We start from the raw sequence: 68,544 nt of genomic DNA, 5'->3' as shown, positions 1-68,544 counted from the left end.
TCAGTCTCTGAAAATTGGTTCCGCGGTCTTGACCACTGTGGGAAGCCTTTTCCACCACCAGGGGGCCTAAACGGCCTAAAACAGACAGGAGATGTAATCTGGAAGCGCAGGTATGTAGAGGTGGAGGGGGCAGTTTCAGAATGTTACAAAATGTAATTTTTTTTATTGATTTGATTGGTCTAACTTTATTAGTTGCAGCCACAGTCCAATGATTTTTAAAACATTTTTGGTTGCACTACCCCCCGTGGTAGATCACGCTCTGCTGGCTATTGAAAAATCACAAGCCAAAAAAAAAAAAGTCTGGGCACCCATGCCCTAGAAAGTATATCATAGTGGAATTGTGGCTTACAAAACTCCTATCAGAATAATTTCATGCCGCGTAGTCAATGAAGTTCTTCCACATTTAAGAATGTACAGAAGACATCCACCGGGTTACACTGCATTTGTGCTAGAAGAGCGAAGCTTCGCCAATCCCGTAGTGATACAGAGCCAAATCTTGCTTCGATCAGATCCACGGACTTGGCACACGATCATTACACACATTTTTAAGGTCATGAAAAAATGTGTGTTTCTTGTACAACTCGGGGAACAACTTAAAACAATAATTATAAGCCTTTACTGTGTAGCCTACATTTAATGACTCGTCAATCCTCAGAATCTGTGGGGTCAAAATGCCTCCACCCCCAATCAATGTCTTTTCTTTCTATTCATTTTAGTGATTCAATTGAATGTGCTTCGCAGCGCAGATCATGAAATATTACAAGCGTTCTCGGGCGGTCCCTTCGTAATAAAATGAAATACTTAGCCTATATAAGAGTGGCAGCCTTTTACGCACGGACTTTAATCTTCATACCAGAAGTTCAACTTTAAATGGTTCGCAGGGGTGATTATACCTTTTGTGCACTTACCAATCAGAGGCCTCGGTTCTGATCATTCTCTTTAGTGATGTCTGCTAAATTAACACCCGTGAGTTCGTTCCTGCCCTATCTGCATCACAATGGCTGGAGTAAATCAGACGTTCCGTTGGTAACTTCCGAGAACAATGAGTTCTCAGGAGTGTCCGAATGAGCACACTTGTCTACGATTGAGTACAGAAGGTGTATACAACTTGCATACTCACTAGTAGGCAAGTGCGTTGATTTGGACACGGACCTAGATGGTTTATCGCGTAGGATACAGTTGTTTCACTTATCACACACATTCAGTTTTGCAAAACAGTTGTTAATTAACCTACACTGTCATATTGCCTTAATCTCACAGAAGTCTATATGTACATGTTACGTTTAGGAGGGTATTGTTTTACAAAGTATTACAAAGTTTGCTATGTGAAGAGAACGTGTTTACATAGCCTGTTGCAAAGTAAGTAACATGTTCGTAGGAGAGAAGTGCCTGAAAACATTGGCTCCTTAAAAATATTAATACCCTATATGACAAAATCAATCTACCTTAAACTGCAGGAACTGTTTTCCAAATCAATGCAAACCCAGGACGAAGGAGTTCTCTAGTCTCCCTCTCCTTCCGCTATGCCCCCTAATCAATCGATCCAATGAAATCACTGACATAGCCGACCACTCAACTACGACCACAGTTGTCTGAGAAGTTTTTAACCGGATACAGGCCAGTGGGTTTCTCGGACACTATAGTGAGATATAGACTAGCCTACCCGAAGCGTCGTGCAAGAATTTGATATTTACGATGTGAGACGCGTAAATAGATTTTCCGGATATTTTGGTTAGGTGGTCTTCACAGATTTACGCATAGTACTCTGTATTAACTTTTTAAATTCGCTCCAGCACAGTGCCGGTTCGATAACGTGACGCTTCGTTTACCCAAAAACTTTCAAACGTGAAGTTGGAGAGAATAGTCGATTAGAGAGAGTCAGCAAAATATTTTCTCTTTCAAAATGATTACTTTAAAAACGTATTTTTACCGCCAGCGCATCAAGCGGTAGCAAAGGTAACAATTAGTATTCGTTTAACAAAGGGTTCCAACACTTGTAATGGCTACGACGACTCTCAGATTGTCCTTATAAACAAAAAATACAGACATAGCCTGCTTGGCAGGTCCTGTGTGTATATCCGCAACAAAACATACCCGGAATATCCACAAATTCCTGTAAGGTGAGTTATCATTATTCCTCATCTGTATTGTAAATCTGCATGCCTCTGTAATGCATGGAATGAAGTAGCCAACACTTTGCGAGAGTTGCCATGCTGAACTGTAAGTTGCTGTAACAAAGAGTTACTGTTTTTTTAATGCACGAGCGGTTGTACTGCCAGCACGCCAGTGGTATACTTATTTGAATTGCATTTATGGAAGACATTCCAGTAATATGTCAAATACCGAATTGCGTGGTCGATAGATGTGTCAGCCTTTGCTTATGTTGTACCTTTTTATTTCGTGAACTTTGCAGCACACTACGCGACTGAGTAACAAAATGTCATTTAGGTAGTGACCATTTAATGCAAGGTTGTTAGCAACTCCAAATTAAAAGAATAAAGAACAGCTTTATTGTAGAAGAAATGAAACTGTCATAAGAGCAGTAGAAAGACACTGTCGGTCTGTTTGATATTAAGCGTGCGCACGCGCGCACACAATAATAAACGTGGCTCGGGTAGGTTCTGTTGGTAGATATTGCTCAGACATACTAGTTACTTATATATGGTATTGTCGGTGTAGTAGTGTCTTGAGTTGTACTCACAAGTGTATATAAATAACACAATAAATCATTCACTATTTTAGGCTGATCTCATGATTCTTTGTAATATGTGGAACCTTCCTGTCTTGGAAAAGCAGATTATTTTACTTAATTTTTCCCTTCGTTCGTTGCTCATATTTTGTCGTCTTTGTGTCTCACCTCCCCGCTGTCTCACAGAGACCAGATTCCTGGCCGGTTATGATAACATCATGGTTTCCAACTGTAGTGATTTACAAACAAAGGAGTTACCATTTTATGTTAACTGGTTGCATCCATTTCCTCATGTGAAGTGCCATTTGATAGTCTGGTTCTAAATGGCACTATTCAAATAATGACTGACCGGTGGACTTTGCATCAAATCATTGGGCATGTGATGAATGGCTCTGAACGAACCCAAGATTTGGATGTGGCCTTTGAGAAGAAGTTTAATGATTAGTCCATTATGCTCAGAACACTCCCCCTGTGTTCCACTCGTGTGCAGTCTCTGTCTGTATTCTAATATAGCAATCAGGCTTTATATGATTTTGCTGTTCAGTCTTGTCTAATGGCCAAAAGGATGGAGGAGATTTAAATTTAGCATCACTTAAAACAAACCTTAAACAGTCTGGCTGAAATGTGCAACTGAAAGAACTTTATTTCTTTTACTTTCGATGATAGTTCGCGTCAGCATTGATTCCAGTTCAGACTTGCCACGGAGATATAGATGAAGTGTGATACGTGGGTTTCTGAGAGTGGGTGCGTGTGTGTCTCTTTATGTGTGTGGTCATTTAAAGCATGTGCCTACGTGAGTGTGTGCGTATGTGCGTTTGTGTGCTGTTGGAGGAGGAGGTAGAGCAGGGGTCGGAAATTCAGTGTTCATATCTGACTCACGGCCAGAAGGCAAAAAAAAAAAAAAAGGAATCAGAACTCAGAACCAGGGCTGTGGTCACATGTGTGCAGGGTAGCTAAAATGGACACTTAGTCAGAGTCAGCAGCATGCGCTGCCCGCCTGGTCCTGCACTCTTCACCTCTGTCTCCGCGTCCCCCCCCCCCCCTGCACTTCAGCTGATAAAAGCCGCCAGGGGAGGGGTACGTAGCGCAGAGATAGGACTGGAAGCACAAACAGGAGCACTGGAGTACAAACCTATCACCTCACAGTGAGTCAATTATTGAACCAAATCATGAGGCCCGTGGTACCTGATAGCAGATTCCGTGTCTTTGAGGACACGCGAATGCTTATTATCAGTGGATATTTAGTGTGTGTGTGTGCGCCAGCAGGACTCTCATCATTGTTTACTTTGTCTAGCGTCGTGTGGCATCTTGAAGCATGAAGACTTGCACTGCTGTTGATAATGTTCATTTTGATGTTCATTTTATTCTGTGTTGGGTATTGATTTTTTTCTTCAAGAAATCATCAAAGAACGCTGCAGAAATTCTATGACCCACAGTCCATGGCAGCAAGTTTTCTGTATGACACTTTGAACAGCTGTGTCTTTAGTTTTATTTTTTATATGAAGATGTACTTGAAAATTTTCTCCCTGCTTCCCCATTGTTGCTTTTTCAGATGGCTCCACCTGTATTCCTCCTGTCCATGCTATTGACTACAGTTCCCACGATTCTCTGCTACCCAAGCTCTTTCATGGATCTCGAGGACAAGGCTCGTAAGCCTACTTCATTACATCGTTGCCCTCATCTCAGCTTAAATGTGCTTATTCTCATGTATCACAAATGTAGCTACAAATGGATAAACCGAGTTTGCTGAAAAAGGCTGATCGTGCTGTTACTGTCTGATTGGTTGCTTATTGTGGACGAGAATTTGCTTTTATAGTTTGCTTATTGTGACTCAGGTAACAAGTCCTCAATCCGGTTCCTGGCGATTGGGGACTGGGGCGGGCTGCCCAACCCCCCGTACATCACCCCAATCGAGAAGGCTACAGCACAGGAGATGGGCAAGGTTGCCCAGCAGCTGGGAGCTGATTTTGTGCTGGCTCTGGGAGACAACTTCTACTACAAGGGGGTGAACAGCGTGCATGACCCCAGGTTCCAGGTAAGACAGTTCTCAGAAAAGCGGTGTAACGCACGTGAATGCGGAAAAGCCAGCTATTTTGTCTGTTACACTGTGTGAATGGACTGCATTTATGTGGTAAATGGACTGCATTTATATAGCGCTTTTATCCAAAGCACTTTACAATTGATGCCTCTCATTCACCCATTCACACACACACACTCACACACCAACGGTGAAAGGCTGCCACACAAGACACCAGTCAGCTCGTTGGGAGCAATTAGGGGTTAGTTGTCTTGCTCAGGGACACTTCGACACGCCCAGGGCGAGGGATCGAACCGGCAACCCTCCGACTGCCAGACAAACGCTCTTACCTCCTGAGCTATGTCGCTGTGTAAAATGTTCAGGTTGCTAAGCAGTAAAGCATTGATTGGGTATGCTGATTTTGCTATGTGCCTCTTTTGATTTAGCATTCCCGTTATGAACACACACCAGCGTTTTCCTTCTTTGCCCGATATTTCAGGGTTTCCTTATTGGCTCTCTTCGCCCGAGCCCATTGTGACATAAGAGGAAGTAAGCCTGCTCTGATGGTTTGTCTCCCAGGACACCTTTGAGAACATCTTCACCGCGGACTCCCTGAACATCCCATGGTACGTTGTCGCTGGCAACCATGACCACGCGGGGAACGTGAAGGCTCAAATTGAGTACAGCAGGCTGTCTGAGAGATGGTAAGGAGTCACTGTTGGTGCAGAAGAAATAAAGACGGATGCACCCACCTCATTTATTTAGACAGGGAAGGCGGTTGAATTGTGGGCTAGGACTCGTGTCTGTAGGAGTAGTGCAGAAACTAATCTTTGAGTTTAGCTGTAGTCAGCTTTTTGAATCCTTATCTGAGGTTAAAACTTGGAATAAAGCTCATTGGAGATGCCATAATTAAGCGCAGAAGCACTCTAGGCGTTAATACTTACTTTTTTTACGTCTTCTCTAACTGTTCTTGTTTTATTGTGATGGAAACCCATTCAGGCTTTGTAAATACTGATAATGCTGCTGGATGTGTATCGCCATTTGTACTTGTATCTGCATTTCTTATGTATATTAGTTTGCAGGTAATTCCAGTGCAATGCCTCAGCGTTAATTTTTCAATTAAATTCATTTGATATTAAATATTGCAACGTTGTCCCTTTGAAATAAACAAAATAAAGTCAAAGTTATTGTGCTTCTGCCCATTACATTTCTGTCTTTACCGCTACCTTAACTTTTCTCCCCTTGTCCTGTACCCCCCACCTTGCACCTCCATCTCCTCCACCCTGCAGGCGCTTCCCCAACTACTATTACGAGCTCAACTTCCGCGTTCCGCGCACGGGCAGCACCCTGACCATCCTGATGGTGGACACGGTGCTGCTGTGCGGGAACTCCGATGACTACGAGGACCAGAAGCCCCGGGGGCCGGTGAGCGCCGTGGAGGCCAATCGGCAGCTGCAGTGGATCCAGAAGAGGCTGGAGAGATCCAAGGCCGACTTCCTGCTGGTGGCGGGACACTACCCTGTGTGGTCCGTGTCCGAGCACGGCCCCACGGAATGCCTGCTGAGGCAACTGCGCCCTCTGCTGGTCAAACACCAGGCCACCGCTTACCTCTGCGGTCACGATCACAACCTTCAGGTTAGTTTGAAGTTTTATTTCTCTTTCTTTTTTTTATTTCCCATGTAAAGCGACTTTGAGTTCTTAGAAAAGCGCTGTATAAATCTAAGGTATTATTATTAGTTTACCAGCATTGGTTTATTTTTTTCCTTCATGGGGGCGTCAAGATCATCATCAGTCATTTGGTGTGGTGCGTGTGAAATATTGCCTTGGTAACAGATAGTAATGCTCCTAAAATAAATTCCAAAATAAAGTTAATTCGGAGGCACTCCCAGTTCATGTCTATTGACGATGTCGCTATAAACAAGGAATTATTCTTTTAAGAGAAACTGAATGATCCCGATGTACAAATCACGCATTTTAAATGGCTAAGAGACACACATGCATAAAGAATTTGAATGCATTGCTATAAAGGATCAAGCTAATGTTTCACATGTATTACAGGAACTGTTGAAAGAAGATCTTTAAAGATATATGACCAAAATACCTCTTTATTGCCTCTGAGTAAATTACCCACGCTACACTACCGATGGGCACTGTTCACCTTTCATCCAGATGTGCTGCAAATTCCCATCATAGGCTTTTAGCCCCAGAGATTATTGATATTTCTGTGCATATGTGGAGGTTTTAGACTGTTATTGGGAACTCAAAAAAGAAAAATTATTGATTTGCTCAGTTGGTGCAGACAGTCTTTCATCAACTTGGCGACAGTGTAGTAAAATGGGTAAGGAACCGGTCTTGTTACCTAAAGGTCACAGGTCCGATTCCCGGGTAGGACACTGCTGTGCAAGGTACTCTTGAGCAAGGTACTCAACCTGCATTCTTTCGGTGTATATCAAGCTGTATAACTGGATACAATGTCAATGCTATGTTAAAAAAAAAAAAGATGCGTATGTCACTGTGGATAAGAGTGTCTGCTAAATGCCTATAATGTAAATGGAAATCCCTCTGATGCACGAGATAATTTTGTACTGTGACTGTCTACGACTCGACTCAAGGTGCCAGTGGAAATAAGCTGGAATCGCCCAGCAGTCTGCGACAAATGCAGAGAAAGTAGTTCCTGCTTTTTCTCTTCTCCATTTGTTGTCAATCTCTCTCTTTTTCTGAATTAGCTGCTGTGCACTCTGTACATGTGATACCGTGTGCGTTTCAAAACAGATTTCCAAAAGGATTACATTGAATATCATTGTATATATATTTTCCTTTTGAGAAAACAGTACGTTCAACGTTTGCCTTTTTTTAAACGGCTGTGTTTTACCCCAGTTTTATACCCCCCCCCCCCCCCCCACCACAACCTCCCTTAGTGTCTTTTCTGGTGGTGATGTCACATTTTGAATGTTGGCGGGGAAAACAAGGGCATTGTTAAAATCTTTGTTAAAATTATAACTGAAGGATGTGAAGGTAGAAAGTAAAGCCTGACCTGCCTCTCTGATTCCCCACAGTACCTGCAGGAGTCGGGGGTGGGCTACGTGGTCAGCGGTGCGGGGAACTTCATGGAGGCAGACATGACTCACAGGCACCACGTCCCCCGCGGCTCCCTCAAGTTCTTCACCGGGGCCGCGTCCACCATGGGCGGCTTCGTGCACGCGGAGGTCACCAAGAAGCGCATGGACCTCACCTTCTACCAGGCCAGGGGCACCTCGCTGTACCAGTCACGGCGACATGACCGCGCGAGCAGGGTCACCATGCTCACCATCTACGCAGCAGCTCACATCCTAATCACACGCATGGCCTTCACACATGCTATCTACACCACCATGCCTCACCACACTCCTCCTACACACGCATGCTCACACATCCCTACACACGCATGCTCACACATCCCTACAAACACATACATGCATTCACACACATCCCTACAAACACATGCACGTACACACCACACATGCATCTACAATCCTACATGCACGCGCACAATCCTACAACATGCATGCATCATCTACAACACATGACGTACACACATCCTACAACATGCACTCACACACATGCACACGCACGCACACACACACACACACACACAAATGAGATCACATTACCTGACAGGCACACAGCAATGACATGGACAGACAGCAGTGTAAATAGCACACAAAAGACACTAGCACACAAGGCCCGATTTGAATCTGAAGTTAAATACATTCCATGGAGTCATTCAAATTTATAAAGTTACATGTAATCAGATGTTTTTTTACAAGCATTTCTTATTTAATCAAGGATTTATTCAAAGACGAAAAAAAATATCAGAACACCCCAAACTTTAGTTTGATTATACCATTATGCTTACATTATAAATTACACTTTTGGCTTTAAGGTGATATTGTATTGATAAGGATTCATTTGATATGACAAGGAGATAGAACTATAAAATAATTTATTTAAAAAAAAAATTTATGAAACAAGGTATTTTGGTTAAATTTAATGTTTCCAAGAGAAATATTCCAGTTTTAACTTAATATGTAGGTTAACAAATGAAAGCAAAAAAAAAAAAGTTTAGATCATTATTAGTGTAATGATTTTGTATTAGTCTACTAGGCTTGGGATCACAGCTATACATTACATGCACACTCATTGCTTTAAATTTGGAGTTTGTGTTAGTTTTAAAATGTGCACAGTATAGTAGTGTCTGTCATTGCACCACAGATTGGATATAGCTGTGCAAACACCAAACGCCATCAAACACCATCATCTGATTAGAGTGCAAGTTAGAGATTAATACTGAGGACAGATAGTTACATTTTAAAAGATAACGGGTGTCAAAATATATGAATGAAAAATTGTTGTTTGATGGGACACTCTCAGCATACGATTTTAGCCATTCTAAGGTTTGCACCTTAATTTATGTGAATATTTTAATCGGTTGTCCCTTAAAAGTATGTAATGGGGCTGTTGTATTTGTGCTGGCAATTCAAAATCTTAAATGTTAAAATTAAGGATAATAAATCACATCACACTACTTTTCATTTCATCAATGAAAAAATCTCTAATGAATATATGTGAAAGTGCATAATTGAACTACCTGTGTCTTAATAAATCATTGCTTAAGGCACTGCATTTCAATTCAAAGATCTGTCTGCCTTTTTTGTGGTAAAAAAAAAATTTTTTTTAGTATATTTCTTTGAGGTTATGGGCAGTACACAGTGTACAGTTGTGTAGAAGGCTTGATCTTAAAGAGGAGAGCAAGACGAGACTACTTTGTCAGTGGCACTTGCCTTATTCATGAGTTCATTCATTTGATTTATAATGGTCATTATCCTTTTAAGTTTATGAATTGTCTTTGATTTACGCAGGCCGTCTGATGGAGCTAGGCTCGCTTAGGCAGAGAGCGTGCTGGGTTGCAGAGCAGCTATGTACACAATCATCAGCTGCTACACTCCGCTATAAATCATCTAAAGCGAAGTGTTTATGTCCTCCAGGGGATACGTACGGTGGCCTGTTTAATTACTACAGCTAGTGGTACAGAGAATATTTATTACTGTGCTTGCAGCTCCCTCCTCCTCCGCCTCCGCTTGTTTTACTACATCTCCCAGGAGTATTAGCAGTTCTGCCCCTGACCATAAAACACTCAGAGCCGGCATGTTACTGCAGGTCGTGGTGAAAGCATTTCCTTATTAACAGTCCAAACAAGGGGATAGGAGTCGCATACTGAAGGACACCTGCTTTCAATCAAATGCAAACTTCCTAAAATGGAAAAAAATAAAACATTATGGCTGGGACCTGCAGGCCATATTGTCCGAAGCGTTGAGAATAAGTATTCTAAGCTGCAGGTTTTTTTTTTTTTGGCCTGTTTGATGTGTGTCAGACCAGCAGGTGGCAGCAGTAGCTTTTTGTTGTGATCTGGGGCACATCGATAGACTTCAACTGAAGCTTCAATAGGCTTGTTCCATACTGAGGTGCATTGCCTTTAAAATGGTCTGCAGGTGAGCTGAATGATTTTTAAACATTAAAACGATGACTCATCCACTGGCAAATGTGAAATTTTAGATTTGGAACTTTAAACTTATTTTCCCTTAGTGGTTCTCTTGCCTCTTTAGTGGAAGCCTGCTTGGGTTAATTTGAATTAACTTGCATGTTTCAGATGTTTTTTGGCATCAGTATTCAAGGAACTGTTGTATTTGTGCGTCGATAAATATGCCATGTATATACATTTGTGTGACTTTTTCAGGCAAGAATTATTTAATGAGCTACTGTACAGAGTGTAACTAACAGTATGCTCTCTTAACTGTCTCAGTTTGAGAATCAGAAAGTTAATGTTCACTTTATCCTTCAAAAAGCAGCTGTAGATTCAGACTACAGTATTGAAGAGTTATTATTGCAGTACATCATATTAGTGGTTATTTATCTGCCATATGCTTATTTTAATAATTTTCCGTTTTTATTTTCAAGTCATAATTTATTAAAATTACACATTTGCATTGTGTGTGTGCATGTATGCATACAGGCAGTGTGTGTGTGTGTGTGCGTGTATGTACAGGCATGTATGCAGTGTGTGTGTGCGTGTGTGCATATATGCGTGTGTGTGTGTGTGTGTGTGTACAGGCTTGTATGCAGTGTGTGTGTGCGTGTGTGCATATATGCGTGTGTGTGTGTGTGTGTGTGTGTGTGTGTACAGGCTTGTATGCAGTGTGTGTGCGTGCGTGTGTGCATATATGCGTGTGTGTGTGTGTGTGTGTGTGTGTGTACAGGCTTGTATGCAGTGTGTGCGCGTTCGTGCAGTGCCTGTGGTCCATTACCCCCAGCTGACCTGGTTATTTGACTGGGAAAAGGGCAGCCTAATCCCGTTAGCACTAAAGAGGCACTGCATCTCTAATTGCGGTTTAATCCGAAGCTAGAGGTGGATGGCCATGGATGGCCAGGTAGTGATCCAGTAGCCCTTCTCCTTCTGTGACTCTCTTTCGTTCTCCTTCTGATTTCAATTCGAACACCCAAAGGGCGTCGGGTTTAAAGTTCATTTAAAGTTCCCCCTGCCGTTTCCCCTGACCCGTTCTGACCTCTCCTGTTCTTCTCACGTCCCGCCATAATCCAGCACAAGATCAGCGAGCATTGTGGGACACAAAGGTGACTTTCTGGCCATCTGACATTGACTGTGCGTGGACCGTCCGTCTGGTCGTTCCAGCCACTGGACCCTTTTCAACAGGGCTGTGCCTTTAGGTTCTCTCTGACCTCCTGAGGTTCCATACATAAATACATAAATATATAAATAGATAAATATCACCTCCCTCAGGCCCGACTATTGTACAGTTCAGCGCTCGGTCAAAAGGATACTTCACTAAGCAGAGGCGGAAAAGCACCATATCAGCATAGCCTGAAAACTGCAGACCTGGCAGCAAGCCAGTGTGCTTGTCAGTCCCTCTGGGCACTATAGGGCCCTGTATTCTCAACCAAAGGAGCACACTCACCAGGGAAGACAGGAAGAGAGAACGTGGGGATCTTCCGTTGCATGAATGTGCGGACAGCGCGTGCGATACGCAACACAGTACCTTTTCTTCCCATTTAATGACACTCCGCACACTTTCAGATTGCATTTAGTTTGTCGTTATCCAGTGCTCAGTGTCCGGTTTGGATGCAACAGGGTGTTTTTTAAAAATGTTTTTTAGAGATTATCATTTTCCTCTTAATCTCTCCTCTCAGAACCCAGAGATTTTACAGATTTTATATCATGGGTTTTGGACGGGACACAAAATGCCAAAAAAGAGCATGAGGAACACTATGACAGGTACCCATGTGCGAGTATTTACTTATCCTGCATGTCCGTGTGCAGGATTTACACATCCTAAGTAGAAACATCCATCTTAAGCCCTATTCGCACAGGATTAGTATTACCTGGGGACCTCTGGTAACTTGTAATAATTGCGGAGGTCATCTGTGATCTTAATCCTGTGCGAATCTGCCATGTCCGTAATCTGTAAAGTAAAAATTCCACCGCAAATTACCTACCATATTTTGCCAAACACAGAGGTCATGTGATTATATTAGTCCCGTGCGAATCGGCATCTCGGTGATTTGGGGTCGTATTTTACTGTTACGCAGAGCAGAGCCTTGACATTTTCAATCATATCCGGAGGGATAATGTCAGTAAATTCGAGTAAAATACAGACTTTGCTTATCCCGTGCGAATTACCCCCCCACGTCTGTGCACGAAGCACAGACGTGGGGGGGGGTAATTTCTAAATCACATGAGGTCCCCAGTTAATACTAGTCCCGTGCGAATAGGGCTTTAGACAGGAATCCGGAAATCTCTGGTGTAGAGCAGTGTCAAGGAAAATTCAAATGAATAGCCAGTGGACACCATGATCAAACAATACGCAAAAGAGTGTGAACGCACTTATCAATGGAAGGCAGCTGTGAAACAATGGGACAGAGGCTGAGGCTGACGACACGTCCAAAATTCAATATCAACTCTACCTGTGTCCCAACAGGTAAAACAGCCAGTAAGGGAGAGGGAACATAGTGTGACAGCAGCAGACGCCAGACATCGAATACGCTTAGTTGTGAATTCATGCCATCGCCTTGATCGTCCGATTGAATTAAGCTAAGCCCGCTCCTTAAATCCCCCCGGTCAAGATAATCCGCTACACTGAAAATAACATCGGACAGGCCTAGAAACAGGTGACGTCACCAGTTCAGTGAAGGTTGCACAAAGGGAAAGCAGGACAGCTTTATGACCTAAAAGGTCACAGGAAAACATGCAGTTGATCACTGATCCATCAGTGAATTTGAGCCATTTATGTAAAACGTCTTCAAATCTAAGATATGGATGTCTGTCCTGGAGCATGTGATGCAAACATGATTTAGTCAATGTGGATGATATCTGTGCACTGTTGATATCCATCTACAAAGAAATAGGCACAAGATACCTACATTACATGTATTATTTTATATATGAGGTTTCATGTATTTAATACATTATGTCATATATAGGTCTGAATTTACGCAGAAGTGATGCCACTACATGAGATGAAGCAGAAACAATGTCAATACACTACATCTGTAGATTACATTACTTACATAAACCTTAAACCAAGTAAAATTTGGTTTGTAGTTGTACTATAAATATGACAAGAGCATGGTCAAAAGTAGCTATCAAGCTCAACATTATTCCATTTCAGTCCAATCCTTCAGTCCAGTTCAGTCCAGTCTCAGGAGGAAGAGACTTCTCATTTTAGGATGGATTTCAATGCAAAAAAAAAAAGTGTTCAGTTGGCACCAATCAGTAGAACCGTACACTTCCAAGCACGTTACTTGAACAGATCTGTCAGAAGGTCTTAGATGTGCCAAATATCAAACAAGAACAAAACATTCCCATCCAAGCTTGCATTTGGCTCAAGTGGCCAATATCCAGAAGTCTGCTCTAAAATTGGTCCCACTCACCCCTCTTTCAGTAGTGGTCTGGTCTGTGTTGGCGCTGCAGATTTGGTAGGTGGTGGGTGTTCTAGAAATTTCCCATTTTGTGTTCCTTGAAATAAGCAGATCTGAAATAAACTGGAGTTTATGACAGTCAAGCTATTAATCAAATCTACACAAATGTCCCTTCGTCTTACAGATCTTCGAAAAATCCCAGTCTATCTTTGTATTCTTTCGCATGTTATTCAGTACATTTAGCAAACAGTCAAATCGATCAGCATATTTACCAGCAGGTAACGTAAACTTAATCGATCTATCTGAGGTGTAAGCGTATTATTTTTGGTACCCTTGTGTTTTTGCTATTGAGGAAATATTGAACAAACAATTCTACCGTAGGTGTTAAAATTGTTTGTACTAAATGAAAATGAATGGCCATCCCCTGTATAATGTATACACTCCATAGTTGTGTGAGCGTGCCGGTATAAATGATGCCCGAAAGCGGAGAGGCGTTACGGCAAACGAGGTCTGTTGCGACCGTAACCGGGCGCGGGATCAGCCGAGTCCTCAGGCCTCAGGCGTCGGTAACTTCCTGGGACTCCCGGGACTCTTAAATCTGCTGGGGGAGAGGCTGAGCGCGGGGCTGCCCGCCGCCCCGTGGGCGGGGAAGAAGGACGGGATGTAGGGGATGGAGGCCAGCAGCGAGGGGCTGTCCTCCGGGTTCTCCTGCGGCGACAGCGGGATGATGACGTCGTCCTGGTCCCACAGGTGGAAAGCGTTGGGCTGCGAGTGGGTGAGCGCGGCGGGCGTGTGCTCGAGACTGAGGCTGGCCATGTCCTCCTTTTCCCGATCGTCCTCGTTGGGCCCCAGCACGCAGTCTGCAGAGAGAGAGAGAATGGAAGGAAGGAGCGGTGAGACGCACTCACATTGAAAATGGACTGTGGAAACAAATGCGGTCTTCAAAGGATCCATTTGTATGCTGCTTAGTCACTATTTAGCTGTAGTTTAGTCTGTTCTGCAGCTGGCACACAATTACTGGTTGATGAAACGGATTTCACACAATTATTCAAGAAACATTAACATTTATACCAATTAAAACGACTTGGAAACATGGAGACATGCCTGCAATATCGTGCGCGAGGTCCTTGATCAGATGACCTACAATGGCATAAGCAACGGCGGCCACTGCCAAACCGGCCATCAGGAGGTAGAGAACAGCTTTAGGTAATTGGATGATGTCCTTTGGAGGTGGCTTGTAGTCCTTGTAGAGTGGGTCTTCGCTAGAAATAGAGTACTGATAAGCATGCCCCACTTCGTTACTCAGGTTGAAACTCGAGCTATTCATGAAATCCATCGTCACTTTTGAATCGTGCAAATTTAAATTGCCATCGTTTGCCGATGCATTCGTCGTCCGCAGATTTTTAATCCAGGTTTTGCGTCTGAGCCTTCATTCCCCATCACTGAACATTCCTCGGTGTTCTGATAATTCCCATGTGATATTCCTGAAGACTCTTTTCAGCCATTGCTACACTGAAGAGGGAAAAGTTTTTAAAAATCGACTGATCGAACACGCGGCGTAAAGCCATGAGCGGATGATTTGTGAAGAGTGCAGTTTCAATTAGCGTATATTCCAAAATCAAGTTTTCTATACCATGAGAACGATTATGTATGTTTCTTTGCCACTTGATAATAAAAAAAAATGACACCAGCTAAAAAAACGCTATATCTACATCTAGGCTAAAACCTCACAATTTGTTCAAGCACTCACTCAAGTGTGATTAGGCTATAACATAATTTAACTACTGGAATCTCCCATAATATAGCAACATTTAACAGCTGTAATGTAGTTTTTCAAAAACATACTTAAAAATAAAAATTCATACCTTTATTTTACACGAGCCAAATTTCCGAAATAATGGTTCATATTATATTTGTTGTGCAGAAATCCATTTCGGAAATGTAGCCTACTTCTTGAAGCGTAATTTTTTTGTCGAATAATTATCTGTCATGTTCCCAAAAAATTCAAATCCTTCGCTTTTCAGCGCAAAAATACGTGATCTTGATAATTCAGCATTGTGGGCTGCTGCACTTTTATATTTCTTTCGCGCTCCGTGATGCTTAACATAGTCGCATAACTCCTAAACGACATTACCCCAGTGCAAAGTTGACGCTGACTGTAGAGTACAGCAGACGGACTCATTTTAATCATCCGTGTCACCAGATGGACGTCTCGTGTTGGCCCGCCTCTTCCGCACACACAATCACGCAGTCCATGCCAGTTTTTTTCTTCCCTTTCTTTTTTTCCGCCTTTCTTGGATGGCAGGCCCACAATACGGAATCGGAATCACTGTGGTCACTTTTGAGAAAATTTCTATGATGAGCAAGATAAAAAATAAAAAAAAAAAAAATTTTAAATTTTGTGTTTTTATAGCAGTTCAGCTGTCTGTTAATCCATTTGTATTTATATCCTCTCCCATTAGGGTTGTGGAAAAAACATTTTCAATGTTTCCTTTCTATACTTATCAGTGTTTTTTTTTTTACTGTTAATTCTCTCTCTCTCTCTCTCTCTCTCTCTCTGTATATGTGCAGTGTGTGCTTCCTCTTCTTCTCATTAATAGTATTGCTATTATTGTTCTTGTTGTTGTAGCTAAGGCACATAATCACATTAAGATCACTGTGACCGTAATCCATCCCCTGTTTTATTTATGTATTCTGCCACAGCAGTGAATTCACACTGCATTGTGCTTGAGAAGCCACGAGGCTGTGCGTTCAGAAGAAAGGAAATGAAAAAAGGCCGCCCTAAGCTGTGCTTCAGTGTGTCATTGCGTAATTCCGCAGGCTTTAGCTCGCGTGGGATTTGATACTTTCATTATGTCCGACATTCCACAGCAGGTGTGGACATGAAAACATCCGGGAGAGGGTCGTAGCTTAATGCCCTGCTCAAACGAGGCATCGTTATCTGCGTCGACTGTGAACCACGGTCACATTGACTACAACAAGAACGACAGCCCCCCGAGAGATTATCCAATCAGTGGACACAGAAGACGAGGACCTGCCACATGGCATGGCTTTGGCATGCAGAAATGCATCTCGCTCTCTGTGAGGTATTGGGTTTACGTACGGAATCTGCACCGCTTGTGTGCAATAAGCAAAGCACAATGGATCAGTCTGTCATATACGCGTTTATACAGATCTCACGGGGTTCAGATGCAATCTACTCCAACCGAGTAGGATTTGCACCATCAAAGTTGATTTAACAACAAACACGTATTCAGTAGTAGGAGTCTGGCTTCCCAGAAGAGGGGAAAGCAGAAGCCATCAACATGAAATCCGGGCTTCGTACGAGAGTTGGATAACCTGAAATACTGCATGTTATGAAACCACAGAAGGATTTAAAATAAGCTTCTGTTATTGTTTATGTAAACAAATGAAAAACATTTGCAGTGTAGTCAAGTCAAGTCACTTTTATTTGTATAGCAAAAAACAACGGGAGTTGTGCCAAAGTGCTTTCCAGTCACTACAATACAACACAACAAACCACAACAACATTACATCACAATACAATACACGTATTAACAATACAACATAAAAAATAAAAAGAATAAGGAGTAAGAGGATAAAAGTACAGGATAAAATCAATTTAAGAAAGACTGAATAAGACCAACGACAGATTAAAAACGCAGTGAGAGGATGTTAAAAATAACTAAATAAATTAAGAGTGGAGAAAACCGTAGGGCAACCTCAAACTGCACTAAAAGCAAGAGAAAAAAGGTGGGTCTTTAAATGTGATTTAAAATTATCAATGGTGGGACAGGACTTAATGTGGGACGGGAGATTGTTCCAGAGCCTGGGGGCAGCAACAGAGAAAGCCCGATCCCCTTTAGTTTTAAGACGTGAGTGGGGGACTGAGAGGAGTTGTTTTGCTGATGACCTCAGCGACCTGGAGGCACTTTGGAGCTAATCCATTTAGGGCTTTAAATACAAATAGTAAAATATACAAATAGTAAAATACTTAATTTTGTATAGTTGTGGATACCTAAAAGTCAGATAAAGAAAAACTAAATTCAAATGTACATTTACGGTATATCCGACTGACCCTTGAAGAAACGATCACATAGCAGACAGAACCTGTTAAGTTCTGAATGCTGCCAAACAACAAAGACTGGACCGGCAGTACAGCTACACAAAATTAAGTCCGAACAGCCACAAGCATATTTAGCTATTCATATATTTGCTGAAGACTAATACAAAATAACACTTAGACATTTTCAAAAGATAGTGCCCTATTCAGTGCACAGAGTCCACATGTCCACTGGTGAATTTGCCATATTTGACTGACCTCAGATTGGCTTTATATAGATAGAATAAAATAAGAATCAAAAATTTGATTTGTTCAGTTAACTGTACACCTTTTTGGTGATATTTCTTTTTGTATTCCTGAGACCGACACCAGTGTCCTCCACGTTTGTAAGTTGTTCTGGATGAACGTGACTGCTCAGAGATTGTAATGTAAACGCAATGGCCTACTTGATGGGTAAACACTGTATTACCTGCTCTGTGGCTCAACCCTGAGTGGAATTGCATGTGTGAATAACAGCTGCATGTACATTAGCCAGCACGGTGCTGATAGATGTGTTGATTTATAGATGTCAGTGCCAACGGTAGGGTGTAACGTAGGGTGTAACGTGCTTTCCTCCCATGTGTGTTCTACACATAGGCAGCTGTTTCATAGGTGACTTAGGCGCATCAACTGTCTTAACGACTACTTGTATTTTTATTTATTTTTATTTTTCCATAGATTGCGTTGTTGCCGTTCTCGTTGTTAGTGTTAATCAGTTTAACCATCAGGGTCCAAGTTGAACTATGCGGTTGTTCCCTGCACTTGGACCGGTACTTCTCTCTAGGGGTTTCGTCATACTTGTTCCTGGTTATGGTTATACACTTTGTTGTACGTCGCTCTGGATAAGAGCGTCTGCCAAATGCCTGTAATGTAATGTAATGTAATGTAACATGTATCTTTGAACCCCCCTTCTCATTATCTGCCAGAGGGTCCCAAACAACGCATCACTGTTACATGAAGCGCATGTAGAGATATCGAGGGAAATGGTTTTTTGTACATTAGGCACATTTGGGTAAGGCGATAGCAATTTAAAATGTGAGAGTAGTAAGAGAGCAATAATTTTTAATAATTTAAAAATCTTTTTTTTTTTTTTTGTTGCATGAAAATTACAGCGACCAAAGTGGACCGTGTAGGGACAGGTGGACCAGGGTGGGGCACAGGCACCTAAAAAAACATCCCGGCCAACCCATTTATCTCAGCTCTACCACCACACTCAATTGTGAATGCCCACCTACTGTATATAGTGCTGTCCCCCTAGGTCATTGCAGGCCCAACTGTGTGAGTATCATCATCATCATTATCATTATCATCAGAGGCGTTTAGCAGACACTCTTATCCAGAGCGACTTACACAACTTTCTACACGGCATCCATTTATACAGCTGGATATATACTGAAGCGATGCAGGTTAAGTACCTTGCTCAAAGGATACAACGGCAGTGCCCTACCTGGGAATTGAACCAGTGACCTTTAAATTACACGACCAACTCCTTACCTATTATACAACACTGCTGCATTTATAGTTGAATATTTGAATATAGTTGAATATTCAACTACGTATTATTCAGTTATAGTTGAATATTTGAACATTTCTGGCCACGCTGCTGCATTCAGTAGCTTGAAAGCGAAGTTGACCCTGCTGTTCACAGCCGTAAATAATAATTAAATTCAGCCCGATGGCTCTTGTGGTTTTACAGCCTCTATTCATGTCTGATGTAATTTTTACCATTCCGGTGACCATGAATCTGTAGCAGGGGGAGGTGTGCCCGCAGTCAAAGGAGCTGGTATTGAATGGATCAATGACGGGAGCAGTCGTGTGATATCCTAAAAGCTGTCAGCAGCCCTGGAGAGAAGCAGCCATCGTATCTCTGAGCTGCAGGGTATCAGTCAGTCTCCCACTGCTTTCAATCCAAAACTTTATAAACATCCAGACCAATTAACACAGCTCATTCAAAAAGATCTTTCCCTACCCACAGTGCCCTAGTGATTATCGTTACACAGCCTGCCCCAACTCTGTGCTAAAACAAAGCCAGTAAATTTAATTAGCAATTTAATTAAACAACATGTATCATAGGAAACACAAAAGAAAACCTGGTCATATATTGTTTTGTCTTTGTTTTCCTTTGTCCTTGTCTGTCTTTATACACAAGACTCAAACGGCTGACATATTGTTTTCACAACTTCTCATTTTTAATGTACCAATTCATTTATGCGCCTCCTTTTTCCAATTATACATAGTTATACTTGATTTTGCAATCCTCCATGAAACCTGAGAAATGATAATACGCTGACTAGCGTAAAATTATCTGAGCAACAGACAATTCCCCCAAATCCCAAAAGAACACAACAGTGTGATTATGAAACATAAAAAAGTCACAGAAAACTTTTACAGAAAGTAAAAGCAAGGTATGCTGAGTTATCGTCACAGAGAGGTAGATTAGTTGGATCATGATGTCCATGTGTCAGTTATATCACAATAGAAATAGAAAACCCAAAAGAGGATTCATTTGTGAAAACGGGGAACAACATTTAGCAGTTTAACAGTAACAGTAACCAGTAACAGTAGCCCTGCCTGAAGGACACAATAAATTAGTCAATCAAAAAATAAATTCCAATCATTATCCTATATTATCATCACTCTTTAATAGTTAATACTTGTCATGATAATTAGGACAGCAAACTAATTTCCTTGTTTGCACAATGTCAAGCACTCCTTTCTCACTTTCACCACTAGAGATCATTTTCCTAAACATTACTTTTTTTTGATATTTTCTACTGTTCTGAAGTTCTGAAAAAAATCTGTTTAAATGAAACATACCCTCATTGTCCCAACAGTTCATTTTCAGAGTAAAAAAATGACAACTGCAGATCTCCTACAGTAATGACAGGCCCAAACAGCACTGCCTTTGAAAGTGTGTAACGCAATATTCTCGAACTTTGACCTTTTCCGACATGCTTACATTGCAAGCTGTCCCAGGACCCCCGCCATTCCGAAAATGAAAATTTTTTTAAAGGCACATTGGAGTGAAAATACAACACTGTGCTCGGACTACAGTCCGTGTCTCTTTCTCAAGAATCAGGTCATGATTTAGGTCCAGGTTTTTTTCGTCGCCACTCAGAAAAATCTTCAGTTCAGATCTACTTCTCCACTGTGAAAGACTGCAGTCCGGTGATGGCTCTGCCTAAGATCAGGGCATGGATGTCATGGGTGCCTGCAAGAACAGACAGGGGAAGATCCGTGAAACATGAATCAGAAGTTCCACCCTCTTCCCCACGCTGCCGGCGGGGCTCTTGCCCCAACCCTCGAGAGTGCTTCGAGAGTCGTCTAGTCTCCCCCACCTCTGCGGTCCAGCCCCTCCTTCGTCATTGCCTCCACCCTGCCCACATCTGCCGCCACCTGCTGTTCCCCATCACCGTCACCCGGCCCCACCCATCATCTGAGCCACATCATATATCATATCTTGTGCATAAACTGGCTGACATGCTGGTCACCAGTCAGCACCCTGAGCCGACCAGAGGAGGATGGGTTTCCCCCTTGAGCCTGGTTCCTTCCAAGGTTTCTCCCCATCTGCCACAGGGAGTTTTTCCTTGCCACTGTTGCCTTGGGCTTGCTCCTGTGGGGGTTTAGGCTAGGGTTGTCTGTAAAGCTTATTGTGACAACTGTTGTGAAATATGCTATATAAATAAAATTTGATTGATTGATTGATTGATATGTAATATAACAATTAGTTAAAATCATATTTTGTTCTATACATGAACTTCTGTCGTCAGAACACATGGACCATTACTGACCTCTACTGGTGATATGTTATAGTGCTGAGGATATGACAAAGATATCCCAATAAGTTCTTGTCTAAAGTTCTACAAGTTCTGCATCTCACATATCTCATGTCTCACAGTGTATTTCTTAGGCTACGACTTTCTTCCATTTTTATCAAGCCTTCGCATCTGCTTGTGCTTCGTGCGTTGGACCCAGCCTCTCTCCCTGTTCTTTTAAACTTCTCGTTTCCCTTCCAGAACTTTCCATTCCCGCATTTCTCTTTCTCTCAGCCTCTCTTCCCCCTCTCCCTCCCCCTCCCCCTCCGCTCACCCTCGTAGGTGTTGACGGCCTCCAGGTTCATGACGTGGCGGATGATGTGGTACTCGTCGGCGATGCCGTTCCCGCCCAGCATGTCCCGGGCCTGCCGGGCGATGTCCAGCGCTTTGCCGCAGCTGTTCCTCTTCAGCATGGAGATCATCTCTGGGGCCGCCCTGGGAAAAGGACGAACAGACGCATGAACGAGGGCGCGGCCTCCCCCCCCCCCCAAAAAAAAAACTAAGAAATGCACTCCTCTTCTCTGGCATTAATTGCCTTTTTACTTTCATGACTTTTTTAAAAATCACATTTTTCCTCATATTGTCTTAAGGGGAAAAAAAAAAAAAAAACAAAACAAGCTCTAAAATGTCTTCAATTCCCCAATGACGGAATAAAGAAAGCTCACTTCTTCTCATCGATGAGTCTGCCAAGCTGCAGACAAGACTGCAGTCCAATGGTGATCTCTGTCAGCATGTCGGCCATCTTCTTCTGCATAAGCTGGTTCCTGGCCAGGGGAACGCCAAACTGTATCCTGTCACATGGGGATGGAGGAAGGGAGAAGGAAGATTTCAGATGGACCACACACAGCTGCACACTAACCCTTAACCCAGGGGTGTCAAACTCAAATACACAGTGGGCCAAAATTTAAAACTTGAACAAAGTCGCGGGCCAACATTGAACAAATGAACCTTTTAATATGGACCCAAACAAGTTTTGCTTTAACATTGAATATGGAACAAGCAACGCTTATTACTATACAATATATAACAATAGTGCAGACATGCAAAATCGAATTTCAAATAAAAAAACACATCAATGGCATTAATTTATTAAATGAAATTTAAATAAAAATCGTATGCCTCTTTTCTATTTGCAGCCTTCTGATTTAAATATCAAAATAAACTTTTTCCACAGGCTAATAATTTTAAAAATAAAACAACAATAATAAATCAATCAACCATTCAAGCCCATGCCTTGGAGTAGCAAGAAAAATGCATAAAGAAAAGGTTAATTATTGCTCAGTTTGCTACACACTGATCTAATCTGATTTGCCCAAGCCAGATACCTGGCATCTCTTCTTGGATGCTAGTTCACCAATGCCTGGGCTCAGGCTCTGAGCTGAGGAAATCCTCAGTATCGAGCGAAGGTGTTCATCAGTCAGACGTCTCCTGTGAGATGTTTTAGTCATCTTCATCGAGGAGAAAAGTTGCTCACATAGATAAGTGCTGCCGAACATGGAGAGCATCTGAGCAGCTGAGATGTCACACAGAAAGGCCAGCTCACACAGAAACTTTGCTCCCGGAGCTCTGCTGTGTCCTTCCTTTGCTTTCCAGAAACTGACATTACTGCGGAGGACTGAGCTACAGTAGGGGCTACAATCTGTGGTCACTGGGGTGGGAGGTGGCGTCTCCGACCACGGTCCACCTGTGCGAAGTCAGAAAATGCAGGCATCCCATTTTGTAGTGGTTTCATTATAGCGTGTGCTATTTACAGCTGCACTAGACGACCATAAAATAATCCTCCTCTGAAGTTTTGCGGTAGCCGAGTCATTTTTACTATTTCCTTTAGCCCACTTAACCAAATAATAGTTGGCAGAAAGCGTAATCAGCTAACGCTTATTTGCTATATGTGGTAGTCCAGTAGCCTATGCTAAAACAGTTCGCAACTTCGGCTACCAAGCCATTTGACTAGCTAGCTAACCCTAACCGGCAAATATTCCATCTGTCAAACGTGTTTGACGGCTTGTCAGTCGTGTACATTCCGTAAATGTCTACCTGGGCTATGCTGCACGAATGTGACAAAGCTAGAAGCTAGCAAGAAAATAATAATTAGAAATTCAATGTACATTATTTTTGTCTTTATGCAACAGGTGGAAAACTTGCTGTACAAATTGCTATCTTATTAACCATGGATAGCTTACCTAGCTCACTGGCAAGCTGATATGCTAGCTAAGCATATTCGTTTTGCCGAGAAACATAAATTGAAGATAACTGAACATAATTCGTTCTGCAATCGTTCGTTCAGGTTGATGGGCTTTTCCGCACCGGACTGTCAATCACATAGTAAAAATCACAAGACCGCTTAACTCTATGGTTTTGGCTCCAAATCGAGAACATGGCCGCGCCGCGGGCCAGAGTTTGACACCCATGCCTTAACCCCTATTTCCCCTACTCCAAATCCAAAGTTAAACACACACTGCTGCACGCAAAGTGATTTCTCTAATAATTTATCACATCCCGGAGCAGAACTGCTACTTGTCCCCCAAATCGTCCCCACCATTCACAGACCAGACTTTTTCCCGCCTCTTTACCTGTCCAAGGTGTACTGGCGGGCGGCGTGGAAGCAGAACTCAGCGGCGCCGAGGGCGCCCCAGGCAATGCCATAGCGGGCGTTGTTCAGACAGCCGAAAGGACCCTGTCCAGAGGCAGGGAAGGGGAGGAAAGTTCAGGAAACGAGCTCACGATTCGCTGTGCAGCGGCAGCACCGATTCCGACTTGTATTCATTGCAGCAAGTATACTGCGATTACTGTATGTGTCTTGTTTCATTACAACTAGTGCAGCTGTGAAAGATATTGAAAGATATTAATTTGCCTTTACTTGTAAAGGGATGGTACAGTCTTAAAGGCCAGAATCAATAAATCAGTTTAAGTGGGTGTTTGGTTACTACACTAAGCGAACATTCATTTTAAGATTCAGAAAACTTGAAACTAACTTTGACTTCTTGTCTAGGTTGCCGTTAACAGTATATAATATAAAATATTAATATTATGGTAAGTCACTCACTCCCAGGCCGGAGACTTTGGGCAGCAGGTTCTCCTCGGGCACCTCCACCTCGTCCATCACGATCATGCCCGTGGCGGACGCCCGCAGGGAGAACTTGCCCTCGATTTTGGGCGTGGTCAGGCCCGGCATCCCGCGCTCCAGGATGAAGCCTCGAACCCGGCCGTCCTCGCACTTGGCCCACACCACGCAGACGTCCGCCACGGGGGAGTTGGTGATCCTGGCGCGGGGGGGGAGGGGGGGGGGGGGCAGGGGAGGCATGGGGAAGTGACACAGATAAAAGCCACTGTGACGTTCCACTTCACGGACAAGGACATCGTAGTCAAGGGCGACAACGCAACAGAGTCGCTTATGCATGAGCACCACGGCTAAATATAGGGGTGGGGTCAGAAAGCGGGATAGTTGAGTAACAGGAATTTCATAAGCTGCCAAAGTAGCGTGTGAGCACACTCAGACTCCCGGATCAGGCTGTACACGTTAAAGTGCAGAGCGACAGTGATCTCAAACAGAACTGTAACTGACCTTCGCCCTGGCTAGCTCAAACAGAATTCGACTTGCGCCTCTAACCGAGTACCTCCTCCTGGAGCTGAAGGCAGCGCAGTAACGCTGCGGGACTGAGAGCTACAGCGTTTCCCCGAACCCTGGTCCCGAGGGCCTAACTGTGTACGTTGGGGTCTCATCCCAGGGGAGCTCTAGATTGAAAATCGGGCTCAGAGTGAAACAAGCGGAAGCTTCCCCCGGGGGCTCGGAACCCCGGCTCACCAGGTCTTGGCGCCGGAGATGGTGAAGGTGCGGCCGGAGGGGTTGTACTTGGCCCGCGTCTCCATGCCGCCGGGGTCGCTGCCGTGGTTCGGCTCCGTCAGCCCAAAGCAGCCCAGGATCTCTCCGCGCGCTGCAACAAACACACATCACATTACATTACATTACAGGCGTTTAGCAGACGCTCTTATCCAGAGCGACGTACAACAAGTGCATTAGTTCAAGGTGCAGAGGTGCAAAAGAAACACACTAGAGTGAAGTAAAGATCGCAGTGCCAGAAGTGACCACATAGATCAGGACTCCAACCCTGTAGAGTAACCTGTTCAGCAAACAACACACGACCCGGACGTGGGGGCCTGATGCATAAAAAAACCAACACCGGGGGGGGGGGGGGAATAAAAAAAACGTGCGTGCGTCCGATTCCTGAAATGCGCTCAAGCGCACTAACACGCAGCGTCGGGCCAACGGGCCTCTCGGGGCTCGACGGTTCCCTTACCGAGCCTGGGCAGGTACTTCTCCTTCTGCTCCTCCGTCCCGTAGGCGTTGATGGGGTGCATGACCAGCGAGGACTGCACGCTCATGACGGAGCGGTACCCGCTGTCCACCCTCTCCACCTCCCGGGCGATCAGCCCGTACGCCACGTAGCTCGTGCTCGCGCAGCCGTAGCCTGGGAGGGGGACGCGCGCGCAAACCCGCGCAGCACGGGGGGAGAGAGGAGGGGCACAGGGGAACGCATCAGATTCAACACTGCAGTTACCACTCCGCCACACATAAGCCCCCGGTTCCTGTTCCCGTGTTTGTGTGAGAGGTGGTGGCTCCATCCCACACTGAACTGAACAACAACAAAAATAAAGACAAACACTGATGATGCTAACTGGTCCACATGCACACCCCTGACGTTGTAGCTCCCAGCAAAGAGAGGGTACATGAGAGAGGGTACAAGAAACAGTAATAATAATAATAATGTTATTATTACAACAAAGGCAGGGCTACCAATTATTAATGTATGGCTGTTGCTTATGTGAATCGTTTACCTGTGATGGTAGGGCCCAGAACTCCCAGCTCCCCCATCTCCGAAACGATGTCACGATGGAACACTGAGCATAAACACACACAGGCACGCACTCGAGTTCACAGACTTTCAGTCAGCTGCTAATAGGCGAAGGCAGACATCAATCCCAGCAAGATACACTGCACGCACTGCAACTTAAAAACACCGCGAATCAAAATGAACTGTTTGTCAATAGATATATTATATAAACAGAACCAGAGAAAACAATGAAATGATATACATGATACTAACACTATTTTATTCAGGGGATATTTTAAATAGTCTTTTTTTATCTTGCTAGAATTTGTTATATCATTTGTAGACCATGTTAATTGCGTAATTGACATTTTTCCATTTGAACTACTCAGCAGTGCAATGTTTATCGGAATCCTAATCAGAAGTAATCTTGAACTGAATATCCATACAGAACAAACATGCATGTCAGACCTTCTGTGCCCAGGTTTATAAATGATTTTTGTTACACTAAAAGGAAATATTATTCTTTTTGAAAAAATATATACATATCAATCTTGCAGCTTAAATAACATTTCAAATGCAATGAAGCACAGGGTAGTTAAATTCCATAACCTGTTCCATCACTAATGTACTCATAAGCACTAACCCTCCTTCCTGTTGGCCATCAGGATGCGGGGCATGAGTTTCTCCTGGCAGTACGTGCGGAAGGAGTCCCGAATCATTATCTCATCTTCGGTCAGAAGCCCGTCCAGATCCAGGGCATCTTGCCAGTTGAACTGCACCTTGGCTGGGGTTAAATAAAAGCTCCGTTCATCCCAATACAATTCAGAACTAACAATATTTTTATTTTAGAATATCAATTTCAATTTCAATCAACAACAACATCAAGAAAAGACTCACGTGCTTTAGCTGCTTTTTTGTCCTTTGCTGTCTCTGTAAATGGAAAAAAATATAAAATTGCTATTTACTGTTTAAAAACTGGAGCTGCACAGTTACATAAATACAAGTGTCATCACAGTTAACTGTGTGAAACCAAGCGATTATTAACCTTTATTTATACAGGGAATGCATGTTCTTTTGCTCTGTGAATACCTCCCCCCTCCCCAAAGTAGACTAACCTGCATGAATTTGGATTGTGGGAAGAAACCGGAGTACCCGGAGGAGTACCCACGTGAGCACGGGGAGAACATGCAAACTCCACACAGAAAGGCCCCGAACGGGATTTGCTATGAGTTGACTGCGCTACCCACTGCGTACACTTTCTATTAAGTCTTGTGGGAGTTGTTAGTGCATGCAGTGTCTACATATTTTTTTTAATGTCAGTTTTTAGAGTATGAGCAATAAGAAACTCTGTTCAAATACTTTATAACTTTAACAAAATATATCCACTTTTATCATAAGTAGTACTTCAAAAAAAATGAATTCTTAAAGAACATAAAGTGATTTACCTAGCTGAATTTGCGCGGCAGTTCCCTGTGCTCTTGATATTGAAATAGGAGCACATCTCTGGTAATTGGTGAGCAAACGAAAAACTGCATTTCTTAAAGCCATATCTGGTATCTGGAATAAAAAAAAGAGAGATACTGTTAATGTACTTTAATGTGCACAACAATTTTATTTCTTAAATGTACATTTTTTGTTTATGGTAATTGAATTGTATTTTTCATATTTTGTATTTTCTGAAATATTAGCGCAAAGTATTAAAACGGAATCAGTATGCATAATCAGAGCTGGTCATTTAGCTTTGAATTGAAATTTTTCCTACTAATTTTCTTATAAATTTAGAAATTACAATTGCATTTTGATTATATCTTTGAAGTGTATTGTGTACTGTACTTTGAAAATCTCACTACCAAGTTGTGTTCAATATTTTATCCTTCACTACTGTTTTGGTGTGTCTTTGTAAATTACTTTGTTAACGTTTACCTAATTTGCAAACTCAAGCAGTCGAACCATAAGGGGTATAAAGCTGATGCACGTTTCATAATATGGTTATTTCGCGTTGCATAACTTCTCAGACTATACCATACTATACCAGAGACTGTAAAAAATACATACGACACAACCAAGACAAACAGCAAGGGAGGAGATTATCATAAACTCCCAGAAGTAATGCTTTCCTGCTTCACAAGCTATAACGTCATGTTATAAAGTGATGCTTGATTTGTACAGAAATATAGCAACACAAAAACTGTTTACCTCTGGAAAGCGCGACAGCTCCCCGTTCCAATACTGTACGCCCAAGTATCACGCCTACAGAGCACGCTGTTAACAAAAGATCAAAGCTGACGTCACGGTGAGAATCGTCACGTGACTTCCCATAAACTGCTAAGGTAACTCCGCCATGTCTAATGTGGCCAAGTCTGAAACGGTGTACAAGTTGCCTATAAGTTTTTTTTTTTTTAAACCGAATGTAAGCCACCGTAAAATATTTACGCAACGCAATGCCAACTATTAAAGCTGTTAATAATCATGCAGGGACTAACCCGCTTTGATTTACGAATAGTGCAAAAACATTGCGACAGTTCCCTCATTCAACATGGCGTTTGAACGACTGTCAGACAACCGAAACGACGCAGGTGGTGTCAGTTAAACTGGTTGCTTGATTGGTTTGTTGTAGAGGCGTGGCAAATCTAGACTGTCCATTGGTAGTAAAGGTGCGCTCAAAACATACCGTTCATATATCTTGGCTATTTTCAGATGCGGCAACAGTTACACAAGTGTCCTACCACTACAGTAGTTCATGGAAGAATTTGAACAACCACTGCCTAGCCAACTAATATGCATTCATGCACAGGTCATACTATGCTTTGGTATACATTCTACTTCAATGTCAAATGTTTCAGGAAACCATCACAAGTATTCATGGAAATATATTAGGGAGAGTTGTCACAATGGAATATAGCTCCTGAACTGCTGATTTTTCTGTTTTTGCCTTTTATTATGGATGTGGAATGTTCCATTTCTCCTGCAAATTATTGGATAATGAAACAAAATGCAGCCATTTGCTGAACTGGAAAAGTAAGTTGGAATTGTATGACACTGGGGTGAACACTCCTTTTGTTTGAATTAACCCCAATGAATTAGGGGTTATTAATTTGACTTATCGCCTGAAGGATGACAACTATTAACGTGTAGAGCCTCCTTACCTTTGCTGCGGCACTAGATTTATACTTGGTCCAGCGGGAATAGTGCCCACCACTGACCCATCAACACCTCAAAGCTGCAATTCTGTTTTCCCAGGAGGTCTCCCATCTAAGCACAAACAAGCTCACACCGGCTAGCTCCAGCAGCTGGACGTGAGAAGGGTATATTGTGGTATGACCCACATACACACACACACACACACACACACGATGAAGGATGACTCATCTGACCATATCACTTTCATTCCACATCTTTGCTAGCCAGAGCCTATGGTTTTAGCACCACTGAACTCCCAAATGTGCATTAGTCTTTGTAATGAGGGGTTTATGCAAGGCAACCCTGCCGTAATATCCCTCTCTGTGTTGTTGTTGTAGGCAGTCTGTTCTTGCTGACACAGTCTGATCGCATCCTGCATTGACATTCTCAGTCAACTGAGGAAGGGTTACGCTTCTGTTTTTCCTTAAATATCTCAATAATGCACGAGGATCACAGTCATCAAATGTGCGCTTTCGACCACAATTTTCGACCTTATTTACTGATGTCTTTCCCGTAGATTTCAATGCAGATGTCACTTTAGTCACCGTTCCTATTGAAACACCAGCCATTTGAGCAGTCTTTGTGACTGAAGCTCCTGCCATCCCTGCCCCAGTAATGAACCCTTGTTCAAAGTCACTTAGATCTTTTCCTCTTGCCGTCTTGATCCAAAATCGAGGTCAACTGGGCCTGCTCAGCATTTTTATACACGCCACAGAGCATTATAGGATGCTAATTGCTTAATTGTATCATGCAATACACCTGTATGGAAACATCTGCATTCGTTATGTTTCTCCACTCATTTATTCATATTTTTCCATTATTTTGCCACCCTTCTGTATATATATATATATATATATATATATATATATATATGGTGATGCAGGACTGGGGGTGGCCACTGCTCTGTGGTGAACAGGCAGGAAAACATAAAAAAGTGTTGACTTGCCACCTTTTATTGGTCAAAAAAATAAATAAAACCCAGCGGAATTCTCAACCAAAAAAAAACTTCAAATAAAAAAGGAATAACAAAAACCACACAACCAAAATAAATAAATAAAATTCTACCACCCTGTGCATCGCTCAGCTCCATGGCCATCCAAAAAGCTCTCCCCCTTTAGGCCTGTGAACCAGGCCTTTTGTTAAACGCAGTGATTAGATTATGAGCCACAGCTGTCGCGATTACAAAGCGTCACAGATGTGGCCATACCTTCGTATGGGGCCAGTGCTGCCCCCTAGTGGCCAGCACCCCAACTGCCTTCCTCGCACCACATAATATACTGTATATATTTTTATGTACACATATATTCAATATATTGCTATTTCAATATATATGCTATTTGTGATTTTGATAATATTACTTATTTGAATATATCATATATTAATGAGGTTTAAGACAAACCTTACATTAGAATTCTGTGCTGCAGATTAAGTAAATAATTTGCACATAGACATGACAAATTAATGAACAGTTTCCTGCAGGTTTGGGCAGTCAGCCATATTCCATCATTAAAAATTTAACAAACAGCCTGTGACTGCGTGAGCGTGTCTGTTTCTTGCTCTTTCTCTAACAGCTTGGCAGACAGAGCAGTATTGTCACCCAACTTCTCAGGGATTCCTTATGGGACAAATCACTATAATCTGATTCACCAGTCACCAATCTTTTTCTGACGTAGTTAATTATATATAACTAATAAACAGCCACACAAATCATAGTGCTTGTGATTACTGTATTAGAGCATTTGTTACAATTCTTCTTTTGCATGCAAATTGAACAGATCTACCTACAAAAAACTAAACAAAACTAAACAAACAAACAAAATAAAAACAGTTACAAATGTCAAAACAACAAAACAGTGATATTACTGTTCTGTTGCATTCTTCTATCGCCCAGCAGCAACATAATATGAATAAGAAATGCTGTGAGTGTGAAAACGGAAATGTCCAGCACTTAAGCCAATCCTACTCAATGGAGGTAGTTCCTTTCAACAAATAGCATTACAATCTGTGTTGTATAAACCCAGACAGAACTGCAAATGTGAAGAGTGAGGCAGCTACATTACACTTCCAAGTAACTGTTCTGGGTGTTTAGTTGAACTCACATCTTTGTCAATTTGTGCTTCAATGTGAAAGTTAATTTTTAAGTTGTTTACATTTTGTAATAGATACATTTTGTCGGATTCCTATAGTGGTAGGCATAGATCCCTGGCTCCTAATAGAAATACCTATGAAGTCAGAACATTAAAACAAGGAAATAATTTTGTAACGTTTTACCACATAATTGCAATGCATTTTGACAGAATCATATCCTTACCGACCATCAATGTAATCATTGCCAAATACATTATACAGAAATTACAGAAGCAACAACCATAGCACTGAATAGAGAACAGCCCAAATACAGCGAATGAGAATCAAGTGGAATGGCCGAACAGAGCAGAAATACAGCTATTATCAGTCAGAACCTTTATTTAAATTCAACAACCAGTTATACCAGTTATTATAGCCAACAACCAGTAATTCATATCATATTGTACCTGTAGACCTCATAAAGCATAACAATAATAGCAACATTTCCCTGTGGTTGCTACACGTAGGCTACAGACGCTATTTTCAACACTCAGGTACAAGTTTCATCGTGTTCAACAGTCTATGGTTCCTCCTCAAAGTTCTCCAGTCTCCACTGTAATCCAAAACAGTGTAAGACTCAGTCTGATTTTTATACCGTATATGCTAAGAGTAGGGGAATCATTCATAAAGGCCCGCCTATCTAATCCTTGATATGTCTGCACGGCCGTCAGTCATGTTTTTAAATTTCCAATTGGTCTGTTCGAGCGATGGAATGTATTTTTTGTGTGGGTAATCTAGCCTTTATTTCGAAGACGCCTAGCGGTCAGTAAAAAGCATAAATGGCAACGTAGGCTACCTACCGTAGTGGTCTTCTCCATTTTTTAAGATATTTGATCTGTCATCTCCTCAGTTTAGCTTTTGAAATTTAAAAATAAACTCTAACATGGATCTCGACGAGAGAAGCCCCGACTCGAAATATGGTAAGATTGATTGATTTTGTAATGTTTTCTTATTATCCCTGCCTTCCTTTCGTAGGGAAGCAATGATCACGAGAGGGTGGGGACAGCAGTGTGGTGGTCACATCTCTTTACTATATCTAAAATAAAAATTATCCTGCTAGCTACCATTAGTCAAGACAAATAAATAAAATCTTTTAACATCGTCCCACAAGGCAACAAGCTGTACATCGCTCTAGTTCGAAACACCAAGAGTCTGCAGTGAAACGAGCGTGTCCCGTGCCAGCATAACCAAGCCTTTGTATAGTAAACAGGATCAGTAGGCTATGTGTTTGGGGATTCTTGGGGTTAAATTTTTGCTCTTTTTATTTGAAAAATGTAAATGTATTTTATCGACACGATTGTGTGCCAGTCTGTTACACTTTAAGGGCTGGGTTGGGGTACTGCGCCCGAATATAATTCCTGATAGCGATCTTACCAGAACTCCTCCCATGTTTCCTGCTCCTACCGTTATTTCAATGGGCAAAACACTAAAGCGAAACTAAAATAATTTGAAGTCGCCTCCGAGATGTGGGGGAGAGCGGGGAAATACCTAACGGTTTTCTTATTTGAGTCTATTCTGAAAATATGACTAGAGATAGATTAATCTTTTTTTAACACAAACAGTCTGCTCCCCTTGGCTATGATTAGGGTCGCTGTAATGAAAATTCTGGGATATACGATTTTCTAGCAATCTGACGGAAAGTACCGAGAGTGAAATGCTACGTTTAAACCAGAGCTTGGGGTAAAAACTGACGTGGGGCGGCGTACACCTAACAGTCTTAATAGCTTAAGTTAACTCAAAGTTAAGACAATTCAATACAATTCCATGTCATATGATACAAACAGTCTTTAATTCATTTTTTGATTATATTAATATGTTTTTCGTTACCACCTATACCGGTGAAAGTCCATCACAAGACTAAATTATTCTCCGGTTCCCGTCTAATGTCTGCTCGATCTAAACAGCTGTATCAGTCGGATGTCACTGATACTGATACTAGCAGTTGGTATTCCAGTTCATCCCAAAGGTGTTTTGATGGGCGGTGTACTTTGCACCACTCCAGCCAACGCTTGGCATTGCGCATGGTCATATTGTGTATGGTTGACTCGACCATCGAAACCCAAGCTCTTGGCGAACAGTTCTTGTGCTGACGTTTCCATTTGCAACCTGAGGACAGAGGATTTTTACGCGCTTCACGCTTTACCACTCGGCAGTCCCGTGCTGTGGGCTTGTGTGGCCTACTGCTTTGCGACTGAGCTGTTGTTGCTCCTAGGCTTTTCCATTTTACAAGAACAGCGCGTACAATTGACCGGGGCAGCTCTAGCAGGGGAGAAATTTGGCAAACTGACTTGTTGGAAAGGTGGCCTCCTATGACAGTGCCACGTTGGAAGTCACTGAGCTCTTCAGTATGACCCATTCTACTGCCAATGTTTGTCTATGAGAATGCATGGCTGTGTGCTTCATCTTATGATCCTGTTAGCAATGGGTGTGGCTGTAATAGCCGAGAACTATTAGAAGGGGTGTCCTAATACTTTTGGAAATGTTGTGTGTGCGTATATATATACTGAACCTTAAAAAAGTAGCATCATTGTGATCAATGGGAGTTGTCATATATTCAGCATTTCCCCTCAAGTTTCTTACTTCCTTGTACGTCCTTATTTCTGTCTCATTTCTGGGGGGGGAAGGGAAGTGGTTTCTGATATGGGTTTACTTGGTATACTGTATGTCCAGGAACTCTTGTTTGTTGTGGCAGATTTTTCGCTTCATGGCTATTGAATCACTTGCCAAGATCACGTGGAGTCAAAATCTGGAGTCACAAGAGCTGTTTAGTCATTTTCACAACAAAGTATACCACATATTGTACAGTTACAGCAATAGCCAATAGCTATATTATTGTAGTAAGTAGGCAATACTGCACCCTGAGATGTCAAATTCCTGGGCATGTGGTTGGTGTCATTTTAATATAACATATTATAATCTGTTTCAAATCAATATTGTGCCCTTTCAAGATGAGCTTAAGCTGTTTTAACAGGGCTCTCCTGACTGTTTCGTTTTCTGTAAATTGTAGTCAATGTCAGACCTAATGCAGATTTTAGCCATATGCTATATAATCTGATTTTGCCTTTAAGACAAAAGGGCCATGTAACCATAGCCATAGACCCAGAACAGTACCTCTTCATTTTTTTTTAAGTTTATGCCATTTTACTTTGTCAAATAAAGCCAAGTTGTGAATGGTGTGGGTATTTGGTTCTGTTATGTTGCAGCCCCACAGACACATAGACACATGATCTTGTTAGTTTTGTACTTGGCAGGATTGTTGTTTATTTGCTGAACAGGTTACCGTACAGGGTTGGAGTCCTGATCTGTGGTCACTTCTGGCACTACGATCTTTACTTCACTCTAGTGTGTTTTTCTGCACCTCTGCACTTTGAACTGATGCACTTGTTGTAGGCCTATGTCGCTCTGGATAGGAGTGTCTGCTGAATGCCTGTAATGTAATGTAATGTAACATAGCACAAATACATATTCAGTGAGACATTATTTTTACTTGAATTTCAGGAAACTGTCAAGCTGCACACAGAAAGCTGACCCGCCAATAAAAGTATTGGATGCAGGCCTTCTCTATATATTCCCATCTGTTTCACAGATCCTTTTCTCTGCTTGAGTGTTGCAATACCCTGCGTCAACTGGAACCACTTAAACCTAAAGTGGATTTGCTTCATTTAGTAATGTAGAGTAGGCCAGTGCAAGCTTACACCAGCCCGCCCCAAATGACTACATTGGCCCATTGACAGAACAAAAATTAAATTAATGAACAGCAAAAAAAATATGCTTACCAAGGGTCTACTAATAATACTACTGCTGCTACCATTGCTGCTACTACTTCAGTCTTGGGGGCAGGAGGTTGGGAATTGGAGCTTACTGTTGCTGGTTCTTTCTGGTTGTTCTGAGCTTTTAGGGAAGATTTTGGTGAAGCGGTGATGTCATCCTCAGCAGCTCCGCCCTTCTTAGTCTCCTCTGTGTCGAGACAGGACAGTGTCTCGCTGGCGAACACGTGTTACTCCTGGAAACACTAATAACAGGGTTGCATTGCTTGGATTACTGTTGAGAAACACACAGGTCTAGTAACACTGCCATTAAAATCTATTATGAAGCCCAGAGATTAGCTGCTGTAGCATGAAGCTCTGTAATGATGCAGTATGTGGCTGGTTAGGCCTTGGCCTACCTCAGCTTCTTTCTGAAGGCTCTGTAGTGCAATTTGGCAAACTAGTGTTTCCTTTTTATTTATTTATTTTTTTAAACTTTTCTTAAAGAGCAAGAGAATGCTAAAAAAAAAATGCCTCAGGAAATCCTTGTCTATTTTAAGCTGTCTCTTTACACATGCTAAAAACGTTGACAGGTTTCGCAATAGCTGCCATTTACAGTATACAGTATGCTAATGCTATTTTGTCTACAAGTATTCGACGTGTGTGTCAATGCTGCAAAATGCATCACATGAGAATGAGTGGGCGGGCTGCCCTGTGGAGCACACAGCATATTAAGAGACTTTGGCTGGGGTGATATTGCCAGCGCTGAAGCACAGTGCCCACTGGTGCTGCCTTAGACTTCCATCCCTCAGTGTTTGTGTTTGTTATCGTATCCTGCTTCCGCACATTAACTTGCGGCTGGGCGTGGCTTTTGATGGCTCGGAAAGGATGAACAGCCCGGGTGGAGAACAGCACAATCAAGCCAATGGCCAGGGCGGCCATTGGCTTGATTGTGCTCTTCTCCACCCGGGCCGTTCATCGTTTCCTTGGAAGTCTGCTGCCTGGCTGGGCGTCAGCTGGGAGACAGTTTGAAAAGGGCCCGTATTTCGCCCGTGATTCTTTGGGGCTCCATACAGTACAGTGCAGTGCAGTACAGTACAGTCAGGGACTCCGGATCAGAGAGATCTATTGTTTTAACTGGCTCTTGTATTGTGGAAATGACATCTCAAAGGGACGCGAGTCAGTGCAGCCCACACCACATAGCGAATAGGGAGGAAGAAAAAATTGCACTGGGTTTTTTTGGCGACAAGTCGAGACACTTCAAAGTGTATAATAAGCGCACCTCTTTGTCATTGGAAAATTTGCAAGATGATTCTTAAATGTTTCATCAAAAAAAAAAAAACAAGTGTCATGAACAGTTTAATCATTTCTTGTTATTAGGTAATGTGTAAATGTTTATGGAAAGGGATGTGACTTCTCGCAGTCTGAATGAATAAGCACTTTCCTTGATCTACTTGGTAATCGGCTCACAAGCCTGGTAGCACCCTAGACTGATTTCCAAAAGACCCAAGGTATTCACTTCTGGCTGAGTCTTGTTCATTGAAGACAGGAGCTAATTCAATGGTTGGCAGAGGCTGAAGACAGTGGAAAAACACAGCACACATTGGCCGAGAAGATGAAGTGAAATTACACTTTGGCTGGTGATAACCCGCCCATGAACACCAAAATGTCGAAAGTGAAGACATAAAATACACTATATGACCTAAAGTATCTGGACACCCCTTGGCCTGGGGCTGTTTTCCATGGTTTGGGCTAGGCCCCTTAGTTCCAGTGGAGGCAAACATTTATGCAATGACATTCTAGATGATTCTGTGCTTCCAACATTCTGGCAACAGTATGGGGAAGGCCCTTTCCTGTTTCAACATGACAATGCCCCCGGGCACACAGCGAGGTCCATATAGAAATGGTTTTGCTGAGAATGGCATGGAAGAACTTGACTAGCCTGTTCAGAGCCCTGACCTCAACCCCATCCAGCACCTTTGGGATGAATTGGAAACCAATGCGAGCCAGGCCTCACTCAATCAGTGCCCAACCTCTCTAATGCTCTTCTGGCTGAATGGAAGCAGATACCTGCATCAATGCTCCAACATCTAGTATAATGCCACCCCAGAAGAGTGTAGGCCTTTATAGCAGCAAAGGGTGGACCAACTCCACATTAATGGCCATAATTTTGGATGACATGTTGGATGTCGGGTGGCCATGCTTTTGGCCATGTTGTGTATGTGTTACCCAGTCATACTGTCCAGAACAAGACAAGCATTTTACTATGTTCTTTAAGTTTTAATTGTATAATGATTGGCATAACCACCCTTCCACCATAGTCAATTATCCTATCTATCCTATCAAAATTTTGGAGGCATATTTATTGTCTTTTAGGGGACTTTTTCAGGAATTAAATATATTTGGATTTCCAAATGTATCAAATTTAAATGTACTGATTACATTTTAAATAATATTTTTTGTATGTACGGTAATGTTTACCGAGGTCGGGTTTGAAGGTTCGATATAATGTGGTGATGTGGTAAGACTCACATTGCCTTTCAGTAGAAAGAACCCTAGGATCAGTGTATTTTTCCTTCCTGTTGTCCCTCCATGCAGAATCTGTTCCTGGTTCTGTCATTACGTCTCATGACTTTTCTTACCTATAACTTAACATAACATAACATAACATAACATAACATATAACATAGCATAACATAACATTAACATAACACAACATAATATAATGACAAGAACAGGCCATTCAGCCCAACACTGCTTGCCATATTGCACACAATACTCCAAGTGTGGTCTAACAAATGTATTGTATAAGAAAGTATAACTTCCTTGGATTTATACTCAATACTTTTGGCTATACAGCATCTTGTTGGCCTTTTTTTTTACTGCTGCAGCACAGTGCCTAGAACCAGAAAGGCTTTGATCAACCATTACTCCCAAATCTTTTTCAAACTGAGCGCGTTCCAATTTTGTTCCTCCCATAAAGTAATCCTGCCTAATGTTTTTATTTCCCACATGCAGAACAGCGTTGCATGCCTGAACAACATTTAAAACTGTGTGACTCAACTTTTCCGAAGCAGAACTGCTGTGACTCCTACGCCCTTCCTGCGCTACAGTCTCTCTACCCTCCCCCGACTTAAGCGAAAGCAGCATACGCAGTGGACTGGCGCGACCTCGTGTGACGCTTGATAACGAGTTGGCTTTCACCGATAAGGCAGTATCTGTGGTCCACAGCTTAGAATTTTTTACACAGCGCCTTGTTAATGTTTCACCCAGTGCCTGACGCAGACTCTAATCCAGGCCTTTGCGCTGTCCCGTCTGGACTGTACTCTAACTCTCTACTGGTCTCTCTGTGTGTGCCACCAGTTATTCTCACGAGGGGTTCCTCCTTCAGTGAGATACCAGTCAAGGCTCATGTCCTGCTAGTGGTGAAACAAACCATCTGCCTCTGTCGGCGTCTCGGGGTGAATTCCCACATTCTGCATAATTGAAAACTCACCTTAAGGGCACACTATGCAGGACTTTTTTTTTTTTTTTTTTTGCCTGTGTGTACTATCAAAGAAGTCTCCTCCTCCGTCTTCACCCCTGCCCGCTCACTCCTGAGTACCCGACCGAGTCCCTGACGTGTGATTACATTTGACGCTACCGGTTAAATTTCTCCCATCAGTTGTTCGGACCAGCGTTACCCACATTGTCCGGTCGGGACCAGGAACCGGACATGCGCAAATAACCTGAATACCGGACATCCTGGTAAAAAAAATAAAACAGACATCTAGCAACCTTAGCTGGATAGGTAGTGTATGTCACTTACCCCAGGGTCTCAGGTTGAATCCGGACTGTGCCAGTGGCGGCTGTGGCTGGTAGATCCGTAGGGCAACATGCAGTGGGTGGTTGCGTTGTCCAGGGTGTGGGAGGGGTCGACTGGTTAGGGGGTCCTCATTTCGTTGTTCTCTAGCGACCTCCGCGGGTCAATCAGGCACCCATGGACTGCAGGTCAAAGCCACATGTGACAGGTCTTCCTCTGACACCACTCTATGAGAGCTTCGCTGTAGTTTTCTGGGTTCTAATGATTGGCCATTCCAACCTATGGAGGGAATTGGAGTTGCTCAGTCCCAGGTTGGGTGCCCAATATATAAAAAAATATGTGTACAAAACTGTTGTTGAATCGTTTCATTTTTGCATATTCACATTAAAAAAAAACTGTCTGTTGCCGGGTTTATTTGCATTATTACCGGTTTATCTGATATTTCACGCATCCACTTTCCCTCTGGTCTCATTGATGTCAGTTACGTAGCAGATTACTGTAGCTCCAGATCATTTCAAATTACAGTTTCCCCACCCCAAGCCAAAACATGTAGCGAACATTAAGCATGTTAAAAGATCACGGAAAATAGTGCTAAATGTACACGGATAATTAAGTTTTCTGTTAATTTCAGGTTAAATTACTGAAATCTGAACACTGTACCGCACGGCTCTGTACCAACGAGTGTGTGTAGTTTACGCGTGCTGAGCCTTTGGGGAGTGTGTGGGAGGGTCTTCACGAAGGGAAGACAAGTGGCTGTGTTCAACCACTTACCCATCGCTTTCCGGCGTGTGACCTGTTGCCATTGGAGACGCCGAAAAAGGGCGGCTGAGACGGTCTGGGGGGGGTGTGAGATAAAGGGGTTAAAAAGCTACAGCACAAAGGATAGGACCGGAAAGGCAGCACGGGCGGTGGCTCGAGTTTCAGTTTGCATTCGCGTAGCGAGGAAGTGCGTCTGAGCGAGGAAAAGAAGCGTTCGGCTGAAAGACAGACACCCCGCCGCGCACCGCCGCGCATCGCCAGGCCGTTAAAGCGGTTGATGTTTAACGATGGCAAAGGAGGAAGAAGAACATTATGGAAAATATGGTACATTTTGCTCCTGTTTTTCTTTGTTTTTTTTTCTAGTTTCGTTTTTGAGTTCCTCTGTGTTATTGCTGGCAGCATAAACTGGATGTTGTGGCACCGTAGTTTTGATAAGAACAGAAGGCGTCGCCGCGCGAAGCACGTCAGTTCAAAGTTCATTTTTAATATTGACACCACGGAATGACGTTCTGCGTATTCTCTGCATATTGATATTGATTAATAATAGAGCGAGCAGGGGAAGTGCCCGGGGAGCAGTGGGTGTAAATATGTCCTCGCTGAGGGTGGAGATGGGGGTGTTAGGCCTACACGTTCATTTTCCATTGTCTGTCTTTTGCTGTCGTTTTCAGCGCGACTAGCTTATTAAATAAAGTCATAAAATAGACCGGCTGTTCATCGCAGAAGCCATTCATCTAGAAGTATAGTGCACAATTGACCGTGCGTCTGGTGTTTAGAATTAGGAATGAGTTTAAACCGACGGCAACACCAAGGAAGTCGTTCGCGGCCAGGTTTCATTTTCCGTTGCTGCCGTTTGGTGTAGGCGCACATTTCAGATGCGTGTGCGGGCTCTCTGAGCACGCTCTAGCCACGTTGGGTGGCGAAAATTCTCACCTATCCGTGTTAATGAATGCTCTTGTATTAATGTTCCAGCAACAAAGTGAGCCTGTTGTAGTTCATAACACTTTAGATGAGTAAAGCCAAAAAATGTTTTTTGTGGGACGCTGTTCCTCATTTGACAGGAAGTTAGGCTAACTGTTCTCCTTCTGAACGTTTCTGTATAAAAATATGCACAGCTTGGTCAGGTTGTGTATGTTACGCCACCTTTCTATGTGCGCGGTTGCGTGGGAAACTGTTTTTCAGGTCAGTTCCTGTGTTTCAGGAAGCCCTGTGCTTTGTGGGTGTGGGTTAGTTGGGGGTTGGGGTTACGCCATGTGGCTTCTGGTAGCATGAGAGGCTTGTGGTTCAGAAAGAAAACATAATTTTGTTGAACTCCTTGGGATGGAATGGAGGCTTTGATGCGTAGGCTAAACTGTGTCTTACCAATCATCTCAACAGTGGTTCTATATCAGAGCTCTACTGTGGGTGGCCTGCACACTGAATAGCCTATATTTTCTTTTTTGCAGTTGACAGCTCTGTGACTCTGCCTTGCGCTATAAACCGAACCATCGTTTTTATTGTGCCTCTGCTTGTACTGAAAGTACTTTCTTGAGAGTATGCCCGTGTTATACATTTCATTGTTATGGGTAACAGTCCAATTCTACAGAAGGGCAATAAAGAGCAAATAAATCCGCATTGGTCTGCGAGGTTGCCTCTCGTCTGGTTGCTGAGCAGCGTTGCCATGGTTCCCTGTAGCTCAGATGGTACTGGGACACTGGGGAGAGGTTTTGCTGTTTGTTTGGTGTGTCTGCCACGTTGTGAGACCCTCTTCGCTACACACAGCGTGTTTACGTGTTGGCTTGCTTTTACTTGGAAGTGCAATGTCGCATTTGCCGGCACAGGTGTGTGCGCACACCCGTGCATACATGCACACGCGCACACACACGTACAAACTTATAGATGCATACACTTGAACCCAGCTTATCACTCATTTTATTTGTGAACGGTGTGTTAACCATGTACAATGAGCAATAAGCCCCAGGGATCTATCTGACGGGCTTCAACCTTCATTTTTAGAATTCTAAAAATTCTTCAATTTTTTGTTGTACAGGTGAACAAAGGAGGTTTGACCCCACCTTTAAAGGCCCTATTTATAACAGGTGAGCGGGTGGTGATTTTTATCCTTATAATTATTGATATTGGCATATTCTAAAAGACAGAAGAGCCTGTGTTCACGCTTAATGTTCTTATCCCCTGCCTGTTTTCTATCTCACAGAGGCTGCACTGACATCATCTGCTGCATTCTGTTCATTGTGGCCATCGTGGGCTACTTTGCCGTGGGAATTCTGGGTAAGTGGCTCATATCATTAGGTGGAGAAATATGACGCCAGAAAATTCCACGTAAGAAATCACAGTGAAGCTCGGTGATAAATTTTAAAATTGATATTTATGTTGCTGTATTGATATTTTGTATCTGGAGGGTTTGCAAATTGATGAATTACTGGTAATAATATACGCAGCATTTCTTCTCAGAATTGTACCGGCCATGATATTTGTGTCTTCTTTCTGGATAAAGGAAAAAAGATAAATGAATGTTTTATTGGCAGCAGTGCGAAACAATTATTGGATTATCCAAAACTATGTAGAAGTGAACTGGGGAGCGAGGAACCGCTTCCATCATCTGTGTGCAATGGAGGTTTGTTCTTTGACACAACGGACTTCTCCTGTGTGCTGTATGGCTGCTGCTAAATGCTGCTCTTGAATAGATGGAGCACAGGGAGCACATTTTTACCTGAACGCCACAGCCTGATGTAGATTAGTGGAAGTAATGGGGATGGCGTGTAGGCGGTGAAGACAGATATTGCTGTTAAATGTCGAGTAATGATGCCCCACCACCCTGTCCCTCAGCCTGGTCTCATGGTGATCCTCAAAAGGTGATCTACCCCACTGACAGCAAGGGTCAGTTCTGTGGACGGTCACCTAACGTGGAGTAAGTGTTGACCTCCTCTCCGTGCTGTCTGTTGATTGCCAAAATGATGGTGTAGCACTGTAGTAAATAGGTTCCCCCGTTTTTTCCCTACTTGATTCCCAAAATGTGTTTTGTCTCTTGCTCTTTATCATCTCTCCCTTTCCTTTCTATTCTCCCCCATCCCCTTGACCGACCCCCCCCCCCCAATATCTCAATCAATCCTGGAAATGGTATTGATTGTATCTGCCTGTTTCTCACGATTCCACTGCAATGATGGTGGCTTTGCCAGGTTCCCACCATTTCCTGATGCTGATTGTGTTCCTCCGCTTTTTTTTCCCGGCAGGAATAAGCCGTACTTGTTCTACTTCAACATCGTGAAGTGCGCTAGCCCTTTGGTGCTCCTGGAGTTCCAGTGTCCCACCATACAGGTCAGACTCTTCCTCTACTCCTGCTGTCCTCATGTGCTTCATTTACTCTTTTCTGTCTGCATTCAAGTCTTCTTCTTTTTTCTTATTGCCCTTGTTCCTCCCTTTTTCATGTCAAACTCTTACTCTGCTTCTGCTCTGTCGTTTCCATCCACCCCCTGTGCTTCATTTATTCTTTTCTATCTGCATTCAAGACTTCTTCTTTGTTATTGCCCTTCTTCTTTACCTTTTTCCTGATGTTCTGGTCATTACGTCATGAAGGATTCCTTCTCAACAAACCATTCAGCCATGGCGTGTAATCACCTTTTGTTCAGTGTATTCCAGTAATGAAATAAGGTGGTTTGTCCCTCTCTCTCACATTTCTCTGTATTCCTGGTCAGCTGTGTGTGGAGAAGTGTCCTACTGAATACATGACCCTGGTGAAAGCCAAACTGAGCAAGGAAGCCATGGACGCCTACAAACCGTTCTGCAAGGAAGGAACAGACATTCATCTGCTGGTGAGCATCAGAAAATTCCAATGGGAAAGAAAAAGAAAATGGATCTCTCCAGGTCAGAACAGTGCTGGTTATGATGCTGGATGAGTTGCTGGAGGGTTGGGTGAATAGCTTGTCCTGGATGTCCTTTAATGGTGTTTTCCGTATTCCTGTGCATCTCCAGAGTGTTCCTCAACTCCTGAGGAAGCCCTTGTGCCCGTCCATGCTCATCCCCAGCCAACCATGTGAGCTCTCTCTCCTCTGTCTTTCAGCCTTACAGCCTTTCATTCATCTCTCTCTCTCTCTCTCTCTCTCTCTCTCTCTCTCTCTCTCTCTCTCTCTCTCTCTCTCTCTCTCTCTCTCTCTCTCTCTCTCTCTCTCTCTCTCTCTCTCTCTCTCTCTCTCTCTCTCTCTCTCTCTCTCTCTCTCTCTCTCTCTCTCTCTCTCTCTCTCTCTCTCTCTCTCTCTCTAGAACACTCTCCAAACCCTTTGCCACTATTTTCTGGGTACTCCAAAGAAATCCTTGGCCTGTTGTGCTTCCCATGCTTTCGCATTAATCGAAAGCAGCATAGAGTATTTACCTATCACGTGTGTGTCAACCTTTTTCATCCTTCTGTGTATTTTCACCTCTTCCCTCTTGTCTAGTTCAGGACCTAGCCCCCCTAATCTCTATGGTCTCTGTCTCTTCCTGCCGCATGCAGTGCATGTTCGCTGAGGTTTGTAGAATGGCCGCTGAGGGGCTTCTTCTCTGCCAACAGATGCTCACCGGTGTCTTCCTGCCCTCTCCTCAAAGAATGGCAAAGTGTCCGTCGAGGGGAACAACGTCACGTTCAAAGATGAAGACGACAAGACGATAACCGCTACCGATCTCCTGGCGGCGGCAAAGTTAGTCCCGAACCTGTCTTTGCTTGCGTTACTGTATGCTAGTGCCGGAGTGGCTTGTATTATTTGCATAGACTGCTTTGTTGCTGTTTTTGTTTGTGTCAATCAGATTAACCTACAGGGTCCAAGTTAAACTACGCGGTCGTTTCCTGCACTTGGAACTGTGCTTCCCACTAGGGTTTTCAACACACTTGTGCCTGGTTGTGGTTATACACTTTGTTGTACGTCGCTCTGGATAAGAGCGTCTGCCAAATGCCTTTAATGTAATGTAATGTAATGATGTGGAAGCATTGCTCAGGAAAAGTCAATGAACTTTTTTCAAAGTGAAAGTAAAGTTCCACTTAATTGCATACCGAAGGTAGACATTTATCGATCCCTTAATAATAAAAAAAAACAAACCCTTGGATGGGAGTGTATTGAATGTAGCTTTATGTCACTTGATGCGATCTCAGCATAAACATTTGGCGCTTATGGTTCTTGTCCCTCTTTAGGAATGCTAACAGACTTTCGGAAGTGCGTCAAGTGGCCATGAACATCTTTGAGGATTACACACAGTCCTGGCACTGGATTCTGCTGTGAGTGCTTCACCCAGAGCGGTCTGGCCAGTCTCACTGTCTCGGAACTCCCCCCAGCTCACATCCTTGGCTGTGCCCCTCAGTGACGTTTAGCTAATGGCAACCTAGTGTGTGGTTCAGTGTGAAATCCTTATACCCGTTTCTTCTATCTCTCTCTGTCTCTGTACGGCTCGGTTCAGGGGTCTGGTGATAGCCATGGTCATCAGTCTCATCTTCGTCGTCCTCCTCCGCTACCTCGCAGGAATCATGGTCTGGATCATGATCGTCCTCGTCATCCTGGTCATCGGATCCGGTACGAAACCTCTTCCTCTTAAGTCAAGTCAAGTCAATGAGGGGGTCAGTAAGGACAACAAACAGTCATGGCATTCAGAGACATTAAACTGGACAAGATGCTGAACTCGCATGCTGCCACAAAACGTACAGTGATGATCAATAGAGATTGATAAACCACAGACATGCTCAGTCAGTGTACATTCAGTGACAGAGAGATCAATTATCATATGAAAACAGTAGCTAAAAATGCAGAAGGAGCACAGCTGGCACAGCCCAGTTACAACAGTGTTTATCTTGTGATTATGCTGTGGTTTATGATGGTAAATGGTAAATGGACTGCATTTATATAGCGCTTTTATCCAAAGCACTTTACAATTAATGCCTCTCATTCACCAATTCAGACACACACTCACACACCAACGGTGAAAGGCTGCCATGCAAGGTACCAATCGGCTCATTGGGAGCAATTAGGGGTTAGGTGTCTTGCTCAGGGACACTTTGACACGCCCAGGGTGGGGGATCGAACCAGCAACCCTCCGACTGCCAGACAAATGCTCTGACCTCCTGAGCTATGTCGCCCCTGATGTGCTGACTGGTCTCCCTGCCCCCCCCCCCTCCAGGACATCCCTGATTTACTGCTCTCTTACACACTGCAGGGATCTTATATTGCGCCGTGGCGTACAGCAGACTGAAGGGAGAACCTGGAGCCGACGTCACCCTCAAGGAACTGGGGCTTCTGACCGATTTCTCTGTCTATCTGCACATTAAGCAAACCTGGCTGGCATTCTGTGAGTCTCACGCTACACCGCTCAGTCACATTCATAACGGCATGGAGATCGTTTCCAAAGGCTGACGCTATGAGATATGCATATTTTGTGACGACTGTGGAAAAGAGTTGATTGAAATCCATGCTTGTATCTCAGTATGTACGGTATTGCATAGTGCAGCAGACTGCGGGTTTTGGTAGTGTTTCTTCCCCTGTCACTAGAAAGTCGTCTCTGGCAGCTGTGTCTTTGTGTAAATGCAGTTCTGCTTATCCATGGCCGTAAAAAATACTCTGAGTTATCTTTTCTGCACTTGCAGCCAGTGGCGATAAATTGCGCAAGGCAGTTCATGTGCATGTGTCTGCAAACTATACTTCCACATTTATGTTATGTGGCATCAGAACTCAGAGAAATGCATATGCACTAAGGCTGATGGGTAAAATTAAACATCTGGGAAACAAATTGTGGTTATATTCCCCAGAGGAGACAATTGATTGTCTTCTTAATATTTATTTCAATTTTTCCACCCAATGAAAAGCATTAAAAAGTTCAAGCAGGTTACCGACCCTTAGAGCGTGATGTTGATGAATCCACGCTCTGGCTGATAGGTTTATCGTTTAATGCGTTGGTCAGTTGCTACAAACAAGCTAACGCAGGTCTACATGTAAATTTACTGCCAGTGCATTAGCATTTTCCAGTAACAGCCATAATGTGTAGCATCTGGTGTTTACCTGCTTATTTAAAAAAAAACAAAAAAAAACGCTATGCTTTCCTACAGTAACAATAGCATTATAATACCAAACGACATGAAAGAAAGCCACATAAAACTAGGAAGCAAGGCTTTACCATCCTACAGTTAAACCAGCATGTCATTGTGTGTGTGTAATATCGTCGTGACGCTGAGCTACTGTACGCTAACATTAGACTCGACAGCAGTCTCAAACTCCAGACGTTGCTCACGGAAAGGCCTTGATTCTGAACGCCTGAGCTTGAAAGCTATTTAATTTTCCCTAGCTAGGTAGCAGAGCCAGCCTGTCCATTAGGCCATGTAGACGAACGCCCAGAGCCCTGGTGTGGTTAAGGGGCACCCGTGTGACGTTTTCTTTTGTTTATCATTTTTATTATATATTATTTGGGGGGCCATTTTCAAGATCTGGCCTAGGGCCCCACAGACTCACGGGGTCCAGCTCTGCTAGAAATAATTTCACTGGTCATCGGGTCTTAATGATGCGATTCGTTTTTGCCAGACTCGTTTTCAAATGTTTCTGGGCCATTTGCGGATGTGAGAGAGCGTTGAAACAACACAGCAGCTAAGAATTCACAGATTTTAAAAGAGCTTCTGCTTTTCTCACTTTTCACGAGCGCTGGAGGCAGGAGAATCAGTTCGGCGAACATTGGACGAGAATGACATTGCATGGTTTTGGGTGTATCCCCCCCCCCCCCAAATGCTCCGTATATCTATAAATAATTTTGCACCCTAAACGCAGTCTGATGTCTCCATTTTGTGCTGGAGCTGTGAAAGCTGGTGTCACGCAGCCGCCGCACTTTAATACTGGCAGTAATGGATAATGCTAATAATAAGTGAAATATGCATTGCGGTGAATATAACCCCCCCCTTGCCTCATTTCTTCTTCTCACAGTGATAATTCTGTGCATTGTGGAGGTGGTCGTCATCCTGCTGCTCATCTTCCTCAGGAAAAGAATCATCATCGCCATTGCCCTCATTAAGGAGGCCAGCAGGTCAGGCAGTGTGAACAGCCCTGTATATTTAACAGAGCAGGTCAGGCAGTGTGAACAGCCCTGTATATTTAACAGAGCAGGTCAGGCAGTGTGAACAGCCCTGTATATTTAACAGAGCAGGTCAGGCACTGTGAATAGCCCTGTATATTTAACAGAGCAGGTCAGGCAGTGTGAACAGCCCTGTATATTTAACAGAGCAGGTCAGGCAGTGTGACCAGCCCTGTATATTTAACAGAGCAGGTCAGGCAGTGTGAACAGCCCTGTATATTTAACAGAGCAGGTCACCAGCACTGATGACACAGACCCAGGCATAGGTGACAGTGGAATTAATGGAGTTAATGCTGTTATGATGTTATGAAGCTCTGATGTGAGGACTGGTGGCAGGCTTTAGGATTGTGTTTTTGGTGGGGGATATAGATAAAGCAATGAATATGTTTAAATGCTCATTTAAAATGCCTGATAACTCTTAATTAAACATATTATACTGTACTATAGGACCATTGGCCATGTGATGTCCTCGCTGTTTTACCCTCTGCTGACCTTTGTCATGTTGAGCCTGGTCATTGCCTACTGGGCCATTACTGCAGTGTATCCTTTCTGACCTCTGACCTTCAGATGAACTCACATATGAATTTGTATGAAGAGTAGAAGAAACAACTAATCTCACTAGTCTATTCTTGCTGTTGGCAATGACATGATTAGTCTTACAGCAATAATATCTGTTGTGCAAATATATACAGAAATACTATGTGAATTGTGTAGTCTGTATCATGTAACAGCAGTGGCATTCATATGTAGTAATCTTACCTTTTTTCAGTTTGAGGAATTTTTCCAGTGCAGTGTACTGCACTGTGATTAGCACACCTGGGTCAAATACGCGATTGTTTTGGATTCAAATACTATTCTACGCTTTACTGATCTTGTCTGGTGTATTGGAACCAATGAAATGCTCTAAAAAAAATGCAAACCCCGCCTTCTGGTCATAATTGGCAGGCCCAATTACACTAGGCAAGATCAATAGAACAAAGAAAAGTGTTTGAATCCAAAACAAATATGTATTTGACCCAGTTCTGGTGATAAGTCAATAAGTAAAGAATTTATGAAGAGTATAGCTAAAGGCTGCTGTCTTTTTTTGAATAACTGCAATTAATTTGAATTGGTCCCAGATACATTGTGTGCCATTTTAGGTTCCTTAAGTGTCGTGCTCAGGTTCCTATCCACGTCTAAAGAGCAGGTTTATAAAGTGGTCAACCAGACAGCATGTAACTACTCTATGCACACTTGCAATCCCGAGGTAAGTCATGTGATTGGCAGTGCTTACGACAGGAAATATAATATAATAGGCTATTTAATGAAACTGATGTTACCCAACTTTTCCAGTCAATTGATTCCTTCATTCAGCCGTTTTATTGCTTATTCACGCTTTATTTTTCATTTTGTTGTTTTTCATTTTAATGTTTTATACATTAATTTTTCATTTTAATATTTTGAGAATATTTTTTATTCTCTTTCTTAATCTTTATTTTTTTATCTTGTATAATTGACTATGATCGTTGTGTTTTTCCCTGTCTTCCTTTGCTTTTTATTAGTCCTGTTAAGCACTGTTGAGCTGCGTTCTGTATTAAATGTGCTATAAAAAGAAAACTATTATTATTATTATCCATCCTGACTCAACTGTCTGTGTCCCTCACTCCACCAGAAATTCAACGAGACCTACATCATGAAAGCGTGTCCAGACGCTGAATGCCTGTTTGCCTTCTACGGAGGAGAGACCAAATATCACAAGTTCCTCATTTTCCTGCAGCTGTACAATGTCTTCCTCTTCTTTTGGTGCGCCAACTTTGTCACCGCGCTGGGACAGGTCACTCTTGCGGGGGCCTTTGCCTCCTACTACTGGGCCTTCAAGAAGCCCAACGACATTCCGGCAAACCCCGTCCTGTCCTCCCTGGGGCGGGCCCTCAGGTACCTCATTTACCTGAGAGCATCGCCTTAATAGTGTGTGTGTGTGTGTGTGTGTGTGTGTGCGCGTGTGTTTGTGTGTGCATGTGTGTGTGTGCGCGTGCATATGTGTGCGTGTGTGCGTGTGCGCTTGTGTTTGTGTGTGCATGTGCGTGTGCGTGTGTATGCATGTAGGTTATATTGCATTTGACTGTAGTTCAATAACACATGGGAGACTTCTCCCTCCATCTTTATTTCCTCTTTCTCTCCCTCCCTCTCTGTCCTTGCCTTCCTCTGACCCTCCACAGGTACCACACTGGCTCCCTGGCTTTCGGGTCCCTCATCCTCTCCATTGTGCAGGTGATCAGGGTCGTGCTGGAGTACCTGGACCAAAAGCTCAAAGGTGAGGGAGATGAACACGAGGCATCTCTCGTTGCAGAGCTAATCAAAGCTGTGAAGTACAGATCCCCGGCTGACAGTCAGCAGTTTCTGTCGGTCTTTTGGCTTCCGCATCAGGCTTTGCTGTATGCATGTTTTGTCTTGCACAGAACATGTCTGCCCGTTTCCTCAAAATAGAAGTGAAACGACTTCTGACTAAATGAAACATTTGCCTGTGCAGATTTTTGGTTTATGAAGTCAGTGTTCTTAAGTATGTCAGCTATGTTACTTTATATACTTAATATTACTTGTTTTTTTGATGTACATTTAAATAGATAATAATAGCAAACCGTTCTATACGTGAACAAGGTGTGATAAGAGACTTAAAATATAAAGTTACAAAACATGAAATTTTAACATTGATTGTTTATAGTTTCGACACTTAATTTGAAAAAGAAAGTCATTAATACATTAGCCAATATCACAGAAATACTTGATTCATGTGACATTTTTAATTGAATTCTTATAATATAATATTTAATATGTTCAATTTATGTATTATTTTAATTTCATTCTCAGGAGCCCAGAACAAGTGTGCAAAGTTTATGCTGACCTGTCTGAAGTGTTGCTTCTGGTGTCTGGAAAAATTCATCAAGTTCCTGAACAGAAACGCCTACATCATGGTGCGTGTGTCTGTTTGCCTGAGTGTGTATGAGCTGAGGCCAACAGCAATTGTGTCACGTTATTAATTAAACAATAATGGGTGATTAGTGAAGGCACACAAGGTCAGATGTGGCAGTCTTGCTGTTAATTGATGACTAGCTATTTTAATAGTTAATTTTGTGAGCAACAGTTGCCACACTCTGTATCCTATGTCATGTTCTACCATGTCCTTCCTCTAGATCGCGATTTATGGGAAAAACTTCTGCACGTCTGCCAGGGATGCCTTTTTCCTCCTGATGAGGAACTTCCTTAGGTGAGAGCTGAAAGCTGTGCTCTGTGTGGGGTATATTCAGGTATATTCCAGATCCGGTCATAATTCTTCTCCCAGCACAATATGACCAGGGTGACACACAGCTGCTTTTGTCTCTGTAGGGTGGCGGTTCTGGACAAAGTTACAGACTTTCTGCTGTTTCTTGGCAAGCTTCTGATTGTTGGGATTGTGGGTAAGTGGTGGTCAATGAACAGGAAGTTGGACCATTTTAAAAAATTTCTCTGACAGTTCCTCTGTTTCTGTCTCGGTTGTCCAGGAATCATGGCATTCATCTTCTTTTCTGGGAGGATAAGTGTCATTGAAGAACAGGCCCCCACTCTCAACTATTACTGGGTCCCAATTGTGGTGAGCCATAACGATCATTTTCATGGCTGTTCCTATTCCAGAATTGTGTGCTACGGGCAAACCGGGGTGGGTCTGTGGGGTGGCCCGCTAGCCTTCTGATGGATTTCTAGCCTGTTTCAGTAGCAGGGCCAAACAACACCACTCTGAAGTCCCTGCAAAAGTCATGTAATGCCAGCAGAGACTGGTGCATGTGTGTGTTTGTGTTTGTGCGTGCGTGTGTTACTGATTATCTTGATACGTGAATAGTTAAACATACAGTGAACATAATGGCTCACAGGATGATGCTATGTCGGTTTCTCCTCAGACTGTGGTGATTGGCGCCTACCTCATCGCGCATGGCTTCTTCAGCGTGTATGCCATGTGTGTGGACACACTCTTCCTCTGTTTCTGTGAGTAAACAACACACACTGTACAGTTTTTTCCATCTTAAACATACACACCACTTTCAGAAGGGCGAGTTCTGTGGCCCTAAGCCCAGTAACATTTTTTTTTTGTTAACTACAAGAAACCTGTGGCAGAGTTGCTGCTTCTGTCGCTAAATCTGTCAGGTTCGTTTTAAAATGATTAAGATGGTAGACAACTTCCAAGAAAAATCTGAGAAGGAAATATCTGTTTTAAGAGGTTATCATCAGATTAAGTCAGCCTATGTAAGTATTCTCTGCTCATAGGTTCAGAGAATGTTTAATATAACCTCTCTTAAAACAGATATTTCCTTCTCAGATTTTTTGTCATTAAAAACACTCTTTTCTAAACTGTAAGTCAGATTACCATTAGTAAAACATTGACTATATTGGTGAGACATTGTTGAGTCTTTACTAATAGACAGTGAACATTCCAGGAAATGACAAGTTTGTAGTCATATAAAATCTTTTACATGTACATTTTAGCTGCCTAACGTTCAAACATTTCAATACACTTCAATAATAACTGTTTCTTTTCTGCGTTTGGTGGTGGCGGATTGTCTTCTTTTCTGTTAAGGAAACGTAATGCCTCTTGATTACCTATGATTGGTCGAGCCTGGCAGTGGGAGGGTCAGTTGGGAATAACTCTGTTAAAGGAAATTCAGTGGAAACACAGATCTCAGGTTCTGATACTGTAAAATGGGTTGTCCTGCATAACTGGATCTCTTTCTAGCCAAGGAACTATTTGCATCCCAAAATTGGCTATGTGAATTAGAATCTGGATTACATATGGTTGCTTTTTCTGGCTTTGTTTCTGACTACTCTCTCCTTTTTGTCTTTTTTCCTCCTAATTTCACATCTCACGATTCCCATCATTTGCCCTTCATTATCCCTTGCTCCTTCCTTGTTTCTGTTCTGTTGTGTTCTGCCTTGCATTAACCCAATAACTCATTAACCCTACTAACACATTATGCACAAACACACACACACATACATACATGAACACACATACAAGGCGAGGACTTGGAGAGAAACGACGGGTCAACTGAAAGGCCCTACTTCATGGATCCGGAACTCCATGAGATCCTCTGTGGGTCCAAGTCAGTGGAGAGCAAGGACGAACCAGATCTACAAGAAATGCAATCTGAACCACAACAGCGGGAGATGGTGGAAGAAATCAAGCTGAAGCACCAGCTGTTGCAAATGCGAGAGAATGAGGAAGAGAATGCCCAGGAGACCATCTTGGAGACCATAGAGGAAGCACCGCTGGGGACACCTCAACAAACAGACGTACCTCAGGAGAAACCAGCGGAGGTAGCACAGGAGAAACCTGCTGAGAAGCCTGGGGAGACACCTGTTGAGACACCTCAGGAGACACCTGTTGAGACGACTAAGGAATCACCTGCAGAGCTAGCTCAGGCGACACCAGTGGAGACAAACCTGGAGGAACCTACAAAGATGACAAATGAGACGTCCCAGGAAAAGATATAGTTGCAGGATAATCGTAGGGATGACCGACGAATCAAGTTGATAGAAAAGTATTGTGGCAATGCCAGGAAAAATCAAGGATGGAGAGGTGTGGTCAGAATTCAGTTATCTATTGGGGTGTGGCTCAGTTTGGTTTCTCGGTGGGGTAGCGGTGGAGGCTCCACTGACGAAATGCTTTAATATTTGGGACCTTAACTGTACTGGCTTTAGAAGGCACTGTTTCGTATTGAGGATGTGTAAAAGAGTAGTAGTTGTGATGCAGAATTAACCGTGTGCCTAACCTCTATTATCCATTTTTATTATTGTAGTGATCGTATTTAAAAACAAATGCAACACAGCTACTTCTATTAATGTTTACAGTTGAAAACTAACAACGCGCATTACTGTCAGTTTACACTGATACCAGCAAAAGCCAAATGGTAACAGACTTTGATACTGTATGTATATATTATTTGTTACTTTGATTGATTCGTCCGTGTTGTAGCTCCTAGTGAATGCATTTAAAGAAAAATACAATACAGTGCCACACCTGATTGTCTTCACATGTTAGATATGGTTTATTTTGTGTTTCCGTGTGAACTTTGACTGTAAATCCACCGGCCCTGTCGCCAGAGGTGCTGCCTTCCTGCCTGTCTTTCTCTGTATCGCATGCTCGTACCAAGGCCTTTCTTGCTTACTATTAAATCTGCCTTTGTATATTCTTTCCTGTACGTTCTTTCTGTGTTCTTTCCTGGATGGTGAGAGCTGCAGAGGGAAGCAGGTTCTGTATAAGGGTATTACCATGTTAATCCAAGGGTAACTCAAATTGGCTTTAGTGGATGCCTTTCTGGTAAGTTAAAGGTCAATTAACAAAGTAGGGTGCGGTGCACTCTGTATGGAATAATTAATTCTGGTACACCTGTAGACTGTAGGCTTTCTGTGAATGGCAGGTAGTATATGTTGAGTTTTCTTCATCTGTATGGTACTGTATGAATTATGAGGATGCTTTTTAATAAAATAGTCCAGGGCTCTTGAGTTCATTTATCAGCTCACAGACAAATGTTTTATTGTGTCTGCTCACATTTTGACCATTTGCCATTTCTCTTCCTTTGCTGTATGGCTCACACCTCCTTTCCCTTGCTCCGCCCCCGATCCGCAGTGGAGGATTTGGAGAGGAATGACGGCAGCACAGAGAGGCCGTACTTCATGTCTGAGAAGCTACTCAAAATTATGAAGGGCAATGAGGGAAAGAGCTCCAAGTAGCCTGGGCACGAGCGAGGGGAATGGACTGAGTGAGGAGAGACTGCACTGGGCACAGCTGTGGTCTACTGTGTTCAACTCCCATGTCTGTATAGAGGAGCATCCCTGAAACACAGAGTTTTGTGCTGCTTTGTTAAAAGGCTACAGAGAGAGAGATTTCTGTTACAGACTCCCCAAAGGTATAAATAAGGACGCATTATAATACGCAACAATATAAATCAACTTCTTTATCTGTTGCAAAATGAATCATAGGGAGTTTACTTCCCTGCCAGATTACTAACAAAATGAACATTATCAAGACAAAGTTGTGACTTATAAATAGCTTTTTAGATGCTGTTGCATGGTTGTAAGGATAAAAAAATGTTTCTACGAATTCTACGAATTGGCAGCTCAAGATCTCTCGCTGTTGAATGAGGTGTGGTTTGTTAGGGTTGGAGTGAAAACCTGTAGGACGGTAGATCTCCAGGAACAGGACTGGGAACCACTGATGTAAATGTACTGTTGTATTATTAAAATGTCCTGTTAATTCTGAAATATTGTTTTAGTAAGCAGCTTTTTTATTTTTTACATTTTGGCTATTCATATTAATGTTTTATGATATGTGCGTATTAGCTTTCACATAATGTATGGGGGTCCATTTATGTCTGTTTTCATATAAGCGACGAACTTACCACACAATTTGCTCAACCTGATTTTTTTCTTATTAGTTTCTGCATTGAATCTAGTTCAGCTCAACTCAAATCCAGGTCCTGTGGGACACAGTGCCTACAGGTATTTGCTCTAACCGTCCACTACACCACCTGATTTCACTAATGATCTTACTTCCTGAACCAAGGAGGTAAAGTAATTAGTGATATCAAGTGATCTAATGCAGAATTGGAGGAAAAACCTGCAGACACACTCTGCAGGAACTGGAGTTGGGTAGTGCTGATCTAGTCTATTGAGCTTGTAGTGGCATAGCACTGCAGAAACTGTTTTGCTTTTTAATTAAAAAAAAAAATCTATTTGTGTTGTGATTTGTTTTTCCATCTGTTCTAATTTACACTGTAAAACTTGTAAATGTAAAATTTGAAGTAAAAAGTATTATACCTGGCTCTGTTCTACATATTTCTTTTTATTCATGTACAAAACTAAAGAGCCTTATCAGTGGACCTCAGATTTGACTTAAGTTAGATTTTTACCTTAGGTTAGAAATGAGTTTGTCAACTGTCATTGATCTCATGAACATACTGTATGAGTTAATCTCTGCTTCAGTATGTGGTTGTGTGGTTACCACAAAGGTAATGTTGTGAATCTTAATGAGAATATTCCTTGTTCTTTATGTTCTTTTAAAATAAATATTCCTACAAACCTGTAAAAGAAATTAGGTGCAAAAGAGTCAACAGTATTGACTTTTACTCTTTTGTCCATTGCTAAAGCTGTACCAGATTCTGTGTGTGTACAGGTTTTCATCTTATGCATTTTTGGAGTTAGTTGACTACTGGCTACATCGTATTTTCCCGGAGTTTATTCTTCCCACATGGCCAGCAGGCGATTACAATTTAATGTAAAACATTATATTCCTCAAAGAATTACACCACACAAAAGTGACAGAGTTTGTGGCATGCTACTTTCTCTGACAATACCACGTGTGTGTGTAGCAAGCAATCATTTTCTATCCTGACATGACGACATATGTGGGGTGAATCCACTGACTAAAGAATATGCGCAGGAACCTCTAGGCAACCTCGAGGTGTTTTGTTTACTGCCATTACTAGCCTGCCTGTGGGACTGGGGTAGGTTGCTAGGCGACCAGAGAAGCTCTGTGTATGCAAGTGTGTAGCTATGCGTTCTCGCTAAAGACAGTCAAATATCCTGTAGTTAATAACGAAAAGTCCGTCTCCCTGAAAGTTTTATGTTTTATGATGTATGTAAATTAATCCTGGGTTGTGTGTTTAAACAACACTCAGAAAATGCCGGGTCCCTTTGAGTTTGAAGGCATAAAACCTTCCCTTCGTGACGGGGCGGACCTGCAGCGGAAAATCCAGCTACTTGGTAACGTTATGTCGTTTGTTGTTATAAATTTGACGTTGTACAACGAAATGTCGATTGTTTCTAGAATTAGTTAACTATTCGTAGAGTGCAGGGTGCAGTTAGCGTTATTCAACATTAGCTGCAGGTAGCGCATTTTAACGTTCCGTTAGCAAGCTAGCAATCCATTTATACAAACAGCTACAATAACTAGCGAGCTTAACGTGATTAACCCAGGACATCAAGATGCGTAGCTAGCTAGTCAGTTTGAATACTATGTTTTCGTATTTTAGCTGTGTTTAACCGTTTTGATTCCGTTTAAATAAGAATGAGTTGGCTTTTTTCCCGTCACTCAGTTTCACTGGAACATGTCTATCGCTGGTGCCAACTAACGTTACCAACTAGTTAAACTTACCTAACTACGCTAACTTAGTTAAGCGGGTTTGGAAGTCAGCTAGCTTGGTAATGTTAGAAATGATGCTGACTAACCTGTGCCGTGTGATACATGAGCGGGTAAAATAAACGAAATCCTTTTCTGGCCAACAGAGGGAGACAGAAGTGCGTACTACGAGAGCTCGCAGTCCGCGATTAAGAAAAACAAGGATGTCATTCTGCAGCTCCGACAAGAGAACAAGCGGCTGCATAAGAAGTTGGCCGACGCCCTCACTGTATGTACATAGAATTAGCTAATAATAACTTTCATCTAACAATAGCTATATTTATATATAGAACCAATAGATTTGTCCAGCGACTATTTTTGTTTTAGTCCATAAACGCATGACTGCTGCGAACTTCAATGAAGCTGTAAATGGTAAATTAGCTAAATAATGGGGCGACATAGCTCAGGAGGTAAGAGCGTTTGTTTGCCAGTCGGAGGGTTGTCGGTTCGATCCCCCGCCCTGGGCGTGTTGAAGTGTCCCTGAGCAAGACACCTAAACCCTAATTGCACCCAACGAGCTGATTGATACCTTGCATGGCAGCCTTTCACCGTTGGCGTGTGAGTGTGTGTGTGAATGAGAGGCATCAATTGTAAATCGCTATATTAATTCAGTCCATCCATTTACCATTCATAAGTATATTAACTGCGTTAGCAGCAGATTTCACGCTTGTATCTCAGTGGTGGTCATCAGAATCCAGTCGAAGTCTTTGGGTCCAGGGGTAGCTAGGTGGGTGTAAGAATGCTTGCAAATTCATTTACTTATTAACATTGTTGCAAACATAAACAAAATATATTGGGGGTAGTGAAAGCAAAATAACTTTCAAAAATACAAACGAAACATCTAAAAGATGACAAAAATCAGATATTAGTTATTATTGCCATTGCTTTCACAAGTTTTGGCATCAGAGACCACACAATGAAATGCTAATTCCTTATCTAACTCCAGCAGAATTTATACAAATCCTAGAGGAATCAAGTTCTGTTAGAGTGAAATATCACACTGGCCTGTTCACTCTAGCCTAGCTTGTTCACACCTATCACACTAGCCTATTTGCTCTATCCTAGCCTGTTCACTATCTCACAATAGCCTATTCACTACCCGAGCACTATGCAGCCTTTATTGAGCTTCAGCCAGCCAATTATTGCTGCCCTATCCAGTAACAGCATAGTAGAATATTAAACAGCGCAATAAATAATTCAGAGTAAATGGTAAATGGACTGCATTTATATAGCGCTTTTATCCAAAGCGCTTTTACAATTGATGCCTCTCATTCACCAGAGCAGTTAGGGGTTAGGTATCTTGCTCAGGGACACTTTGACACGCCCAGGGCGGGGATCCAACCGGCAACCCTCCGACTGCCAGACAACAGCTCTTACATCCTGAGCTATGTCGCCCCCACAATCAAAGAGTTTCATGCACAGAACTAGTCGTGCTGGTTATCTAGCTGAATGTATTTGAATATGAGAGTAGAAGAGAGTATCTTTAGGTGTAATTTTCATAAATGATAGGGATAGTTTTCTTTGTCTGAAGTTTGTCTTGTTGCTTAGTAGACATCCCATTGTACAGTAAGTAAGTACAGAGGAGAGCAGAGAGGCTATTTCACTGTGATTTTGACAGTAGCACAGTTTTTTCCTTGAACTTTTATGCAAAATTGATCATTTGTGTGTTTTGATTTCCTTTCTTCCTTGTTATTGTACTGTTGTAATTTTCTTTTTCTTGTGAAGTTATACCGAAGACCTGAATTAAGAGCCACATAGCCAAAACTTTACATTAAATTACTTTAATTCTGCTGAGAAGGAAAAGGATGTTAACACCAGTATCGTATGAGCATACATTTTTGTTCCTGTTTTAAAATAACTAGAGTTAAATAAATTGTGCGGAGCACACAATTACAGTGCTAATGCGTTCGTTTAATAGAAACAGCATGCTGGTGGGAGGTGACTGCTTTTCAGACCTTTAAAAACAGATTCAGGGCCGTGTTAAAAGCCGGGTCTGTAAACGTGTCCTCCCAGGGGGACGAGCAGGTGATAAAGGATGCCTTCCAGAGCCGAGGGATGGAGATCGCTCCTTTCAGGAACAAGTCTGGGAAGGTGAGGCGTCCGAAAGTCCACAGATAGCTCAATTTTGAGCGTTTGTTTTGAGTCTGGCCGTGTAGTCAGAACACAGGCCGAACGCGTGCCTGATGTATAAATCCACAGGTGTCCGTTTTATGATCTCTTAACGAAATGGTGCTGCAGCGTTGCCACAGACCCGGTCTCCGTCTCCCCCTGCCGAACAGGCGGCTCTTCAGATCTTGGACCAGAAAGTGTGCGACAGGATGAAGAAGCTGAACGCCCTGCGGCACAGCGCGGAGACTCGCCGGCGCCGCCTGGAGGAGCTGCAGCAGCAGTACGACAGCATTCAGGCCCAGGCCCAGGCCCCGCAGCCAGACGCCATGCGGCGGGAGGAGGACGCACAGGTACGGCGGAGAGCGAGAGCGCACCTGTGCTGTGCCTGTGTGCACAGGTACGGAGGAGAGCGCACGTGTGCTGTGCCTGTGTGCACAGGTGCAGAAGAGAGCGCACGTGTGCTGTGCCTGTGTGCACTGGTACGGGGGAGAGCGAGAGCGCACGTGTGCTGTCCCTGTGTGCACATGTACAGGAGAGCGCACGCGTGCTGTGCCTGTGTGCACAGGTGCAGAGGAGAGCGCACGTGTGCTGTGCCTGTGTGCACATGTACAGGGGAGAGCGCACGTGTGCTGTGCCTGTGTGCACGTGAGCACAGGTACGGAGGAGAGGGCACGTGTGCTGTGCCTGTGTGCACAGGTGCAGAGGAGAGCGCACGTGTGCTGTGCCTGTGTGCACAGGTGCAGAGGAGAGTGCACTTGTTCCATGCCCGTGAGCACAGGTACGGAGGAGAGTGCACGTGTGCTGTGCCTGTGTGCACAGGTACAGAGGAGAGCGCACGTGTGCTGTGCCTGTGTGCACGTGACTGCACAGCCCGTGCTGAGGATGAGCCCTGCTGGTGTGCCCCTCGCTGGTGTGCCTATCGCTCGTGTGCTGCACTTGCCCACAGAATGAATGGGAGGCTGCAGAAGAGCGGCCCCAGCGGGTTCTGCTCACGGCTCTGCGTGCACATTGCTGGTGAACAGCGCCCCCTAGCGGTGCACACCTTTTTAACATGGTCCACTTGCAGCATGAGTGCTGTGTGATTACACTCAGAAAACCAGGGCCTCCTTTGTATGGGACAGCCGTGCTTGTTAATCACATAAAATCAATCAAAACTTTATTTATATAGTACATTTGGTGCAGTAAAATGCAGCGTGCTTCAGTCCTGCCGCTTTGGCCCTGTTTTTTGCAGCTGTGGCAGCCTGTCTGTGTGCCTGTGTGTGTTTCAGAACCTACGCGTGCTGGAGAATCGGCTGGAGAAGGCCCAGCTCAAGTGCCAGGAAGCTGAACACATCATGCGGAGCTACTTAAAACTGAAGGCTCACCTGCAGGTAGCTGCCAGAATAATAATAATAATAATATTAACAACAACAACAATAATTAGGTGCTTTGTAGAGTGCTTTCAGGCCACAGGATCAAAGGACTTCACGGTGACACCATAAACATTACACATGGTAACACATAAAGAACTGCACTGTGCTGTGGGCTTTCACAGATCTCTTTTCACAGAGTACTGTGAAAGCCCTCTCTGAGTTTAGATCACATTTAGGGGCTGGGATGTCTGGGTGCCATTTAACAGGCTGAAAGGTTGCCCAAGAGTTAATTATCAGGTAGGCAAAGGACACATAAATTATTTTAGAGCTAGTGTCAGCATAATGACTGAGCAGCGGTGAGAGCTGTGTCAGGCATGAACAGGCACCTTATTTCCATCGTCAGGAGGAATTTTGTGTGGAAGGCGGTGTAGACCCAGAAGCGTTCTGCCCTCTCGCCCAAAACACAGAGTGCTTAATTCAAACCGGCTGAGCTCCATTCAGCAGCAGTGCTAACGCTGCACCAGGCTAGCCCCGCCCCCGCCCACCCCGCCCACCCCCAGGTCACTGCACTGTGTTCTCACGTCTCCCGGGGCGACCGGGCCTCTCCCCGCAGGACGAGAGCCTGACCTTCCAGTCCCAGCTGGACCGGCTGGAGGCGGAGATCCTGAGGCAGAGGCAGGAGCTGCAGGACCTGCAGGTGATGAAGAACGACGCCAACCTGTCCAAGGACGTGGCCAGGGTGAGTCACGCGCTCCCAGCATGCCTGCAGAGCGTCACCGCGGTTACCTGTCCTCCAGACAAGCTTCCACTTTAGATTCAGTTTATGAACAGATACTTCATAAGCGGCTATAGGAAAAGGCTCTAAATGGTCTATGCAGTTAAATTCATTTGAGACCATTTGCAGGTATTTCTCATGTATTAAAAGATATTGAATGGTTTCCATCTTGAACACCTGGCAGATTATGCCCCCTGATTTTTTAAATGTGAATTCAGAACCCATATGATCATGTCATTCAGTGCACCTTAAATGTGAATTGATTTATTTTAATAGTTATTTTAAAATGAACATTGTGAATCCTGTGCGTGTGTGTGTCTGTGTGCACGTGTCTGTGTGTGTGTGTGTGTGCCTGCGCGTACATGTCTGTGTGTGTGTGTCTGTGCGTGTGTCTGTGTGCACGTGTCTGTCTGTGTGTGTGTGTCTGTGCGTACATGTCCGTGTGTGCGTGCATGTCTGTGTGTGTGTGTCTGCGTGAAAATGTCTGTGTGTGTGTGTGTGTGTGTGTGTGTTCCTGATGCATACTCCCCCCCCCCACCCCGATGCTGGGTGCAGGCGGAACTGCAGCGGCAGGAGGAGTTGGTGTACAAGGAGCGCAGGGAGAGGGACGGGATCCTGGCCTGCTACAAGAAGCAGGCAGAAGAGCTGAAGGCTCACAGCGAGAGGCTGGAGAGGAGAGTAGGTGTACCGCGCACTGTCTGCACCTGCTGTTCCCCGGGTAACCCGTTTGGGGGCATTCTGTTCATTTGCAGGTGGTCACGTTCTTCTCCTGTTTTCTGCTGGCTGCCAGCTGTTCCCGCACTTGCGTATGATTGACTGGGACTCGGTGCTTCCTGCAGTTGCCTGGAGCTCCCTGAGTGACAGGGTGTGCTGTGCTGTGCTGCCCTGTGCTGTACTGTCCTGTGCTGTGCTGCCCTGCCCTGTGCTGTGCTGTACTGCGCTGTACTGTACTGTCCTGTGCTGTGCTGCCCTGCCCTGTGCTGTGCTGTACCGCGCTGTACTGTGCTGCACTGTGCTGTGCTGTGCTGCACTGTGCACTAATGTGCTGTGCTGTGCTGCGTCCGCAGGCCCAGCGCACGGCGATGCACCCGGATGAGCTGAGCAGTGAGGCCCAGCGCAGTGCCGCTGCCGTGGCTGAGGAGGACAAGGTCATACACACCTTCGAGGAGGCCTTCCACCGCATCAAAGAAGCCACCGGAGTCACCGACACACACGTACGGCCACACGCGTGCACACACACACATACACACATAAACACATATGCTGTTTAGGTACCGTGTGCATGACTGTATCTGCCTGTGTGCATGTGTATGTCCTGTGTGCGTGAGAGCAGGAGGTGGTGGAGAGGTTCATCTCTCAGGGGGACACTCAGAAGCACCTGGAGAAGCTGAAGGAGGAGAACGAGCGCACGCTGGTGCAGCTGAAGGAGGAGAGAGACCAGCTGCAGGCCCAGTTCCAGGAGCTCAAGTACTCTGGGGAGGCCAAGTTGTCCAGGTGCAGAAAAGGGGCCTCACTCTGTGCTGCACAGGCACATGTGGAAGGCAGTGTGAGACAGGGCTCAGTCAGCCCTGAGCCAGGCAGGCACAGCGCAGTCTCTGAGCCTGTGTGTGTGTGTGTGCCGAGTGTGTGACTGCGAGGCTGTGTGTGTGTGTGTGACTGTGAGGCTCTGTGTGTGTGTGACTGTGAGGCTCTGTGTGTGTGTGACTGTGAGGCTGTGTGTGTGACTGTGAGGCTGTGTGTGTGTGTGTGTGACTGTGAGGCTCTGTGTGTGTGTGACTGTGAGCCTGTGTGTGTGTGACTGTGAGGCTCTGTGTGTGTGTGTGACTGTGAGGCTCTGTGTGTGTGTGTGACTGTGAGGCTCTGTGTGTGTGTGACTGTGAGCCTGTGTGTGTGTGTGTTATTGTGAGGCTCTGTGTATGTGTGTGTGACTGTGAGCCTGTGTGTGTTATTGTGAGGTTGTGTGTATGTGTGTGACTGTGAGGCTCTGTGTGTGTGTGTGACTGTGAGGCTCTGTGTGTGTGTGACTGTGAGCCTGTGTGTGTGTGTGTGTGACTGTGAGGCTGTGTGTGTGTGTGACTGTGAGACTGTGTGTGTGTGTGTGTGTGACTGTGAGTCTGTGTGTGTGTGTGTGTGACTGTGAGGCTCTGTGTGTGTGTGTGTGTGTGTATGTGACTGTGAGGCTCTGTGTATGTGAGTGTGACTGTGTGGCTCTGTGTGTGTGTGACTGTGGGGCTCTGTGTGTGTGTGACTGTGAGGCTGTGTGTCTGTGTGTGTTACTGTGAGGCTCTGTGTGTGTGTGTGTGTGTGTTATTGTGAGGCTGTGTGTGTGTGTGACTGTGAGGCTCTGTGTATGTGTGTGTGACTGTGAGCCTGTGTGTGTGTGTGTTATTGTGAGCCTGTGTATGTGTGTGTGACTGTGAGGCTCTGTGTGTGTGTGACTGTGAGGCTGTGTGTGTGTGTGTGTGACTGAGAGGCTCTGTGCTGCTCTCCCCTGCCAGTGGGCAGCAGATGGTGGAGGAGTGCGAGGGCCACCTGCAGAGGGAGCAGGAGAAGCGGGACGAGGCCAGCGAGAGGCTGGAGGCGCTCACCCGCACCCTCAACGCCGTGCGCGCCGGGGTCGATCACCTCAGCGACAAGCTGCAGCACATCAAAATGGTACCGGAGCCTTTTCCTTTACACCCCCCTGAGACACGGACTGCCAGGACACTGCCTCACACGCCTCTGATCAGGCCTGGCCAGTACACCGCAGCTTTATGAGCATAATAACAAGGCAGCATTGATGACATGCGGCACATTGGCTTTCTTTCGCCTTTCCAACCAGCAGCGAGTGATTGACAAAAACACATCACGTGATCATATGGAAGCTGTAGGACTTTGCTGATTGGCTGTCTTTTCAACACCCATTATATATCAGTGGTGATGGTTTTTTTTTTGTCTGTCTGGGTACTGCTCTCTCTCGTTGCCCTCTTTTGCTCTGATCTCTCCTCCCTTCTCCCTGCCCCCCCCCCCCCTTCCCTCCACTCTTGCAGAAAGGGAAGCCCTCGAAAACCCAGGTGTCCCCCAGCTCGGACGAGTACGCGCTGGAGCTGCTGACGCAGTCGGAGCTGAGGCTGGCGTCTCTGGTGGACCTGCTGCAGGGCAAAGACCTGGCCGCCATCCTGAAGGAGATGGAGGAGGAGGAGGTGAGTGCGCCCCGTGGCTCGGCTGGAATAAAGCAACACGCTCGCCTTCCTTTCACCAGGGCGTTCCTGTTATAACTCAGTATCCATTACTGCTCATCCCTCTCCATGCTAATGCACGCAGGCGCTCAACCACCCCCTGTGGCCGAGAGAACATTCTAGGCTTGCTCCAGGTACAGCTGTCACTGTATTCTGGTTTCATGTGGTGCAGTATTTTCCATTTTCCTGGAGTTCAACTGGAATACTTTTTTTGCAAAGGAGAGCAGACAGTCTGAGTTCCTTTATCCTGAGTTCCTTTATGTGATAGAGAGAGGATCATGGTACAGAAAGTGCCACAGCAGGGGCTAGTATGGAACCCCCCAGCCACACACTGGGGGTGGGGGGTCTGTTGACCATGCCGCAGGAACTCCCCTCGCAGTTTTAATAAGGGGCTCAGGGAAGACCTTTCTGCTGCTTTCCCATTCTCTAGCTTCTCTTCCTGTTCCCTTAGGAAGAGTCGGTGCGATTTCCAACGGCGCTATCATAAATAAAGCTTTGATTGAGTCTTTGAGAAGAGGGAACAGTTTCCCTTAGGAAGAGTCGGTGTGATTTCCAACAGCGCTATTATAAATAAAGCTTTGATTGAATCTTTGAGAAGAGGGAACAGTTTCCCTTAGGAAGAGTCGGTGTGATTTCCAACAGCGCTATTATAAAAATAAAGCTTTGATTGAGTCTTTGAGAAGAGGGAACAGTTTCCCTTAGGAAGAGTCGGTGTGATTTCCAACGGCGCTATTATAAAAATAAAGCTTTGATTGAGTCTTTGAGAAGAGGGAAGAGTTTCCCTTAGGAAGAGTCGGTGCGATTTCCAACAGCGATATTATAAATAAAGCTTTGATTGAATCTTTGAGAAGAGGGAACAGTTTCCCTTAGGAAGAGTCGGTGCGATTTCCAACAGTGCTATTATAAAAATAAAGCTTTGATTGAGTCTTTGAGAAGAGGGAACAGTTTTTATTTCTAGTTGTTATTTATTTCCTCTTACCATTCAGGAGTGCTGGCGCTGCAAAAAGCGACCGCGATGACTTCATAACGCGGAGGAGAATGTGAAATGGCCGCTCGGCGTGAGAGCGTGGCCCCGGGGCCTGAGATCAGCGTCTGTCTGTGGGCCAGTCTGTCTGACGCTCTCTGCCCAGCAGGTTCCTTCGTGAGGAACAGCGATTACGCTGAGCATCAGTCAAGGCCTTGTCTCGGTGCATTAGTGACAGTCTGCTTCGCCTCCTGCAGAAAAAAAAAAGAAAACCTGTCTGTGGACAAAGTGTTCCCGGCCCAGGACTCTGATAACCTTGTGGTGTACCTGCCCCGGGTGATTTGGCACGTAGATTCGTAGGGCTGACACGTCCCCGGTATCATTCTGATTTTAACATCTGCGGTTCCTTCAGAATTAATTCACATGAGGAGTTCATGGTTCTCGTGTGGAAGAGAACTGTTATCACTGTCACTATTCTGTATTTTTAGACCCTTTGACATGCAACTCTCACAGCTTATTTAGCGATTAGCTTGTGTTTAGCAACAGTGTTAAGTATTGTAAACTCCCCGTCTTCACCCCCTGACTGTCCGAATGTCCCGGAGAAGAGAAGCGCGGTGTTGTGCTCTGGCCAGTGCGATGACGCCAACCGTGCTCTCCGTGCGGTCCCCTTCAGCCTCCCCCCCCCCCCCCGCTGTGATCTCACGCGCTGCACAGAGTGTCCCATTGTCTGCCGTTGTGTGTGTGTGTGTGTGTTTGCGCAGTTCCAGACCAGCATCGAGGGAAAGCTGCCGCAGTACAACATGCGCATCCAGCTGCCCGAAGCGCAGAAGCAGGGCCCGTACGACGGTGAGCGTCCCCGCCGCGTTCCCGCGGTCTCCGCTCCGCCGTTCCCCCTCGGCCGCGCTCGCACAGACGGGGGTGGGGGGTGGGGGGAGGGGTGCCGCTGGCCGTCCGCCTCGGTGCGTTCGCTCCTTTCTGAGATCTGACGAGGCGTCGACTCACCGACACCGCAAACGTTGGCGGTTGTCACGCCCGTGCTTTGAGGGCTTCGGTGCCTTCGCTGTACGCCGTTTGAAATGAGAAAAATGTGTGAGAAGAATATGCGTCGCGTTTTTGAAAGTAAACAAAGATAAGGTGATGTATGGCAGCTCTCATTCCAGAGAGCTGAAGCCGTGCTCTGTGTGTGATGGATCGACTGCTACTTCAGGCATGTGCTCTTGGCCTTTAAGAGAAGAATGCTTTCTTTAGCCTTAAAGACACAACAGCTTTTAGAAATCCCTTGTGCAGACATATCTGGTCTGACACATTATTGGGGTCATCTCTTGGAGACATCTAAGTCAGTCATTGGAACTTGGCCTTTACTGTAAAAAAAAAAGAAGAGGTCAGCAATCCAACTGACAGTCACATAACATAAAACACAAAAAAACTGTGAATACAGTTTAGAGCCAAAGTAGTAGGTCTATATGAAAAAGATTTTTTCTTTATGGGACATCAGTAAGAGAATGCAAATTATTCCAAAGCAAAATTGCAGCCTGATTAAAACTTAAAAAGTTATTGTGTGAAAGTGTTTGTATAAGGCAACAATAGCTTTAACTTGACATTTAACCATTTTAACTGATCACCCCCCCCCCCCCCCCGTGACCTTCATCATCATCATCAGAAGAAGAAGAGAGCGGGGACGACGAGGGTGACATCATCACCCGGGCCGCCCTGAAACGCCAGTCCCAGATCATCATAGACTCCAAGACCAAGAGGAAGACGCGCACCAAGAAGAAGAAGGGCAAGCCCTGAGCCGCTCCCGGGACGCTCCGTGGCCGGGCGTGTGGAGAGCCTGTGTGAGGAGAGCTCAGACACGTTCCTGATATTTAATTAATTACAGGCTCTGGTTCAAATCAGGGATTGAAACAAGGTTCCAGTTGTATGTGGTGTTTGAATTATTTCAGGGTTTATTTCAGCAGGTTCAGTGGGGCAGGGGACTGGTGAGGCAGGGGACTTACCCACACTGTTTAGTCACAGGTCGTCCTCATGCGCAGGATGGAGCAAGCACAAGGCAGATGGCCCACCAAACACATTTGGAATGGGAGTGTTCTTGTAAGGCTTGTGCGAATTAGTAGTGTAGCAGTGAACCTTATTTTATTATCTTTTTTTCTCACAAAAATCTTCTTCAATTTTCTTTTGTAGATTTGACCCCTTTAATGATAGGAAAGGAAGGAAGGTGAGGGGAAGGAATTAAAATACTGAAACAGGTATTACACCATTCGGTGAAATCCCACTCCCCTTAAGTCCGCATATATAGAGATTAAAATTGTTACGGCCAGATTACACGGAAGAACCAAACGCACCTTTCCATGACATGAGCCATTGTTAGTCTGAAGGTGCAGTCTGACAAGCCGCTTCACATTGTATGACATTCTATTCATACCTGAAACCTTAGTGGACTGCTGTCAGTAAGGCAGAGCTTGCTGTGGCTCTCTAGAGAGCTATTCATATCTCTTCCAAATAAAAGCAAATTAATTGATTGTATGGTTGAACTATTAATAATCTCTCTTCTAAATAAAAACACATGATTTGATTGCATGTCCTGGTGCGTGTATTCTACTTGACAGTTCCTGCAGACACGTCTGCATTTTGTCTTTTGACACTTTTTGTTTGATTTTAAATCAAAAGGAAACAAAAAAAGTCCCTTTCAATGAAGGGATGCTGAAAATCTGTTGCTACATAACGCAGTCCCAAGATGCACTGCGGCTCTCACGCAAGACCGGGAGTACAATGGCGACACAACAAAGACATGGGCACAGAGGCGATGTCATGTATCCAATCCCTGGGGATACTGTCTCATTGTGAA

The 68,544-nt window shown here is 43.9% G+C and overlaps 4 protein-coding genes across 8 annotated transcripts; 3 read left to right on the top strand and 1 right to left on the bottom strand.

Moving 5' to 3' along the window:
- Window positions 1–1,561: 1,561 nt before the first annotated feature.
- acp5a (acid phosphatase 5a, tartrate resistant) lies at window positions 1,562–9,613 on the top strand. Its single transcript, XM_064323436.1, has 7 exons — window positions 1,562–2,120; window positions 4,242–4,338; window positions 4,525–4,724; window positions 5,286–5,410; window positions 5,996–6,341; window positions 7,763–7,999; window positions 9,605–9,613. The coding sequence occupies exons 2-7, from the start codon at window positions 4,242–4,244 to the stop codon at window positions 9,611–9,613; spliced, it is 1,014 nt and encodes a 337-aa protein (XP_064179506.1). The 5' UTR covers window positions 1,562–2,120.
- A 10,327-nt stretch (window positions 9,614–19,940) lies between these two features.
- On the bottom strand, window positions 19,941–29,009 carry gcdha (glutaryl-CoA dehydrogenase a). Of its 2 annotated transcripts, XM_064324063.1 has the most exons (13): window positions 28,903–29,009; window positions 28,616–28,681; window positions 27,865–27,976; window positions 27,317–27,349; window positions 27,063–27,203; window positions 26,424–26,486; window positions 25,886–26,056; window positions 25,393–25,522; window positions 24,634–24,850; window positions 24,161–24,264; window positions 22,256–22,381; window positions 21,865–22,025; window positions 19,941–20,986 (listed from the first exon to the last, which is right to left on the bottom strand). In XM_064324063.1, the coding sequence occupies exons 3-13, from the start codon at window positions 27,965–27,967 to the stop codon at window positions 20,913–20,915; spliced, it is 1,323 nt and encodes a 440-aa protein (XP_064180133.1). In that variant the 5' UTR covers window positions 27,968–27,976; window positions 28,616–28,681; window positions 28,903–29,009; the 3' UTR covers window positions 19,941–20,912. The 2 variants fall into 2 exon arrangements, with proteins under 2 accessions (XP_064180133.1, XP_064180132.1); XM_064324062.1 differs by having other exon boundaries at window positions 28,616–28,983.
- A 3,462-nt stretch (window positions 29,010–32,471) lies between these two features.
- slc44a2 (solute carrier family 44 member 2 (CTL2 blood group)) lies at window positions 32,472–55,925 on the top strand. Of its 4 annotated transcripts, none has more exons than XM_064324056.1 (22): window positions 32,472–32,646; window positions 42,060–42,108; window positions 42,225–42,298; window positions 42,857–42,938; window positions 43,261–43,345; window positions 43,723–43,839; window positions 44,000–44,060; window positions 44,574–44,700; window positions 45,189–45,272; window positions 45,452–45,564; window positions 46,202–46,333; window positions 47,950–48,049; window positions 48,545–48,637; window positions 49,259–49,343; window positions 49,749–50,015; window positions 50,300–50,390; window positions 50,945–51,048; window positions 51,268–51,341; window positions 51,461–51,531; window positions 51,616–51,704; window positions 52,009–52,093; window positions 53,121–54,294. In XM_064324056.1, exons 1-22 carry the CDS (start codon window positions 32,610–32,612, stop codon window positions 53,594–53,596), a joined length of 2,496 nt encoding a protein of 831 aa, XP_064180126.1. In that variant the 5' UTR covers window positions 32,472–32,609; the 3' UTR covers window positions 53,597–54,294. The 4 variants fall into 4 exon arrangements, with proteins under 4 accessions (XP_064180126.1, XP_064180128.1, XP_064180127.1 ...); XM_064324058.1 differs by lacking the exon at window positions 53,121–54,294 and adding an exon at window positions 54,732–55,925 and having other exon boundaries at window positions 32,476–32,646; XM_064324057.1 differs by lacking the exon at window positions 32,472–32,646 and adding an exon at window positions 40,126–40,357.
- Window positions 55,926–56,079: 154 nt separating this feature from the next.
- On the top strand, window positions 56,080–68,276 carry odad3 (outer dynein arm docking complex subunit 3). The gene is made up of 14 exons (XM_064324061.1): window positions 56,080–56,607; window positions 56,782–56,866; window positions 57,389–57,510; window positions 59,295–59,372; window positions 59,561–59,740; window positions 60,659–60,760; window positions 61,356–61,481; window positions 62,073–62,195; window positions 62,585–62,731; window positions 62,851–63,011; window positions 64,016–64,172; window positions 64,547–64,699; window positions 66,461–66,545; window positions 67,360–68,276. The coding sequence occupies exons 2-14, from the start codon at window positions 56,785–56,787 to the stop codon at window positions 67,488–67,490; spliced, it is 1,647 nt and encodes a 548-aa protein (XP_064180131.1). The 5' UTR covers window positions 56,080–56,607; window positions 56,782–56,784; the 3' UTR covers window positions 67,491–68,276.
- The last annotated feature ends 268 nt before the right edge of the window (window positions 68,277–68,544 follow it).

This window comes from Anguilla rostrata, chromosome 2 (genome assembly GCF_018555375.3).
Source record: "Anguilla rostrata isolate EN2019 chromosome 2, ASM1855537v3, whole genome shotgun sequence".
Classification (NCBI taxonomy): domain Eukaryota; kingdom Metazoa; phylum Chordata; class Actinopteri; order Anguilliformes; family Anguillidae; genus Anguilla; species Anguilla rostrata.
The sequence above is the reverse complement of the archived record's forward strand: the minus strand, read 5'-3'. Positions and strand labels throughout refer to the sequence as shown.

What these genes read in the sequence shown, in the direction of transcription:
- acp5a (XM_064323436.1), top strand. Translation starts at nt 4,242, where the DNA reads ATGGCTCCACCTGTATTCCTCCTGTCCATGCTATTGACTACAGTTCCC. An exon ending in GGATCTCGAGGACAAGGCTC is followed by an intron (nt 4,339 to 4,524) that starts GTAAGCCTACTT and finishes ATTGTGACTCAG; the next exon opens with GTAACAAGTCCTCAATCCGG. An exon ending in AGCAGGCTGTCTGAGAGATG is followed by an intron (nt 5,411 to 5,995) that starts GTAAGGAGTCAC and finishes TCCACCCTGCAG; the next exon opens with GCGCTTCCCCAACTACTATT.
- gcdha (XM_064324063.1), bottom strand. Translation starts at nt 27,967, where the DNA reads ATGGCTTTAAGAAATGCAGTTTTTCGTTTGCTCACCAATTACCAGAGA. An exon ending in CAAAAAAGCAGCTAAAGCAC is followed by an intron (nt 27,204 to 27,316) that starts GTGAGTCTTTTC and finishes ATTTAACCCCAG; the next exon opens with CCAAGGTGCAGTTCAACTGG. An exon ending in CCAAAGTCTCCGGCCTGGGA is followed by an intron (nt 24,265 to 24,633) that starts GTGAGTGACTTA and finishes GCCTCTGGACAG; the next exon opens with GGTCCTTTCGGCTGTCTGAA.
- slc44a2 (XM_064324056.1), top strand. Translation starts at nt 32,610, where the DNA reads ATGGATCTCGACGAGAGAAGCCCCGACTCGAAATATG. An exon ending in AAGCCCCGACTCGAAATATG is followed by an intron (nt 32,647 to 42,059) that starts GTAAGATTGATT and finishes TTTGTTGTACAG; the next exon opens with GTGAACAAAGGAGGTTTGAC. An exon ending in AAAGGCCCTATTTATAACAG is followed by an intron (nt 42,109 to 42,224) that starts GTGAGCGGGTGG and finishes TCTATCTCACAG; the next exon opens with AGGCTGCACTGACATCATCT.
- odad3 (XM_064324061.1), top strand. Translation starts at nt 56,785, where the DNA reads ATGCCGGGTCCCTTTGAGTTTGAAGGCATAAAACCTTCCCTTCGTGAC. An exon ending in TCAGGAACAAGTCTGGGAAG is followed by an intron (nt 59,373 to 59,560) that starts GTGAGGCGTCCG and finishes CCTGCCGAACAG; the next exon opens with GCGGCTCTTCAGATCTTGGA. An exon ending in AGCTGCAGCACATCAAAATG is followed by an intron (nt 64,173 to 64,546) that starts GTACCGGAGCCT and finishes CCACTCTTGCAG; the next exon opens with AAAGGGAAGCCCTCGAAAAC.